Below are 72,089 nucleotides of genomic sequence, written 5' to 3' on the forward strand. Positions count from 1 at the left end.
TATACAGAATTCTCTAATATTTAAGGCAAACTATATATATACAATTATATATATATATATATATATATATATATATATATATATATATTCGAACTTCTAATTTTTAAACAGTTAATATTAGGCATATACATCTAACATGTATATCCATAATTATATGTTATGTTGTTTTAATCAATAAATGTTCCGATGACTTACTAGTTTTATATTCCTATATCAGTCTTTTATCCTATGAATCATATTTAATAAAATATTCTTGAAACATTAATGTTTTAAAGAAAAAGAAGGGTTTAATGTATTTTGATTGAAACTGACTGCTTTCTGAAAATCTGAGTATTAACTATTTTATGGAAACGTATTATTTTATACCACTCATTTGATCATTTATATAGAAAACACGCCAATCAGTTCCAGAAATTTCACAAAAGATAAAAACGTTTTTTTATTTATTTTATTTAAAAGTTGGAGTATTAAAAATATTTCACCGAATATGATTTCTTAAGACCAAAGGACTGTATAAAATTTGGACATCATAATTTTTTAGACGTACATTTATTGTTACTGTACAATTTTTAGAAATAAATTTAAATATATTATTTTTGACATTTAAATACTTTCGAAAATAAAACTAAATACTGAATTTTATGAGGAACTGAGGGAAGTTTTATTGAATAATTCTTTGAGATATTGCTGTTTTCGTAAAATTTTAGTACAGATCGATTCTGTTTTCTGTACACTTGTGTTTAAAAGGTATGCCTGGTTGCAGAGGAAAAAAAAGTCTCTATATTAATTGAAATTTAATCGCTTCTGCTTTAAATGCATACTAATATACTGAAAATATCGATTTTCAACCTTTTTGGTGAAAGCATTTTTGACTTTTTTTTTTCTGTATTTATAACAAAAGTCACATTTAGAAAGAAAAAAAATGTACAAAACAGTTAAGTGGAAAAGAAAAATTAAACCGTCCGTTAATCTAAATTTCAAGACTATAGAATTATAATTCGTATTAACAAAAGCAATTTACATGATGTACTAAGTGCTTATTATTATAGTGTTTCTTCATGTAAAATTGTCAATGCTCGAAAGGGGTTTTGCAAAGGCTTAAAAGGATAGGTGGCAGGATCCCCACAGCATATAATAGACATAATAAGACCTTTTCTTAAGAAATTGTCCGCTCAACATTACTATGTACGAACCCGCATGAAAAAACGCAAAATACAAGTGAATACTTTAATGGCATATTGTAGAATTCCGAAACAACATTTTGAAGAATTAAAGTCAATGCAGCCAGGATCATTTATAACTGTGTTTTTATTAAATTAGGATAATAAAATTATATTAACGGTTTTAAACAGTTTATAGTTGAGAATTGGGAGTAAAGTGGATTGACATCAATTGAAACTGAACAAATGAATGATTCAAAAAGACATTCTCTATCAAAAGCAAAAGCATATTTACTACCATTTTCTCCCCTTATTTACTTGCTCTTCAAAGTTTTTCTGGGTCATTTCATAGATCATTATCCCCTATAATTTTTGTGTAAAGAAAATTATAACTCATTAAAATTTATTATCTGAGGCATTACCATTTGGGGTAGAGTGTTAATCGCGTTGGTCAAAGTTCATTGAAATTTGCTACAAAATTCGAATGTTTTTCTATTTATAAAAAACATTTTTATCATTTTCGTTGTTGATAATGCATCTAAAAATAATTAAAGGTCGTTAAGTAATCCAAATTTTAAAACAATTTTGCATCGAACGCAATCGGTTATCTTAAAGTTTTACAGGAGCTGACAGAAAGTTTAGAGAGATAAATAGCAAAATGAATAGAATGCATAAGACTTCCGTAATATCGTAAATTATATAACTATTGAAACTTGAAGCTCAAAAATATTTTACGGAAGAAGTTACATAGAATATTTAATTTGAAAGTTTTAGTGATCATTAATTGTGGCGAACCAGCAAGTTGGCAAAGGTTGCTAGTTTAAAACAAAATGTTTCTCAAACAATATGACCACCTTTTTTCAAATATATGTTAGACTGAATTTCATTTACTTTCTTTTTATCTCAAAGAAAATAATTGTTCAAATTATGAACGGGTCATCATTGATTGTTGTTCGATCCATCAGTCTAAATGTCTGGAGTATGAAATGCCCTACTTTCTCTGCATTTGTTTCGGCATTTTGTGTTATTTAATATTTTCACTAACAACGGGAGTGGTTTCCCTAAAACTTTATCACATACTCTCTAGTAAGGTTGTTATCCCAAAGAACGTCTTATATGGCATTGCGCACAAAACTTTCAAAATATTAACATTTGGCGCAAATTTAACATTTTTACTGAATTGATCGCGTGATCCAGGCGATTATTTCTGCTGCAAATAGTATCGAATAATCCAATTGCAGTTTTATCAATCCATTGAAACAAAAATTTTACTCAGAGCTACAATTGTAGTCGCAAAATCACGTTTACATGCTTCTGGCTTCTGAAAATACAGACCGACAGAAGGTCAGTCCTTTTGCTGGATTTGACTTGAAATTTAAAATTCGTGTCTAGACTATAGATGTAATTCTGTGCACCGAATTTTATCTATCTAACTCTTTTCGGTTTGTAGCTATCATGTTAAGTTATATTCTAATAGCTGGGCAGACAGACTCCATCCTAGGGGATTTAGATTAAAATTTGATATAAAGACCATATACCAAATTTTATCCGTGTAGCTTAAGCGCTTTTGATTTATCTTTGTCACAGATAGTAAGACATAATGTTAAATATGTGTTTTTCGAACTCAGTGAGGTCGAAAATGTGGATATTCTTCAAAATCTCTAGCTTGAATTTTTTGATGATTACAATATTTTATCTATACTTTATATACAAAAAAGTAAAAAAAGAAAAGACAGAGAGAGAGAGAGAGAGAGAGAGAAAATGCTTGTGCGTTGACGCTTAACACATTGGACCTTTCGTCTTAGAATTACTAAATTTAGAACAAATATATGTTGGAAGATGGGAAATCGCATCTCAAAGCGATTTTTTTTTAATTAACTAAGAATTTGGAAAGTTTCGATGTTTTTCAAACTATAACTCCAGAAAATATCATTGCATAAAACTAGCTTTTGCAACATTTTACAAACTAAAAATATTGTCATTTTAATGAAAGACATTTATATGTCTTGCAAATTTTTCCTGAATTTTAGCATTCCTTTAACCCCCCTATTTTTTTCAATATATTTTATTGTTGGAATAAAACGCAAGATGTTTCCATTCTTTCATCAAATATTCAATCATATTATTTTCTTCTACTTTTGAAAGCTAACGCCAGATTCTGTCAATTGCGAAATATATTCTATTATCTGCGTTGTATTAAATAAGGAATAAAAAAGTAAAATTGTAGTGCCCCAAAAGACACCGAAGAAAAAAAAAATGTGTGATTACCAGACAGACATTCGACATTTTCAATAACATTATGATGTCTTGGAATTCGTAAGATTGGAAAGGTTTATTAACACAATAAAAAGAATACATAAGGACTTTAAAAATAATATGATCCTATGTCTATTGCAATTTTGTGCTTACATATACTTTTTTTGAGGGAATCCTGAACATCAAAAGTATGTATAAGATATTTGAAAGAGATAAAATACAACGAAAATTCCAAAGGAGCCAATTGGCTGTCAAAAATGACTAGAAATATCAAATGAAATTCAAATGCTTTTCCTAAAGGTGAAAAATTTTTTATCAACGATATAAGAATATTTTAGCGAAGACATCCGCAGTTTTTAGAATGACCGGAAAGAAAATTTTATATATTATTCTGTTTTTTATCATTGAGCTGAAAGAGTCTCTCCCCCCCCCCCTCCAATAAAACACAGAGCCTGAAATGAAAATAATTGCATTTGCTCGACAGATCAATCAAAATGGTTTCAGTTAATTTGATTCTCAGTTATTTTTTTAATGATACTTTTGTAATCATTTAAAAAAAATACATTTCTTAACAGACTCTTTTGCCTAGTATGCTGGAAGAAATATTGATATTTCGCTTTAATTAATTTTTGAATTTGAATTATTGTAATTAAAGCATGCAGAATACGAAAAAAAACAACTTTAAATTAGTTTATTATAAGAATGCGAACCAACATTTTTGATGAAAACTGGACATTAAAAATATTTTTTATGTAGGGGAATTTCTTTTTTAATAGTTTCGATTTTAAAACTAAAAAAGAAAATAATTTAGCGCCATCTTGTGTTATGAAGCCAAAGCACCACTCGAAGACCCTTCGAAAGAAGGCATTGACATTGGTTGAATGGGGTGATCTGGTAACCAACCAGCATCGAGTATTAGCCAAAGGGAGACAGCTGTTCACGATTTGTTGATGTTGTTGAGATCGGGAGAAAATGTGGAGTACATACACAATGAAAATATGAATTTAACTGCTCGAGCCAAACTAGAGGTGTTTTTTGTTTTTCATATGAATTTTCTTTCCTTCACGGTATCTGTAAGATTTTTATTTAATATCAATTCCTAATTTGCTGCGTTTCTTAAATAACTGCGCATTTAATTTCCCTTCTTCTGGTGTAGTGTGACACAATGCCCTTTGTTTACGATGAGGATTTCTTTGTGTCAGAACCGTTCACTATTATTTCAAATGTTATGATAGCAATTTAGTTATATGTTAATAAAATTTAGTATTCTCTAAGGTCAATAAATGCTTTTACTAAGGTTTCTCTTGAATTTTTCTTCTTTAAATATTTGCTATCTTATTTTCGTTCTTTTGTTTATTAAAATGATCAAAAGTTTTGAAGTATAACATAATTCGAAAATAATTTTTTACTGATTTTTTTCGGATTAGAATTGATTACTTTGTCTAGCTATCTTATGTCAAATTTCTATTTCGTGCTTTTAATTATTATAAATTGTCTTAAATTTCTAAAGTAAGCAGCAGTGAATTTTTCTCTTGACTATTTCAACTTAACAAGTTTGTTCAATTTCTAACGAATTAAAAAAATATTATTAATTAAAAATAGTTTTGATTGTGATAATTAATTTAGTACTTCAGTGTGTAAAATGTTTTCTTGCCTGGAAGTTAAATTCACCACTCTTAAAATTTATTGATTAGTATCTGATCACTCAATATTATTTGATGCTGTACTATTTATATTTCATTATTATGGATTGAAATAAAATTTCCTTCATTATAAGTATTAAGATTTCTAAAGACTGACAGGATATTAAGAAAGATAATACTTTAATGGTTATGATTGTTTATGATTTCTCTGTATAAAACTGTGTTTGATTTATATTAATATTTTTATCATTTGAAAGAATTGAATTTCTTTAAATTTATGACATAATCAGGAATTGCTTCAAATTACAAAATGCAAATATTTAAATATTTACTGAGAATAAAAATGATAAGCATTTTGGCTTTGCTTTATAATAATAATGATTTTCATATTAAAATATATGTTTTATGCTTTTTAATTGCTAAGTTTATCAAATAAAAGATATTTGATAAAAGTATTTGAATAAATGTTGCTAAACTTTGAAAATTCTTTTATCATTTTTAGAAATGTGGTATTTATCTATATTGATATAATGCTATTGTTCTTATGTGAATTTTATATGATTGATAATCTAAGATAAGAATATTTTGTGTCTTTTATATATATTTCCTGAAATTATATTTCATACTTAAAAATAACAAAACCCTAAATGATTTTCTGTGTGTTTTTATAATTAATAAAGTGCAATTAAGAATTAGTGACAATTTGTAATGAAAGTTGGCAGTATCAAGATTAAGCTTACAGATTGAATTTAAACAATTTTAAAATGCCCTCTTTTTTATTCTAATTCACTTATAGAATGTAGCTGTATATATTTTGTTAAAAGCTCTAATTATTTTAGTTATGTTAGATGACTTATAATTATTTGATCTTATTTGAAATATGTCAATTCAGTTTACTATCAAAATATTTTTATGTATCAAAATATTCATTTTTTTAAAAGATCAGTTATAAATTTATAATTAGAAATACATTTCTATAGATTTATTCTAAAAAAAGTATTTGGAAAGTGTAAAAGCATTAATTTTAGAAATAATGCTAATTTATAAATATGTATTATTTCAATTTTTTATAATGAAGCCATGAATTAGATTAATGATTTTTTTTTCTTTTATAAGCATTAAATTTTTTTTATTTACTTTTTAACTTTAAAGAAACTAATTTTCATAATCTGTAGTAAATTGATTTTATCCATACAAATGAATGGAAATTTGAACTTACATGCTGAAAATTTTTGATTTAGAAAAATTAATTAGAATTTGGATACATAATGTTAGTGGTAAAATTTATTAAACAGAATTTTTATTGTTTGATATCCCTGTGACATGATATTAAGCATTAAAAATAATAGTTAATTTTATGGATAATTATGTATTAGTATATTGCATGAGTCTCACTGTTTGAAGTAAATGATACTGTCTTCTTTTTCCATCATTGTAACAGCATTATTAGTTTGCCATACTGTAATCATATTACACAAAGATAAAGATATTAAATTGTCTTTCTTTAAGGGGCAAAGGCACACTTTATAACGGATGCCATGTTTAGTATGGAATAAAAGAGAGTACTTTTCCTCCACTGTTTATATGTAACATTTCACTTTCGCGATATGTTACCTTTCTACATTTGCATTAAAGATTATATAGGCTACTATATTGTATAAGTATAGAACAGGAGGAGCATAATGAAGACTTTTAGTCGCTAAATTGATAATTATTAAAATTTTATGAAGCTTATTTTAACTATGATTTGTAATTTATCTGATATGAAGGTTTTTTGAGTATTGTGAAATATTAGATATTTTCTAAGTTTTATCTTTGAATAAAATATTTAGGTTGTATGCATGCTAAAAATGTATTGATGGTTAATTTTTTTTTTTTTTTGGTTAAAATGTTTATTTTATTGTTATTGTAGATTTTAGATTCATGTTTTGTTTAGAATTTCCTACAAATGTAGATGTATATTTTGTTCAGTTTTATTTCAAGTATTTCCTGATTTATTTTTGTTTACTAGTATATTTTTTTTCATTTGAAATTATTTCAATCTTTTTTGTACAAATTGTTTCTTAGAAGACCAGAATGTTTTTGAGATCTCAGATGTGTTTGTGAGATATGGAAACGGATATCTACAACAGGAAGATAAATCATGTTAAAAAAAATTAGAAAAATGGCAAAGGTATGTTAGTGGCTTGGTGTTATTAACTTTGTGTAGCATTTGTTTATTTTTTGTGTTTCTTTTCTTTAAGGTTCTAAAGGCATATTAAGAGGCTCTTTAGAGACAGGTTTTGTTTCATTCTTTTTCCTTGTTTTCCTCTGTGATTGCCTGACATCTGATTTCTGTTGACTAATTACTCCTTTTTTAAAAGAATATTTTGTGTTTTACAGACATTCTCTTAAACATTTTGCCTTTAGAACCTGTCGCTAACATTTCAAATTTATTTTGAGACATTACTTTGACATTTGTAATGAGTTATCAGTACTCGGAAATTCTTAGGCTTTGTTATTTTTGGTTTGCTTGGAGTATAATTTTGTTGACAAAATAAATATTTCATTCATTTGATGAATATCTTTTTTTAAAATCAAACTGATTTTTTTTGTAATTAATTTCTCTCCCAGCAGAAACTAATTTTTAGCTAGTTTGTTAAAAGATTTTGACCAATGGGAATTGAAAAGAATTGTAATGATAGGAAACATTTATAGAAATTTTTTTAAATTTTTTAAGTCTTATGATTGTCATTAGTAGAAGATTTTGAATTACTTCTCTAAGTAAATGAATTAGTGGTTTATTCACCTTTATAACATACATAATTATTGTAGTTAAAATAAATGTTAGTATTAATTTTTAATTATATATTTTCTATAAATTTGATTAATATAAGTAAGATTATGGTTAAAGTAAAACTCATTTTTAGGTTACATAATAATATCTATGTACTTGAATAAGTTCTTAGCAATATATTACAATACCTCAAATCCTTTTTTGAGGTGGATTCCTTTAAAGCTGACATTTAATTTTTAAAAATGCTTTACTATATTTGTTTCAAATTTATATTAGATGTCTGTGTTTTAATATGAATTGTAGTTACAGTTGTTTTAAAAGCTATACTTCTTATTCATGTATATTTAATACAAGATACATATATACATTTTTTGCCACATATGAGAAAATATAACTTTATTTTAGGTTAATTTTTCTAAACAAAAATTAATCTAATAAATTGTTGAAAATATTAATTTAAACATCATGGATTCCTTTATGAATGATAATTTTTTACTTCCAATTTTATATTTTAAATGATAACTTTCATTAATGTAATGAACATCAAATTTGAGTTATATCTTCTAATCAGTAGATCCAATCTATATATTCTGCTATTATAAAAACTTCCTATGCAAATTTTAAAACTGCTTCAAACAAAATTTATGTCAACACTTTCTCGATGTTTGTATATAATGAAAACAGTTTCATATTTGCTTTATTTTTATTGCCATTTCTGATAAATTCATTTCTATAATTTTCTTTTTTTTCTATTATGTTTTTATAAAAGGAAAATAATGTTACATTATTTTCAACTGAAATATTGATTATCATTTTTCTTTCTTGGAAAGAAAAGTGAAAAAGTATCTATCGTAATTATGATGCAATATGTTTGAGGATTAAAATAATTAATCATTATTCATTTTGAAAATTTCAAATGATATATTTTAGTATGTTTCTCCATTTTTATCCATGATTTTAATCCATGAATTTTGTAATCTGATCTGTTAAGTATTTTAATTTTTTTTTTTTCAAAATTTTATTCTTACCATTGCTTAAATTTTCTCTATGTTTTATCTAATAAACTAATCCGATTAAAATTAGAATAAAGTTGTCTTTTTTTTTTTTCTTCTGTATATCTTATTATATACCATTCTGTTAGTTATTAGAAATTCTGTCTAATATTAAAATATTTTGATTGAGATGAAAAAATTATAAATGTATTAGTTTATATATAATGAAGGTAAAATTTGTTTTTGCCCTTATTATTAACAAATATAGCTTTTATGTTTTGCTTCACCTCTTCACTGCTGCTTACTACATTTTTTTTTTTTTCTCACCTGGTGTATGTGTGTTATTTGTAACAATAAAGCATGTATTTTTTTCCTTTAGTCTTTTTTTTTTCTTGTCATGTTATGTATTTATGATGAGATTTCTTCCTTAATTTTGCAGTTTGCTGAATATATTTCCTTATCAATAGACAAACATTAACTATCCTTACCTATTCTTCTAGAATTCATATGTTTTAGAATATTTGAAAATAATTTTAAGAAATTTAGATGCATTATGTCTGAAATTTAATTTATCTCAAGTTACTTACAAGCTGAATATGCAGTTTGAGTAAGAGTTAATTTTTGAGTATGCTAATAAAAGAAAGAAAAAAAAAAAAAAAAAAGAATCGACAAAAAAAAAAAAAAGTATGGACACTTGAAATTTGCTTAGGATTTTTGTAGAAATATCGAATAGAAATTTTTTTAGTTAATTGAGAGAAGAATTCAATTTCTAAATTCTTTTTTTTAATCATCATAATTTAATTAAAATGGGCAAATTATTTTTTGTCTAGGAATTAAAGATATTAGTGATGCACCCAAAAACTACGATGAAAAAAAAGACATATTTCATGACATTTAATAACTAATAAATAAGCTGATTATTTGTTCTCTGTTCTAAAAATCAAAATGCCTCCATTAAAAAAAATTTTTTAAAAAAATTATAGATACTGAAATTTTAACATTTTTAATAATGAAATCACTTTTTTAATTCTTACTTCTTAGGGATTGTAATACCTTGGAATGGTTATAATTACATTTCATATGAATGGTTGTAATAGCTTTTCATATGTGTCACTGTACAACTATAAATGCAGAATTTAAAGGCTCAAAATTATTACTAAGAAATCTGTAAGATATTATCAGTTATTATTGAAGTTATTGTGACAAGGTGTTTCAGTTTATCATTAGTATACTTATCAACTTAAGTGAAAAAGTCTTAGTATACAGAATGTAGTATGCCGACTTATAAGGTGACATTATACATTTATAAAATAGTGTGTGATATGCTGATATTTGTGATGAATGATATACATGTATGTAATAATAGTGATTTTATTAACAATTTTATTAAATAATTTTATCACAAACTATTCAGAAAAATTTCTTTATTTTTTTTGTTGTATAATGCAATAACCGAAACTTAATATGTTTTAATTAAAGAAAGTATCTGGCAAATCTATTTCTGTTTCAAAAGTTAAAATTAGGTAATATTGAAGAATTTTACTGAGGTTATTTAAATTTTTTTTTTTGATATCTTTGTGTTATTTTCACATTTTTAGCCCATCCCTTTGACTTTTCAATATAGTTTGAGTATAAATTGAATGTAGTGCTCTCAGAATTTCAAAACGTTATTGTGTGTTAAATTTCGGTGTTGATGTGGTGTCAAAATCTTCTAACTGTTGTTTAAAAAAAGGGCAGATTTTTCTGTTGACTCATAAATGCACAAATGGAATTTTTTTTATTACATTTTATGTGTTTTTAAATGATGTATTGAAAATATGCTTTTCTAATTTCCTTTCATTTAATTTTAAATAAGAATTGAATTTTCTATGGGAATATTGACGAAAGAGTAAATTATATGCACTATAACACAGTAATGGATATTTTGGGCTTGAAAAACTATTGCGATGTCAAAGCAGCTTAGATAGTTGAAATATGTAGCATGTAAATGTATTTTTTTCCTTTTATTTCTTCTTTTTTTGCTTTCTGTGCTGTTAGCATTAAATAAATTCTGGAAGAAATTAAATGTGACATTTTTTTTCTATATTTCCTTTTTTAAATGAATAATTTTATTCCTTCATTTTCTATTTATTAAGTTATTTATAAATAACTACTATTGCACCATTAAAGAGTGAGAAAGAGAGAAAAAAAGCACTTAATAATTGCCAAATACAATTGAAAAATATAATTATCAAAACTGAAAATTATTTATCTACTTTGCTGTTGAACATTAAGCTAACTATTAAAGATATTAATCTTCATAATATAAATACTTGCTGTACTGGTATTAAATGAAATTCATAACATTGGTAGAATTTTGGCATTACTGCTGTTATTTATTAATGCAAACATTCGAATTGTATTTTTTTGTATTGAAGCATCATGTGTCCAAGTTGAAATTTTTTGTTCTCATTTGAGATATCTTTTAAAATTTTTTTATTGATGGCTGTGATAAGAAATATACTTAATATGTTATTTGAAGTGGGTTATTTTACAATCATTATTTTCTTTAGAAACAATAATAATAATAATAATAAAAATTCCAGTTAATTGTTACTATTTTAAATTCAATATTAAATTTCTATATTATCTTAAAATGCAACTATTTCTTAAGCTGTTGCCAGATTTATGAAATTTTGCTCAATCTGAATGTTCAGAATAAATTTTCTAGTTGAGATTGAGATTATTACTAAAACACAAATCTCTTTTAGTTCAATAATAAAAACCAGCATTAGTAATTTTCCAGAAACTTTCTTGCATACTCTGTAATAGTTGTTTTCTCACTCATAAAAATTGGGAACATTGTGTAAAGCCTTGAACACCATAAGTATTCAGATTTTTATTTTCAGAGTCTTGTATGAGTATTTTGTGTTTTCTAATACAGGAAAGAGAACCGAGTATTTTTTTCATTTTTCAATGGTGTAAACTCTAAATTTGACACAAAACTACATTTTTAATTACAAGTTTACATACTAAATTTCATTTACCTAAATTCTTGTTTTTTTATTTATTATATTTTATACATTAAAACTATGAACCAAATTTTACCTATCTAGCTCTTTACATTGTATAGTGTCCATGATCACTTGTTTTGGCAAGCATATGTACCTCCTACTTACATGAATAGATTTCTCTCAAAATTTGATAAAAATCCAATAATTTGGTGTAAAGACTTCATATCTAATTTCACCTCAATGTGTTTTTGTGTTATTGCTTTCACATAGTTTCAAAAATATGTTTTTCAAACTATAGGAAGATCTGAAGCATTAAGATTTATCAGAATCTTGATTTCAAATTTTGTGTTGACTGTAATACCTTCTTTTTATATATTTATGTGAATGCTAAAAAAAAAAAAAGTGCTTTATTCTAATTTTCTTTTTTTGAGTGTATGTTAGTTTTAATTTTAGTGAATTTGTTAAATTTAGTTTTCCTTTGTAAAAAAAATGTAGTTAATTGAATGATTAATACAATGAAATTTAAAAATTATTTTGATGTGCTTTTCTGATTAAAAATGCAGAATCTGGTATAGTCTTAAATCATTATTTCTTTGAATTTTACATTATTTTATCTGCTAGTTATTATATGAAATATGAAAAATTACTTTCGTAGAATCAAATTGCAGCTAATATCCAAGTTCAAATGTCATCCCGACACTTAAGGGTATTTCATTTCTTTTCAATCAATATTTTCTTATCATATGGAGCTTTCAACTTTTTCTGTTGTAGTAACTGTAAATTATTCTTTATAATTTTTTTTATTACATTTTGAAAAAAAAAACAAAAACAAAAAAAAAAACAATTTTTTTTGGAAGTTATTGTTGAAAAATGTCAAAATTCTATTTAATTTATAAATAATTATAATTCTAATTAAAAAAATTCAAAAATCTCTCTGAGGTGCACATTCTCACTTTCAAAGATATATGTGTGCCAAATTTATTAGCTATTGGTTAAATGGTCTCACCTTTAGATCATGATTATAGATGCAGATAGACTTGCACACATTCATCTTTTTTATAAGTAGAGATTTGTGTTGCAGTAAATGAAATTCCAGTTAAGATTTATTTTTTATGACATAATTCAAATGATTTCAATTTCTTTAATGTAATTCTGAAATATATTTGTATTTTGGAATATTTTGAGTTTTTTTTTTTTTTTTTCATTCTCAGTTTTACATATAATAATGTTGCGATGGAAGCTTCTAATTTGATAATTTCCAATGAAAAAATCTAAACATATTTTTAAAACTATTTTTCTATTCTAACTTTATTTAATTATTAGTTATTTAAAAGATTTTTACTGAAAAATATTATTAATTTATTATTTAGAGAATTTAGAGGGGTTTGGAAACAGTGAGGCAGTAAAAGTAATTTAAAATTCTTTATTTGATTATTTTTTAAACAAAATGTGAAAATTTGCTTAACCTTTTAAAGGGCTATTTTTTTCTAGTCATATTAAAATATTTTTAGGCTTGAAATTAGAATAAAAAAAGGGATTCATTTAGCTTATAATATAAATTTAATTTGATTAATTAATTAATTTTGTTAATTAATAATTAAGTAACAAATCAAGGCACATCATTTGTGTGAGATAAAGAACTGAAGCATCTAAGTTTCTGTCTTTCTAAAAAAAATTGTCAGAACTTAAGCCAACCTACATAATTTCATACAAAGATTGATAAATTTGGTGGAAAGCATACTGACGCAAACCCACGGCCCTAGAAAGGGTTAAAAGATATTTATTTGATTTATTTTTGTTATTGAAATAACTTTTACGTTTGAAAAGAACAATCTGTTGTTAATAGTTTGAGCAATTGGAAACTTATGTGAAAGTCTCTATTGCTATACTAAAGAAATTTTATATTTGTTTATATAAAAATAAAAATTCTACACAAATAACACACAATTTTTTTTCTTTTTAATTATGGAAATGCAATAGAGAACAATTTTCTGTTACATTAAAAAAAAACAAAAAACAGAAACTTCTTGTCAGATATGAAGATAACTTTCTGCATGTATTTTGCTTTTTTTTTGTATTTATTTTCTATATATTGTCTAAAAGGCAGTATTTTCATATTTAGACTCAAATTATTAAAAAAAAAAAACTGTTTAGTTATTTATAAGATTTATTTTAAAGAACCTTTGTTGTTAATTGCCCTTTTTTTTTTTTGTCTAAAAGGCAGTATTTTCATATTTAGGGTCAAATTATTAAAAAAAAAAAAAAAAAAAAAAAAAAAACTGTTTAGTTATTTATAAGATTTATTTTAAAGAACCTTTGTTGTTAATTGCCCCCCCCCTTTTTTTTTTCTCATTTGCAAGTTTTTATTTAAGTTTTTCAGAGACAATTTATATCCTTTTGAAAACTTTTTAAATAATAATTTGGATGGTAATCTTAGAAGAGGAATTTTTCAATATGTATTTGTTCATCTGTAGTTTAAAAAAATTTACATTAATATTTTGAAGCATAGATATTAGAATAATGTTAGATGCAACATAGTTAAGTAAATCATGTAGTAAAGATAGGTAGTAAGAAACTTTCTCTAGTGATTTTGCAGAAGTTTTCATTTTGTAAAATATTTCTAAGCTTTTGAATCAAATATCATTATGCTGTAAAAGAAAAAAAAAAAAAAAAAAAAAAGGAAAAATAGTAATAATAAAAAAGTTTTTCATTGAGGATGCTTTTATTAATGCCATATTGTAAGATGGCAAAATGCTAATGCTTATTAAATAATTTTAATAATTTGCTGTAATAATTTTAAATAATTTTATAGTCTTTGATTTGCTTTAAAAAAAAAAAAAAGGAAACTCTCATCAGAAGGTCATATGAGCATTCATTCAACCACATTAAAATTTACTTCTAAATTACTTTGCTTAGTAATACAGCTAGGCTGATGTACAAAATCTAAATTGACACCTCTTAGAAGGCTTTAGCAATGAATAAAAGAGTACTAAATAATATTCTTAGTATAAAATATAAGAAAATGTGGTTAGTGTCAATTAAATTTTGTAAAATTATTTTAATCTAAATGTAGTTATTTCTACTTTGAATCAACTTCTTTATCTTAATTTTTTTTTTATTTTTTTTAAATTTTGATGACATACATTAATATGGATTGAAAATTTTGCTTACATTATTAGAAATATTTAATTGTGAAATTTTCATCCATCCAACGCAAAGGAACAATAGAAATGTTTTTTTTTTTTAATGAAATTTTCTAAATCTTTTTATTGTTCAGTTAGTGCTGGGTAACAATCTATAGACCGATTTTGAAAAAATTTGTTTTATTTGATTTTAGCCTAATTCAATGCATAGCATTGTGATTACAAATTTATATGCTACTTTCAAAAGTTACAGTTACAAAAGAAAAAAAGTTATAATTTTGGTTTTCTAAGCATTAAAAAATTAACACTGTGAAGCTAGATGTATCAAATATTCTTAACCTGCTAAATGTGACCCTTACAGGAAAACGTAAGCCATATAAATATTCAATATCCAAACTTATACTTTTTTTGTAATATATCTGTATATAATGATATGATACGAAGCATTTATGAATAATGACCTGTATGATTTAAAGCACAGTTTTCTTTAAACTTCTCATTTCATCTGCTGAGTAAATTGCAGCTGGCATCTGGTCTATTGAGTTGATTTATATGGACAGCAGAATTTTAAATTCATTGTATATTTTCTTCAGACATAGTTGATCAGAACTTCTATCTTTGAAAACACAACTGAAAAAAAAAAATGTAACACTCCATATTGAGAGTAAATATTACATGTGAAAAAACTTCATTTTTTAGCAAATTCAGCAAACATGGAATATTTTTTATTGTGTAGCTACTTGTAATTTGCCTACTTGCACTTACAGTTTCAACCAGCAGTTAGTCAAAGCACATTCTTAGTTGAATATATTGCCAGTGAAATGAAATTCATGAGCATCTCCCTAACAATAGTAATAGATTGAAGCTCCAAGTTTGGTTGCAGTTCAAATATACAGTTAGGTTCGACTCGGATACTACACTAATTACCTTATTAACCTGCCAGTGAACCAGGGATATTGGTTGTGATTATTTTAATTAAATCTCTTGCTTATAACTTGATATTCATGATTCCATCAATTTCTTATTTAAAAAACATGATTTTCTCGTAAATATACGGTTTTTTTCAGAATATCCAATTTGTTGCCTTTATGGCGATGCATTGAGTATCTAACCAATTTTAATTAGTTGTGTAACTTTCAAAAGACACCAGTTTAATTACTTCATCTCAGAATTTTAATTTGTCATTTTTGTTTGGAGACTTCTTGGAAGTTTTAACTTCTTCATCTGCTTGAAGGACTTTGGTGTTTGTCATTACATTTTCTTAATGCTTACACTGAGTTATAATTATTAATATATTCAGGTATGTACTTCTAATACTCATTCTTAATTTTCAGTGCAGCTTATCATATTCATGAACCTTGCATTAAAATACTCAAAACAAAATGCGATTCCCTCAAGGAAGTATCAGATTGTGATAGTCATTAAAGCTGTGACATTATAATAATTTTATGAGCGTATTGTTCATTGTGTGTGAAGTTCCCTAATGAAATTGAAAGTTTTCATGATATCATGATGTCTTTAAAAATGTAATTTTTTTGGTAATCTTTCCTCAATGTTAACAGGCCTGGCATTAAACAGAATCTTTTTATTCCCCATTCAATAATGGTCGAAAATAATAGATTAAATATTTAGTGAAAAATTGAGTATGGTTTAAATTTTATTATAAAATATCGGAAAGTATTGCAAAAAATTATGCACAAGAATTTTTAAAAAGGTTGCAAAATCTAGAGAAAAAGTTCTTGACTATTAAATTGATATAATTAAGATGACATCTTTAAAATGAGGTAGAAAGCAGTGTTGTGCAATTATATTTTTGGAATTTATTATGGGAAAAATACCAAAACTCCTCTTTACTTTTTGTTGATGAAATTTTTTTAAAAAGTGCCCTGAAATACATGTAATTTCTCTCCAAAATTATTTGTGCCAAATTTGGTAATTCAGTGTTTGATCGTCTGTGCTGTAGAATATCAACATACTCACTAACTTACGTACACATTCTCCTTTATAATTTCTATAGATAAAAGGAAAATCTGTATTGTGAGATTTCTCAAAGATAAGTGAAAAAATTTTTTTTAAATCTCAAAATGTAAAATTTATTAGAATTACCCATAAATTAACATTCCAAGCAACATACCATATAGTTTTTCTTCAATCAGTGGGTGATTAAATTTGTTTTATGTGATGGCAGAATGTTTGCCTTTTTGGACATGAGACAGTGCACATTATGAGCCCTCTCTTAAATTTCTTATTAATCTTGGTTTCATATTTCAATATATTTTAAATCTTATCAACAAGCTAAAAAATTATTTAAAATTATTTTTATTTTAGGAATTATATAAAGATAGATGTTATAAAATTTGTTTCATTGATTCATGACTATGCTGTATCCAAATGTTATGTAATTATATTTACGCAGTGAATTTGTGTTTACAAATTAATAAGTAAATTAATGTAATGAAACAAATAGGAATTTGATCAGTTATGCACATCGAAGTGTTAATATTTTATTACTCAATGAATTTAGAATTTTAACTAATTTATTTGGCAACAAAGGTAAAGCATCTTTTAATAAATCTGTATGCAACCCCTTTTCCCCTTTGAGCGGAATGGCAGTAATTGGAAATCCACATCTGGTTTTATAATATATATTCGATTTGAAAAAATGCTTTATTTTTCTATAATTTGTAAATATTTGAAATTGTTCAGTTTTGTTTGCTTGGGGAAAGAAAGAAAAAAATTATTCAAATTAGCCAAATTGCTGTTTATATATAAAAAAAAGACAAAATAATTTAATAAGTGTTTGCATCGACAAGAAAATTGATTCTGATGTACTTATTGGGAGAGGTAATATCTCATATCTTTGATACTCTGTTTTTTAAATATATATATATATACATTTTACCACAATGTACAAATTGTATGCCAATATCTGTATAGAATTTAATTTTAATGATCATAAATCTGGGGAATTGGATTTTAAATTGGTATGCTTAAAATGTAAGTTGTTAGACGATTGACAATTTATCGGTAGATAATAATAAAAAAAAAATTGCTTTGACCTTATGAATTTGTTTGGTTATGGAGTGTTTGTTTTGAGATTTATGCTTGCTGTTAGACCACTTACACCTTTTAACTGTATTAGATGTGTATAATAATGAGTGAAAATGTAATGTGACTTGCACATTAGTATGAATGATTGTTTGGGAGACGGAATGACAAGGTTCAGAAATATTTACAACAGAAAACCAAAATTCTTTAAAAGAATGGAGACATTATTTAGCAATTTGTAGCCTTTTAGCGGATAAATTATCTAAAATTATAAAATCATATATCCTCTAGTTCTTAGCTAAAGGTGATTTTTTTTTCAGAAGTTGTGCGTAATGTTTTGGAAATTAATCACTGGTCTGCAATCAAATTATTTCCTTTATTTTTATTGGAAAGAGAGAGAGAGAAGCATTTTGGCACTTATCTCTTAATATTACAGTTTTTTCAAAAAATATTTGATTAGTCCTATGGATGCTGCATATGTAGTAATTTTCTCTTGGTTCCAGATTTTTTTATCAGTTAATTAGACTTTTAAAAAAATGTTTTCTTTTTTGACAACAAAATTGACAAATTTTTACTTTCTTTCATACATTGTATAGAGAAAATATAGTAATCATTGAAAAATTTAACTCAAGATTTTGACAAATCTCCACGTTTTAGACCTCCCTGAATTTGGAAAATGCCTGTGTGTCTATCTGTGACAAAGATAATTCAAAAACATTTCGAGAGGGATATTGAAATTTGGTACACAATCTTAATACCAAATTTGTAGATTTCTATCAGATTTTGAATAAAATTTGTTCAGAGGAAATCTATATATACAGCTGCTCAAATATAAGTTAACATATTTAGAAAACGAGGAGAGCTAGATAGATTAAATTCGGTTCACAGATTTAACATTTATAATGCAGACACTTGTCAAATTTTGAGCCAAATCCATATTCAGGTTGACTGTCTGTTGTTTGCGATAATTCAGAAATGCAATGACATATGTATCTAATTTGGTATGGATTTTGTGGCTTCAAGTGCAGTTTTATGTTAAATTTTTGTTTCAGTTGGATAAAAAAAAACATGTCTAAAGCACAAATTTGATTTTTGGATAATATCAATTACAAGCCAAGGATTAATCTCAAAATAATTCGCCAAGATGATATATTTAATAAAAGTGCTGAATTTGTGTTAAAAGTTAATATTTTATAACTTTTGTATGCTAATGGCATGCAAGGCGTTCTCTAGCATGACAAGTTTATTAAAGATTATGCGAGAAAGTTTTGAAAAATCCCACTCCCAGTGTTTTTTAATCCAGTACTAAAATTTCTTTTATGCATCTACTTTTAATTACCAGAATTTTGTTCTGGTTGTGAGCAAAATTGGTTGAAAGGGTTGTTTAGAAACTATCCTTGTACTATTTCAAAAGATGAAATTTATGTAACTAAACATATAGTTCTTTTTATATATTTGAATGTAGATAAATTATTTTTTATTGATGACTATTTATATCTGTAAATCATACAGCATCCAATGTCAGTTTTACAGCTTGTAAAAACAATAAACAAACATCACTTTTTTTCCCCTTTCTTATATGTAAAATACACCAAAAGACAGTAAGCAATGTTATCATAAAAAAAAATTTCATCTTATAGTATGCTTGGTTACATATTTTGGATTAGTTTCTGACTTGAAAGAAGCTTTATTTCTGATGCAGTTGAATGAATATATTTCCATCATAGCAGAAACATCATGCAAGATTTAAAAAACAAATGACGCAGCCAATTAAAAATAAAAGTTCTGTATTTATATAAAGAATTTCGTTACATTTTGTGTAGTTGAAAATTGGCATTAATAAGCAGTATTAAAAAACTTCCCAATTTAGGATTTCAAAAAGAAGAAAAAAAATCCTTATCTGCTTCATATTTAGTATATTATTATGGACAGATACGTCCATATTATTTATAGTTGATTATGAAATAAATGAAAAATTCTCATAATTTAAACTTTTAATTAAATTTATTCATGAATTTTTGTAGAAATAATTATGTATAGGCTTTTATTGATAGTTTTTAATGCATAAGATGCATTTCTCATATGACTATAAAATAATGCTTATAGAAAAAAAATTTGAGGGAAGAAACTAAATATTATAGGAAGATTCAGTCTAACCATAGTCATCAGGAAAAGAAAAAGAAAAGAAAATAATTCAAATTTGATTATATAGATTTTAAGTTCCATTTTGATCTAGTGCAATGACATCTAAAATTTATTCTTGATCATACTAAATACTTCTCAACTTAATTTTCATTTAAGATTCATAATATCTAAAAATCAAACATTGTTCCTCTGCCTCTTTAAAATTTGCTGCTATTTTCTGCATTTTAACAGTGGTAAAAACATGTATACTATTAAGCACAAAAATTTATTATTTTATAATTAAAGTATTCAAAATTATCTTCCAATTTTCATGAATGATTGAAAGCCAAAGTAACTTTGAAATTGCAGAGTTCAAGTTATCAGAAAATTATAGACTAACTAAAAATTTATATAAGAGAGAGAGAGAATCTAGAAATGAATCAAAGAGAAAAGAAAATGTTATCAAACCTTTCTGTTGTAATTTTGTATCTGGTAGATTGTTGATTATTTTTTTAAAGAATTATAAATAGTATATAATATTGTATAAACATAAAATTGAACAAAAAATTTTAATTATTTTTTCTTTCTCCACAATTGGTTTCAAATGAAGTTGTCAATATACCTAATTTTATTGTCATGATGAAGTTGTTTTTCCATCTTGGTTTGAAATTTTATCAGCATACTAGGGAATACAACTCCTTTTTAAACAGTAAGAACTTAATGGTTTGAACCAGAGCTGTAGGTACTGTTAGAGGAGTCTATCGAAACGCTTAATGATATATATATCAACATTGAAGACTTTATGGTTAAAAAAATAAATAGAGAACTTAACTATGAAGGAAATATATATATATATATATATATATATATATATATATATAAATGAAAAACAATATTTATGTTTTTACTTTTTAAGCTGAGAAATTTCATTATATTCTTCAAAAGAATATTATTCTACATAATATTCTTTTGAAGAATATTCTCTTTATGAAGAAAGAGCAATCATGTTTTTAATTATTTTTTTCCCAGTAACTTTTGTATGTTTATCAAAAAATTTCCAGTTGGTCAAAATATGTAAAGCTACTTTTATTAATAAGAAAATAATCAACTATGAATAGAAGAAGGGGGTGAGGGAGATGGCTAATATTGGGAGCAACAAGAGCAGTGCAGGATGATTTTAACATCTGTTGGTCGTCAAGTCTGTAATGGCACTGGTTTTATTGCCTTATCAGCCATCTTTTAACTTATAAAATTTATATAATTCAGAGAAAAAAATCAATGTATATAACTTCAGTATTATCTTTAACTTATAATTTTAAAATTTTCTAAAATTTTGAAGTTTTAATATTATTTCATTATAATTTGATACATTGGGAAAAATGAGATACTAAACACATATATGAAATATAAAATAAGTCTTGTATGATTGATACATAACATAAAAACATGACAGATTTTAATTTATTCTGTTAATAAGTAAAAGATTTTACACAGGACTTTCATGATTTTGTATGTAAAACCTTTTAATGTATAATAACAAGTAATTTAGTTGCATCAAATATATGGATTTTTTATAGGAAATGTCAGTATTGTTTATTTGGATATTGGGGATCTGCAAGCAATGAATAACTTGCAATTCTTTATATATAAGGGCTTCTATATTTCTTAAATATGCTTATAATTAATCAAGAATTGCTTTATGTTGTGATCAAGAGAAATCAGCCAAAATTTCTGACTTGGGAGTTAAGACTTTATTGCTTCAGCAATTTATTTTTTTATGGAAAATTGATTTCATAAGTTTCATTCTTCTTCCCTCCCTTCCCTTCTTCAATGATTGCTTGAGGGATTTTGTAATATTTTTTGAGAAACATTTTGCATCTACTCTGTTCTTTTTTCTGATCCTTGCACTTAATTCAATTCTTTACTATTACCTTCTTTACTTAAACATTTTATAATGAACATGATCACTTTTGAGACTGCTTAACTTTTCTAAATGTTCAGCTTTTTAAATCTTCATAGCTTATAAAACTTTTTCTTCTTTATAAGTTATAGTATATTCTGCAATAATTGTAATGTCTGTGTGTTTTGAATGAGTGATATATTTATTGCATGTTTTTCATTTTAGATCTGTAAAGTTCTCGCCGAAGAGGAGGCGCTGATAAATAAGAAGCTACCAAAAGAACTTCTGTTAAGGTACCAAGTTATTTAAAAAACAATTTGAAATTTCATATGACTGCCAACTTTCTTGTTACCATGTTTCCCTTCATCATTATTAGCTTTGCTCTTTCATTTATGTTATTTAATGCAATTTAAGTTAGACACTCTTAAATACTTTTTATTACTTGCAAGATTCATTTGATCAAATAAATTTAGTGGAATTTTTCTATTTTTTCCATATTAATAAATTTATTCTATGATTAATAATTTTGAAAGAAACTGAACTAATAATAAATCTTTTATATAGCATATATTTATTTGCAGTTTCTGCTTTGGAACAAGTTATCTTAAGATAATTGTTCATCTGATATCATTTGATGAAGAAGCATTTTTAAATTTATTTATAAAAGCCATATGCAGTTGCCTCAGATTGCTTTTTTAAATGGATTTCTGATGATTTTTTTAGTGTGTGTTTTTATTTTTCAGAATATTTTCTTATCTTGATGTTGTATCATTATGCCGTTGTGCTCAAGTTTCGAAGGTAATCAGTTGATATGTATGGTTTAATTTTTTTCTCAGCTTTTAATTTTTTTATAAAAATTATTTATTACATTAAAAGGTCTGTAATTAAAATGAAATGAAATTTATCGATTTAGAATAACTATTTAGTTTATTATTAGAATGGATATCTTATGAAATCATCTGAATTTCCTTATCAGCGAAATATGGTGTAGAGTATGTTACTTAGTATCATAAATAAAATTGCATTTTAAAATTGTGATTGTATTATGTTTTGTCTTTTGTGTTATCTGGTAGCTATGAAAATGTTAATATATAGTGATATTATTAATTACAATTCAGAAGTAATTTCCAAAAAATTTAGTAACATTTCAGAAGTAATTTCCAAAGCAAAATTTCATTTTGTTCTAGATAGGAAATATTAAAGACAATAATAATTAATTTATAATGAAGTGATGAAAAGAATACTTATAAGAAGTAAATATAAAAATCAACATTCTTCCTTTTTTTTTTTTTTTTGGCTTTTTAAATTGAAATATTTGTTTAAATGATATAATACTAAGTACTTGACTGTTCCTTTTGAGCAGTACATTTTTAAATAAGTTATTTAATGAATGTGTATTTAAAATGTATTTTACAAATTTAATTTTTGAATTTATGTATGTTTTAATGTCTTTTTAACATACCATGTTTATTATTGCAGTAATCTTTTGTTTTAATAGCTGCTTTAATATCTTTGTAAAACAACTGATTATAAAAGAAAAAAAGGAAAAAAAAAAAAAAATTTAATGATATTTTTCATCGAATCAGATAGTCGATTTATTAATATCATTTAAATTCTCTGGACCATAAAATGCCCTTGAGCTCTTCCCTCCATTGTTCTGAAATCTGAGGATAATTATTTTGGTGCAAAAGTGTATCATAATATGAGACTCAAAGTATAATAAATAAACTTCATAATACCTTTGATTATTGTTTATCTTGGTTTTTTTTTTTTATTTTTTACAATGTATTAACTCCTGCTAAGTGTATAAATTTGTTGTCTCTAATCTTTCTCTCTCTCTTTTTTACATAATAAATCTTGAAATAATACATGTTAATAAAAAATATGTTAAAGTTTTAATAAAGGCAAAATATAGTATCTTTTTGTGTTTGTTTATATATATACTATATATATTATGGTTAACATTTTATTTTTGAATATAATTTCTCATAATGCTATGTATTTCAGTATTTTATATTTGTTTAGAATCTTTTCCTTTCTCTCTTTCTTTTAGCAATGGAATATACTTGCTTTGGATGGAAGCAATTGGCAGAGAATTGACTTATTTAATTTCCAAACTGATATTGAGGTAATATTCTAGAGTAATTCCTTCACTTTTTTTAAAATCCTTTTTGTTTAAGATTGAAATAAATAAGCAGCTAGTAGCATTGAGTAGGAAGGGGGGGGGGGAATTGAAAGAAGGAGGTGTGAACTTTATTTCTTGTTTAGAATTGTCTTCATGAAAAGATGAATATTTAGTGACTCTCTTAATATGTATGTAAAAGATTCAAATTTAAAAGACTTTTAAAAAATAGTAACTTTTTTACTAATGTATTTTCTTGCATTTAAATGACATTTTAGTTAGTTATTATGTGACTATTTTTGAAACATTTTAGCAATATTTTTTGTTCAGGCTTTAATTTCTGTAACTTTTAATGAACTGGAAGAGTTGGAAGGTGGTCAATACTCTTTTTTTTAATTTTCCAGTTGCTAGAAATCCACTATATTTTTTAGAGGGAAATTTATAGTTTAGGCAGATATTTTTCTTTCTGTTTTATGTAAAATAAGGGACATGTAAGATTTAAATATTAAAGAGAGCAGGAATAAATTTAAAGCAAATATCAATAAGTAAAAGTAAACATTCAGAAATATCAGAATTTTTTAAAACTACATTGATTAAAATATTTTATCAAAATGAAACATTTGAAATTAGAATTTATTGTGAAATTTTAATTATATTATTTCAAAATGTATTCTAAAAATACCTTTAGATATGTGTCATTTAATATTAGTTCATTTTTGATTATCAATGCAAATTATTGTATAAATATATATTGTTGCAGTTTTTTAATGTATTTTATATTTTTATTTTTAAAAAAAAAGTTGTGTTTACACGATGAATTACCATTAAGTCTGTGACTTTATAATAATGGTTTTAAAATAATTTCTTATTATTAAAGATTCTTGCTATTGACATTGTATAGGGAATCAAAACAAGATCAAGATTGATAAGTAAAAACTATTTTAATCTATGTAACATGCTTTATAAAAATGTTTTTATTTTTTGTCAATGTATTTTCTAAATAATTAATTTTCAAAACTGTTTGATAATATTGTATTTTCAAAGATTCAACTTTTAAAACAATTATAGAAAATGTTTCTCAAAAGTTAAAATTTAATTGGTTTGATAGCTCTGTATATTTTTATTTTTACTTTTATGCAATGAATTATTTTTAATTGCATCAAACAGTTTTCAGAGAAAACATTTACATTTCTAATTAGTTGAAAACTGGATTTTTTAGGGGTTTGTTCAAATATTCTTTTATAAAAGAAAGTGATAGATCCCTTTAAACTTTATAAAGATTCAAAAATTAAATACTGTAAGAGTATATAAAATTGAATTGTTTTAATAGGAAAATCTGTGGAGTTTGTATGGTTAACAAAATACATTTTAAAAACTATTCTCTGTATCTGCATATTAAGATTTTATTAGAAATTGTGCATAATTGGATGGATATCTATGAAATTTTCTATAATTTATGGAAAGCTTTTTCTTCTCCCTTTATTCCTAATGCAACCGCTTGAAGAAGTTTCATCAAAAGTTTTCAAGATCAAATTCATTTCATTTTCTTATGCTACCTGTATTACTGAATTTACTCAAAATGTTCTTGCATATTACTGTTAAATGCATATCTATGAAAGAATTATCATCCCCAATATTGCTTTTATTATTCAGAGCATTTTTTGTATTTAATTTCTTTATTCTGAAATGACTTTTTTTATCTATATTATTTTATTTTGAATTTTTTTGTTTTAATAATTGTTAACTGTAATATATATTCTTTTTAAATTTGAATATTAAACCTATAATTTATTCTAGGGTGATGTGGTTGAAAATATTTCCAAAAGATGTGGTGGTTTTTTGAAAAAACTAAGTTTACGTGGATGTCAGAGTGTTGAAGATGCAGCTCTCAAGTAAGTTAGAGATTCTATACAATTCATTCTGCTACATTTTTTTTTAATTAAATTTCACTTATTTTGCTATATAATTTTATAATATATATTACTATTAAAAATCATTTTATAATTTTGATCCTATATTTAAAAAAAAAATCTATAAGCATGACTTTAAAGAATATATTGCATAGCATTCATAATTTTTTTATCAAAAGATTTTATTATATCTCATTATTTGCATATGACTTTTGTCAATTTCATTAATTATAAAGAAGGTATTCATGTACTAGACCTAATTTTTGTCCAATTTTAATTTTTTTTTTTTTTGCCTAAGTTTACAATTTTTAATGGTTTTCATTTTTTAACATTGATACTACATATGTAATTTATTATAAAACTAATTCATTGAGATAAAATGTATGCCTGATTTTTCTCCTTTCCTTTGCTACATGTATTCTCTTTTTCTTTTCTCCTTTTAATCTTTTCATTGATATCTTTTGAAAAATAATTCATCAATCTGTGACATCTCTATGAGTTAGTTGTGTAAGGAGGAAAGAGTTATTAAAGGATAGGTACAAGGAGTTAACCATGGATGTATTGTCCATAGGACCTTTCATTGAGCATATTGACACAAAATATTTATAGTTTTTTTAGTAATAAATTTCACTTAGGATGCAATGAGATAGTAAGCAATTTTTCTATGGCTAATTGATATAGTTGAGAATATGCCCTATTGTAATATGATTTCATCAACCTCAGAAATATTTTTTCCATTTTACATGAAGCATATTAACCATCACTGAAGGTGATTATTTTTTTTAAATATTAAAATGGCACTAAGAATTGAAAAAAAAATACAATAAAGAAAAAAAAAATTTAAAAATTCAATGCCAAAAAAAAAAAAAAATGTTTTTTATGGAGTTAGAATTTTTATTTATTTTCATGAATATTTCAGAACTATTTATTGTAGTTGTTAAAATTTTTATTTTGTGTATGATTAATAAATTTCTTAATGATCTGCAAGCCAAAGTTACAATATTATTACTTTCTGCTTGTCTGATGTGCAGTAAACATTTTTTTTATTTGCAATAAACAAACAAGAGTGAGAAGAGTACATCAAAATTTTCTTTTTCAATGGTGTTGCTCTTGTAGGAATCTTTTCCTTCTCTTAAAAAGAAAGGCATTTTTCTAAGTTTACACTTTCATTTAGGAACAGTTGAATCTCCTACAAATTTTAAAATAGCATCAATAATGTGTGCCCATTAAGTAGATATTTCTATCAACATTTTAAAAATTAAAACCAATGATTTATAAAAGTAATCAGCTACTAGAGTAGACTGAGGACAAAAGGTCAATGGTGTGTGGAATGCAAAATGTGTAAGCAAATCCTTTTTATTACCTACAGGTTTTCCATTTCTGTGAATCCTGTTACTCTCTATGTAATTTGGATGATGAGATTGGGAGATTTTCAGTATAACTGCCTTTGAATCTTTAACAAACTTTGAAGAATGATGATAAGGCTTTATACATCATTCATTGTGCCATCAAATTGCTGAACTGAAATGGTTTTTGAAATGTGGAATGTTATTTTTCTTATTCTTTTAAAGAGATTTCTAATTTGTTTGGAAAATGTTACAGGACAGAAAGAGATTGCACAGCATTGCTTCATGCATTAAAGGATTTTTATTTAAATGTCTGACTGATCTTAATGTGTATAATATTTGATGAAGTATCCAACAAATCTTAATCAAAAAATAATTTGATTTACACATTTCATTTTGGAATGGAAAAGCAAAGCAAGGGTATGTGACTTCAATGTTGATGGGCCTTTTCACTGTCAAAGCTATTTTATAAATCTTTTATCATGCTGCAGACAAATTATATATTAGTTCTATCTTAATGGGTGTCCATTGGTAAATAAGATGTTTTTAGATTTTGATTTGCTCAGATAGTACAAATTGTGCTCTACATTATTGTAACAATAGATTTACAAAATAGAATGACATTCAGAATAACAATACAAGTACCCTATCGTGTACTGATAGGATACAGAATGATGAAATACAATAAGAATTTTCAACATTGTTAATAAATGTGTTTAGTTGTATGGTGCGTGTTGCTTAAAATTTTTTAGACATTGCAGAATTATCCCCAGTGAAAAAGGAGAATGTAAATTTTCAACCTGGTATTTAGAGAATGCAATTTCTGCTAATAAATTGTTTTAATGTGGAACAACTTGATGCTTTATTTCAAAAATAATAAAAAAAGTAAGTTTCTAACATCAAAATCTAAACATATACATAAATTTCTTCTATGTTGTATTTGTGGCTGGGATCCATTATCACTTTCCAAACTGTGATTTTTCTTGTCTTTGATTAAAATTACCTAACCACTTTTAAAATTCCTTTGAGAGACTAACCTCTTCTGCCCTTTTTGCACCAGATATGAAAAAGATATTCATTGGTTGTTTCAAAATTTTCAATGTCATGAAAAATATTCTTAAGGCCTTAAAACTGTTAATAGCATTTCTAAATTGATTTTTTTTCAAAGATTTCAGTCAAAAAATTAATACAATATTTTTTGGAAACAGAATGCTAGAAAGGCTTATTACATGGAAAAAAATTGGATAAACAATAAAGCGATTTGAAACATGAATCACAGAACTCTAAATGCTTTCATTCATAAGAGTTGTAGATAAATCTCTTCTCAACTCTGTATTTGCCATTATACATAATTGGGTGCTGAGATTTGAGGAGAATGTATAAACAAGTCCAGTTTTATCCTAATGAAATACAAAAGATTTTTAGAACATGATTAGATTTTAACAGAATTTAACAATGTTTGAAAGATATTGCTTGCAATTCAGTAGTATTTGAGAAATTTTAAATATCCCAAAATCAAATTGATAAGTGTTTACTTAAATATTTAGAAGATCAAACTTATCAGAAATTGTGACAAGTTATTAAAATTCGGATGATATTACAGAGGAAAGTTTCCTTAAATAAAAATGATATTGAAAACATTAAATATAAATTGAAAAAAAAATGCAATAGAATAGAGAATTTTTGACAAACGAACTAGATTATATTAAAAAAAATGCTCATTCTAAAAATATTAAAAACACTAATGAGCAATGATTACAATCTTAAAATTATAAAAGGAATAAGGAAAAGAGATGAACTAAATTACTTAAGATAAAAACACTTTTGAAAGTTTCTGCATTGAATTCAATGAGCAAACTAGCTGAAAAGGAGAGAAAAATAGAGGTTTTCAAAGCATAGCAGAAAAGGGTTTTAGGATCTAAGTGTTTAACATAGGAACTTAAAATATGAGTTTAAAACAATTTAATACCCTGTTCCAGTTCGTTTATTTTAAATGTAAATAAAGCTTTTTTAATTTGCCTCCTGCATTTTGCTCTTTAATCTATAAAACACTGTTCAAAAGTAAGGTCAAGAAGTTATGTGGAATTAACATTTTTTTTAAATAAATTTTGTTTCAACTAAAATATGAATGTTTTTGAAGTAGTAATTTTTTTGAAATTAGCATTTTTTCTTGAAATAAATTTAAAATTCCTTTACATAACAAAATAATGGCCTCTGTAGTTGATATATAAAACCACTTGTTCTATTACATTATCAGTTAGATGTAATTTTACTGAAGTTCTTTTTTGAAATTGATATTGGCAATTTATTTTAAAACTTTGTTCTATTATTTTAATCTTCTTTGAATTTATTTTAGAACCTTCGCCCAGAATTGCAACCATATTGAGGAGCTAAATCTAAATGATTGCAAAAAACTTACAGATATGTAAGTATATTTTTGAAATATGTTTAAGTTTATTAGACTTTTCCTCATATTTATTGTTTCATGAATCTATTGTATGTTATTTATTTATTGGAGAAATTTTCATTTAAACATAACAAATAATCTCATACGATATGTAACTGTTTAAGCATAGCTTAACAAATAATACGTTATTTTTACTCTTGATTAATATTTTCTTCATTTTGTGAATGCAGATGAATGAAAAACATAATTTTAATTAAAAAGAAATATATATATATATAATATACAGTGGTGGCCAAAAGTGTGGACATTTTTTGAAAGTTTCATGTTTTTCAACTTTGCGTGCTTGTATGTTAATTTTCATTTAAATACAAATGTCTATATATCAAATTGAAGGTAATTTAATGTAGAATTTAATAACAAAAACAGTATTACAATATCTGTATTTTAAAAAAAAGTTATGCTCATTTTAGTAAGATCTGTCTTAGATTTGCATTTTTTAAAGTGATACTTACACAATCAATACTTTGTAGGATAACCCTTATTTTTTAAGACAGCTTCACAGTGTCTTTTCATTGAGTGAACGAGTGTTTGGAGTTCATCTTTCGTAATCACATGGTGCCCAGAATCAATTATAGATTCAATAAGTTGTCTTTAATTGGATGGACGTTTTTTTCATACAAGAATTTTCAAACGTCGCCACAAATTTTCAATTGGATTGAGATCAGGGATGTTTCCTGGCCATGGTAATACATCTATGCCTTTATTTTGAAACCATGCTTTGCATACTTTTGCTGTGTGGCATGGAGCTGAATCCTGCTGAAAAATAAATGGTGCTTTGTTGGGGAAGAAATTCCTGATGGAAGGTATCAGTTTTGGTTCCAGGACAGTTTCGATTTATTTTTTGGCATTCAGGATGCCATCAATCTCTTGAATTTGGCCCACACCATCTGCAGACATACATGCTCAAATCATGGCATTTGTTGTTGTTTTTATAGTTGCTTCAATGCAATTAGTATGAAGCGCTTCACCTACTCTACGTCTCGCGTATTTTCTACCATCACTACCAAAGAGTGATATTTTAGTCTCATCGCTCCAGATTACTTACTTCCATTGATTTTCTGACCATTTAATGTGTTCTTTTGCCCACTTAACACGTTTTTCGCGTTGCTTTTGATTTAAATATGGTTTTTCTCTTGGAATTCTAGCTTGCAATCCAAATCCTGATAACCTTCTTCTTATTGTTCTTGAACTTACTGCAATACCCACTGCATTCATTTAACATCTAATGGCATGTGATGAAATTTTTCTATGTTGAAGGCATAGCTGTTTAATTTTTCTATCGGCAGTAGCACTTGTTCATTTTTTTCGGCCTGATTTGGCCTTATTTTCCATTGATTTCCCTTTTCATAACGTTAACAGAACTTTCGTACACCAGAACAAGTCACTGAACCACCAACTTGTCTTGGAATTTCAGCATAAGAGAGGCCATTTTCTCTCAATATGACAATTCGGCTTCTTTTTGTAGATTTCCAATCAGTTCTTCTTGTTGGTGATATTGTTTAAAATTAGTTTAATTAAAAAAAATATCCAAAAACAGCAATACTCTATTTAATTGTACTAGTATGCATCATTTCGCAAAATATTTCCACAACAATAACTCTTTTACCATCCAAATAACCTAAACTATAGTTACAGATATTTGATGGGTCCCCAGAACAGTGTTTGTGACTGGCTAGTACGCTTTTATTACAAAACACGTCATAATTCAAAACCATTTGTGTTTGTTTCTGCTACTAAAATGAGCGTAACTTTTTTTGTAATACAGATATTGTAATACTGTTTTTGTTATTAAATTTTAAATTAAATTACCTTCAATTTGATATACAAACGCTTGTATTTAAGTGAAAATTAATATATTCTACAATCACGCAAAGTTGAAAAACATGAAACTTTCAAAAAATGTCCACACTTTTGGCCACCACTGTATATATATATATATATATATATATATATATATATATATATATATATATATATATATGATATTTAAAGTACATTAATTATAGAATTAAAATATAAATGACATGAAATTTAATTCAGACTAGAGGAGACAGCTTTGGAATCGAAGAATTTATCTAATTTCTAAGTATATCTTTCTTTACATTATAACCACTTAATTAAGCAGAACACTAAAAAAAAAGCAGTAGCAGAAATATATTGTATGAAATACATTAAAATTGTGTGCATAAAAATATTGTAAGCTAAGACCGTATTGTCCTTTGATAATTTCATTTCTGAAAAAGTTCTAAAATATATAATTTTAGTTTTGAGATCCTTCTGGAAATACTTAAAATTTAACAATAACATGGATCTTTTCAAAAAGTTATTTTGAATTATATTTTTTTTAACTCTCTTGTTTTATATGAAACTGTATAATTTTTAATAGCTATCAAATATAATACATGAATTATAAATAGAAATCTGTGCAAGACAAAAATGTTAATTGTTCTTATTGATGTTAAAACAGTTTTGCAAACATTTTATTCAACATCTTTTATTTATTATTCTAATGTCTAGTTACTATTTAAATTATTGTTGCATTTTTTTTTATTTTTATTTTCTATTACAGAACATGTCAGCATCTTAGCAAATATTGTCCCAAACTTGTTCATTTAGATATCGGCTCATGTTCACAGATCACAGACTTGTCACTGAAAGCAATTGGGTAAATTAATTATCTTTATATTACTCAGTAATGTGAAACAACATATTTAAATATTGTATTTAAAAAATATATATATGGTTCAAAGGGTAATTTTTTGCTTAATCTTTCATATTTATCTGAAATAATTCTTCTTAGACTGTGTTTATTAGAACTATTTTATAAAAAATAAAATAAAATGTTTATTAAATGTAAGTTTATTCACAATTTTAAAATTTTGTATTAGAATTTTTTTTTTTTTCATTTCATGCTAGAAATATAATAAAAACACTCTTCTTTCTGACTTAGCAGTATGTATTTTATACTTATAAAATATGTGCAAAAGAATAAATACACATAACTTTCCATTACAAGAAAATAAGCTGGCAGAGTTACCATATCAAGAAAATAAGTTAAAGGAGAGTGAAAGTTTTAAATATTTTATTCAAAATTAAGTTTCTACTAAAAGTATTGCCTATCTTATTATTGGCTTCTACTGTAGCAATTTACTTCAAAAATGCATACTGCTTCTTTGTGGGCTCATACATATTGACATTGGAATACAACAACTTATTAGCATCATTATTACCAACTTCCAAATCTAAATATGATGCAAGATTGACAACTTTAAATGTCACTTAACAGCTTTCCTGTTTGTTTCTTGACTTGTAATGGATAAATTTCCCCCTTTTTTTTTTCTGTAATTCGCCTGCCCCCTCTAATTTTGCCTGGGTATCTTATTCTAAAATGAGAAATATTCATAATAGAAGGGTATATATATATATATATATACCGTGTTAAGTTAGATCAAACTGCACACCGTGTGCAGTTTGATCTAACTTAAAAGATAGGATAGCACTTTTTTTGAACTTTTAATTAGAATTTTAATAATTAATTAAAAACTAACTTTCCCGCCAAAAAAATCTTTTCCTTTTCCCCACCGCCAAATGAGTACGGCTTCAGTTTTTTTTCCCAACAGTCATGAGGCTAGGGGCTTAAGATTTTTCGGCTGATTATTTGAAACGATCCTATTTATTTTCTTAATGTTTGATGCATTTAAAATTAAACATTGTTAATTAATCGATCCTTCAGATTCATTCTTAAGTACTTTTGAATTAAAATAAAACAGAATAAAGGAAATTAAAAATTTCTAATCTGCATAACATTACCCCAACTGGCGTAGAAAAACTCACGCATTTGCGTTACGTTTTGAATCCGAATGTTCGAATTATTTATGATCCTATCAGAAAACGTTTCTCAGGAATAAGATATCATTTTCCACAATTATTTTTTAATGCATACAATAAATTTGATACGTTGCAACGGATAAAGTACTATGATCTTATGTTTGAATTTTGTATTACTGTGCACGGTGGCAATTCTCAGAAATGAGATATTTTATTTGAAAATGATTAATTGAAAACGTTTTAACGGATCACTGATTAATATAACATACTAAAATTCTGCTTTTTTAATTATAAAGAAGTTCGGAAAAATACTTGGAGGTGCACACGGATAATTATTATTTTTCGTTTTGAATGAATTCCGATTCTTTATCTGACTGTTTACTAAGAAAAATGTTGTACGGCAATAACATTTGTTACCTTCATTGAATTTTCAATTAAATGATTTTATTTCTTTTGTTAAGGATATCATAAAAAAGGTAAGTGAACGAGCCAATAATAAGTTCCTCTAATCGGATAATAAAAAAATATTAACTCATTTGTATGCTAAATGAAATTTAATCTTTTTTTATATAAATTATTGAAGATATGATAATAAATAATGGTTACAATAATCGTTTCAGTTTTTCATTTCTTTACTAATAAACTGCATGTACGTATCAAGTTATGTCAGCTATCATCAACTCAGCTATCATTCACTTCAGCTACAATGCTTATCATTATTTAATAAATGTTTCTGAAACTGATTTCATTTTGTAAATGAATTTTGAATTATTGCAACAGACAAATGTATCAATGACGGAATAAATCTCATGGCAACTTCATGTATGGAATATAGAACTTTTTTTTTTTTTTAAATCTTTCCTTTAAGCTGAGGAAGCCAGAATCTGTATCACTGAAGTTAGAGGATTTATTATACATCATAAAGGGTTTATACTAAGAAGGAAGGTATTAAGAAGGAACAAATTATTTGTTCATTATTTGACAGTCACAATTATCTGTTAGTTCCAAGCGATTCTAACAGATGGCGGTATCTGTTGACTGGATTGAGTTAGTATTTTAACAGATGGTGCTGTGTTAAAAGTACCAACGTTTCACATAAGCAACAATTTAATGGCATAACCACCACGTGCTGCTGAGGTTAAAGTATAAGTTAAATTTATTTCGTAGTAAATGCAATACAATGAAATTCAATTGTTCTTACTTTTTCAATTTTTGGTATTCACATAGCCGGGAACGGTAAAACAGAACTGCAACCAAATACACAATGCATTAAACTGCCAGACAATTTCTGCACTGTTCTTCAGGGAAAAAATGAATTGATTCCGAGTATTTTTCTGGATAAACCCAGAGTAATTACTTGAATCATAACTGGCTTAGTGATCGGGCTATTTTGGCTGCCAAAAATGTTGATGTTGACGAAATCAACTTCCAAATACAACAGTTGTTACCAGGTGATCTGATGTCTTTAAAATCAATCGATACTATTGTTGATGAAAATGATAGTGTAAATTTTCCAATTGAATTTTTAAATTCACTAGATATACCTGGAATGCCACAACATAACCTTCGATTAAAGATTGGTTCACCTATTATTCTCCTGCGTCCACCTCGATTATCCACCTCGATTATGCCACCTCGATTCAATCCACCTCGATTATGCAACGGTACGCGTTTGGTCATCAAAAAGATCACTGGAAATATACTTGAAGCTACAATTTTAACTGGAAAGTTTAAAGGAGAAGTGGTCCTGTTGCCACGTGTTCCGATGATACCATCAGAATCTACGATACCCTTCAAAAGGTTACAGTTCCCAATTCGTTTAGCTTTTGCCATGTCTATAAATAAGTCTCAAGGCCAAACAATGTCCATTTGTGGTTTAGATTTGGAAAATCCATGTTTTTCTCATGGGCAACTATATGTTGCATGTTCATGTGTAGGAAAACCATCAAATCTATTTGTGTTAGCTAAAGACAGGTTAACCAAAAATATTGTGCACCGATTAGTGCTAAATTAAATTAAAATTAAAAGTATTTATAATTCAAAATAATAAACATTATTGTCAAAGATTTAAAACTATCTGCCCTACCTACCTCATTTATAAGTTTAAGTGTTACATGTTTTTTACTAACAACTTTGTCATGTACTCATTTGTTACAAACTTGAATACAAAAAATAAAGAAATTTAAATTTATTTTTTTTTGTATTGATTTTTGCTCAATATCAACGGTAGTAGGAAATCAATCATGGAGGTCCCCATTTTTTTTAACAAATGGCATCTTTGTAAAAAAGCATGGTCGTCCCCATGGCTGGTGTTCTCCTACCGTTTCCCTTGAATAGTTTACTACTATGTAATATAACAAAAACCTTAGCCACAGAAACTCGTGGCCGGGTCTGCTAGTATATATATATATATATATAATATAATATTTGAATTTGTATAAGTTGGTATCATAAATGTTATTGCAAATGCATTACAACATGAGATACTTAAGACTTGGTAAGAAAAAGTATTATAATTAAATTTTATTTCTTTAATATATATTTGCATTTAATAGGGAAGGATGTCCCAATATGGAGCACATCAACATCTCTTGGTGTGAACAGGTATCCATGAGTGGAGTGGAAGCTCTTGCTAAAGGATGCAGAAAGCTTAAAGCGTTCATATGTAAAGGTTGCACTTTAGTAAGTGAAAGTAGTTAATTTAATATTTTTAATAATAATATAATAATTCAAATTGTGAATACTACTGATATATGCTAAGTGAATTACAATGATTAAAAGTCGATGCGTTTTTAATCATCAGTTGTAGGCTTTTGAGAAACTTTGGCGTATAGAGATTTAAAATGTTGCAGTTCTGTTATATTACACTTTAAAGCAATATTGATTTACATAAATGATAAACTGTACTAAAATGCATATATATACTATGGTAATAATGAAAATTATTTGTAGCATATTTTCAGATTATCCCCCAGATAATTCCAAGATATTTCTCTAATCAATTTCAAGGGACTAATTCATGAATTGAAACTGATTTTCTTATATATAATGTTATTTTTAATGTTAATGATTTATAATGTTTTTGGATCATATTTTGAATTTTTATAAATTACAAAAAAACTGTGTTTTAATGAAAATAAAATAATAAATTTTAATAAAAAAATATTTATTATATTGCATTTAGTTAACATTTACTTAACATTTTTTTATTATTAATTTAAGCATTATTAATTTTTATTATTAATTTAAGTATTTAAAACTTCATAACACTGTCCTATTCCCCACTGATTGGATTTATAAATATAACATTGGAATTAGTTTTTGTACATATTCTATCATGTAATAATATTTTTTAGATTGGAGATGAAGCAGTCCATGAGCTAACAAAGTATTGTCCTGATCTAAGAGTTATCAATTTATTAGGTTGTAGTGTGAGTATTTTTGACAATTTTTCCTTTTATATGAATATATGTGATATTAACTTTTATGTTAAAATCAATAATTGAAACATTATTTGGACCAATACATACATATTTGCTCTTGATTATACCCTTCTATGGTGATTTATGATCTTTCTTTTAGAAAAATAATTATTCGGGAATTCTAAATTGGAGTTGTAAATTAAAAGGATTCTCTTGTCATTTGAAAAATTCACAAATCTGCCAATATATTTCTAAGTATATACTGTAATAAATTTTGCTCCTTCATATCTTTTGGGTGTTTAATTTTGGTTAGAGCAGGGTGTCATAATTGCTTATATGATTAAATTTTCATAATACTGGTTAGATTAACAATAAAAATTTGATTTTATTTTCTATAGATTTTTTCTTGTAAAGTTACTACTTCATGAATATGATAGAATGAAATTTGTATAAATTTAACTAAATCATCTGATCATTTAGTAAGCTGAAATTATTATTCATTGTATGGTTGTTTTATTTAAAAATATTTTTTAAGATCTGAAAATCTATTTGTCAAGTAAAAATGGTGATGATTTTGATATTATAGTAATGCCCAGTATTTATGTTCCCATTTTCAATGTTTTATCATTATTTAAAGCACTTTTTATTAGTCTTTTCAGGTTATGTCCAAACGTTAATAAATCTAATTTTCCCGCTATGATTTACTTTGATTCTGCTATTATTTTTCCTTTTTTACATTACTATTCTTATTGTTCCTTGAAGAATATAAAGAAGTGGTAGTCTTTTTGTATAACTAATTGAAGAAGATATATATTTATTAAAGTCCTTACTTGAATCCAAATCCTTACTATTGTTCTTTTTGATAATCGGAGTGACAATACTAAGGAGACTTCTTAAGCAAATTGTTTTCAAATTTTTTCCATTCTTGATCTCTTTCTACGTATAAAAAAGATTTCAGAACCCATTTTCAGTTAGAAAAATTTCCATACAACCATAGAATTAAAAAAAATAAAAAATAAAGAGAATATATAGCAGTCTTACTAAAAAAAGGAAATAAAATTAATTATTTAATATTATTGAATTCTCTTTTGCCAGATTTTATTTTATTTTTTCTCTTTCTGCCATTTTGCTGAAATATGTGAGAATTGGGAATATATGTGATCTCGCATTTTATTTGGTCTTCTTGGATTTTTACTCATAATTTAAAAAGTCCCATTTAAAATAATTCAAGACAAAATAGCCTATTTTAATTACTTTTAATGACGTTAGGTTAAGAAAATAAAAAGCATGATTTCAGAAATGCTGATTTTAAGTTAGAAGTAAAGACTTTCAAATGGAAATAATATTTGTCTGCTTATATTATATTTGACCATTCTGAAATTAAGTTACATTATTTTAGAGTATATCAGATGAAAGTATCCAGTACATCAGCCAACGATGTCCTAAACTGCACTATTTGTGTATTTCCAATTGTAGTCATCTGACAGACCAATCGCTCATTGCTCTTGGACAAGGGTGTCATTATCTAAGGTAAATAATTTTAGTTATGAATTATATTTTTGATTTTACATGAGATTACATTTGCCCAATCTTGAACAATGAAAATTATTATTGTTTGAAATAAAAAAATAGTACTTTTTGACATACAGTGTGTGGCCAATTTATTATGATTACCACCTCAATACAATGTTGGATCAGTTTTTGCCTTTAATACTGTATGGATTCTTGGCATGGACTCCATGAGTTGTAGGTGGTATGAGGAATTTAAGAATTTATCCAATGGACTGTACTTTCCAGTTTAAGATTTTATGGTACTAGATCCAGCTGCCTGTTGCCCCTTTGATCTCGTCCCATAGATTCTCTATTGGATTGAGATCTGGTGATTGTGAGGCCAACTAAACCAAATAAAGCCTCTGTAATACTGTTTGAACCAACTGTGGACAATATCTGTTTTAGGACAAGGAACATTCTCCTCCTGAAGTATCCATCCCCAGTTATACCATTAACAGAACAGAAAAATACTTGCTTTGATTTGATCTTATAACATTTAAATACTTTTGAGCATTCAGATATTGTACCACAGTAATCAAAGAATTCATATAAGGCTAAGAAAACATTCCCCTAATCACAATATTGCTTTCAAAAATTTGAAATGGAGTTGGAGCATTGGTTTCATGCTGTTTTCTCCATATTCTCAACCTGCCATCTGCATAGTGTAATTAAAAACACGATTTATTGGACCATATGTCCTTACTCCTCTACTTTCCAATCTTTGTGCTCCATTGCAAATTGGAGATGTGTGCTCTCATTCAAGGCAGATAGAGGCTTTCAAACAGCTCATTGACCACCATAAAAAATATATTTAAGCCTATCTTATTATTTTATTTAAAAAATGAGCTTTGCTGGTATTTTTGATTAGCTCTTAGTAAAAGCATTTTTTTTTTGTTAGTCTTCAATTTTGCAGCAAGAATACATACATCTATCCTCTCACTTATAATCTTAGTAAGAAAAAAATACCCCCTATCAAATTTGAGAATAATATTATATAATGATGCCTATTATTGAGTTGTAAAAAATCAGATGAATGTATATTATCATGAGGCATGAATGACTTGTCTCATTATTAAAGTTGTTCGTGTTATAGCAAATACTCCGTTACATGGTTGTTAGAGGTTTATATACAAATTTATAAATGTAAATATAAACCTCTTAACTATTGTTGATCTGCTAGGTATGAGTTTATTAAAGAATATTTTGTAGTTAAAAATGAAAAATCATTATAGTTCCTTAAACCTTCTTGGTAAGTAATTATAATTTGCGTTTTAATCAGCATTCTGGCCAGATAGATCTTTAGTTTATTAAGGTTTCCAATTTATTAAAAAGTTTTTCAATAACTTAGGATTTCTGACTTTTAATTAGGAGAAATCCATAAAAAATCGGAAAAAAAAAGGAAAGAAAAAAAAATGTTTAAGTTTAAAGATGGATTAGTTTTCATTTAAACAAGATTTTTATGTTTGATAATGTTAATAAATGTTTAACCAAATACTTGATTTTGTTATTTTTATAATCTTTCATTATTATTCTTATAAATTCTTGTATTATTATTCTTATAAATTCTTGTATTATTATTCTTATAAAGATAAATATTTTTGATAGACCAGTTGTATGTTTTAAATTGCTTCTCTTCATTTTTGTTATTATTATATATTTTGAATTATTTTCTAATTAAATTCGGTACATAAATAGAAATTAATTGAAATATGCAACTGTCAGTTTTCAATCAAATGAAATCCATGTATTTCAGAATATACGGGAATGAGTTTTTTCATTGAATTTTTTTCATCAAAAATTTACTCAAAATTCAAAGCCAATTTGTAAGTTGGAAAAAAATCTCTGCTTTCAAGTATCTCACTATGACAGAGAAAATATGCCAAGCAAATTAACTAATGATGATAGTTATAACTCTGGTAACTCTAAATAAAGCTAGTACATTTTCCCTCATTAATTTACTCTCTTATATATGATCTGTTGCATATATGCTAGTCTGATTTTCTATTTTTTAAATTTTTTTTTGTTTAAAGAAATAAATGGGAAGAGAAATTCGTATGTGTGAAGTGATTGCATTTGTGGAAAATTTTATTTGCATGGAATTTTAGCATTTCACTGTAAATCTTTTGTCTGACTCTACAAATCAACAACAATAAACAATTATCAACAATAAGACGACCCATTGTCAGAAAAGGGGGCAAAAATTGATTTCATTTTGAATTTTTTCTTAAGCAATATAATCTAAAAATAGATAATATGTAATAAAATTTGTAATATAAGTTTTATTCCAAAGAACAGTTTATATGGCATTAGCATACAATAGTTACAAAATGTTAACCTTTGGCATGAATGTAACATTTTTACTGATTTCTATCTTGTAATTTCTGGTGAGTTTCTTGGACGATTCATCCCTGGCATTTGGTTAATAATATACAATGATCGATTTTGTGATTTAGACTTGTGAATTTTTTCCAAGTGATTGAAACGAAAAATTGACGCAGAACTCAATTGTAGTCACAAATTCCCATATCAAATTTAATATTGTTAAACTGTTGTGTTTTTGAATTATCATGTTTACCAACATATAGTCAGTCCCTTGTTGGATTTGGCTCAAAATTTGAAAGGTGTCTAGACTATAGACATTAACTCTGTGTATCCAATTTTATCTATCTAGCTCAATTGGTTTGTAGTTACTATGTTAAATTATATTTGCACAGCCAGCCAGGTAGACTTTCTCTGAGCGAATTTGGTTCAAAATTTGATTGATATCTACAAATTTGGTATAAAGACCATATACAAATTTCATCTATTTAGATCAAAGCATTTTTGAGTTATCTTTGTCACAGACAGACGAACATTTTCCAAAAATGTGTCATTTGGACTCGGGGAAGTCTAAAACATGGAGATTCGTCAAATTCTCTTGCTCAAAGTTTTTGATGACTACTATACTTCCCTTATACCACATATAAATGAAAATTTATGTAAGTTTACCAATGTATTCCTTTTTCTCAGATAATGAAAAACATGCTTATATTTTTTTGCAGTTATTGGATCCACAAATAAGTTGAGCCCTATAGTTTAGTTTTAGAATAAATTTAAAAAATTCTTGGCTGATACACAGAAATATACAGTAGTTACAGAAATATACAATAAAATATTGTGATGGTGATCATAATTGTACTCTAAAAACTCTAATACAAATATATAATTTTTAATGAAATGATAATATTGTTACAAATCAATATTTATGATTCTTAATAGTATCTTCGTTTTAGAACTCTCGAAGTTGCAGGATGTTCTCTCTTCACTGATAGTGGTTTCCAAGCACTGGCTAAGGTGAAAAATATATTTTTATCATAAAATAGTGCAGTTTTAGTATATATGTACTATTATTTACTGATTTTTAAAATTATATTTTTAAACTCGTATTTTAATTTATATTTGCAGAATTGCCATTTTCTTGAAAGAATGGATTTAGAAGAATGCATTCTAGTATGTATTTACAGTAATTAGTTCTGTTGTTCATTTTTATAAAATATTAATATTTTTTTTGTGTTGTCTAATTTTATTTTGTGTATATAATAATAGTATTTTTTTAAAAATTTGCAGATAACTGATAACACCTTGTGTTACCTTGCAGCTGGCTGCCCTCGATTACAAAAATTAGTAAGTAGTTGTTGCAAAGAATCATTTTGTGCTACATTAATATATTATGCTTTGTAAAGTGTTCAATTTTCTTACTGTAACTTTATACGAATTTCTCATCATTATTATAATTATATTAGTACTTGTGCGTGTTGTACTGTGAATTATGTTAAGTAATTTACTTTTTATCTTGCAGTTTATAATAAGTATATAAAATATTTTGAAGTTTATACTGTTTAAATAATAGATTAGATATTTGTACTTACGTATTAGTTGAGGAACTATTTTATTTGAATTCCCAATTTATATAATCTGCACATCTATTTTTATTACTTCTTCATCAAAATAAATATAAATCTTCAATGTCTTCGATTGATGGTTTAACTTTAGTTCACCAATAAAAATTTTATGATTTGAGGTAGTTTATTTTACTATATAATTAATTGCTGATGCTGTTATATAATTCTTGTAGTTGAAAATAAGTTGGTTTTCTTAAGATACAAAAATTCTCAATATATATATAGTAACCAATCTAAAGTAAAAAATATTTTGAAAACGAAACCAAAATGATATATATATTTATATAAAGCACTCATTAAAAAATATAATTTTCGTGCTTGCATTTTTTTACATATTCTTATTATAATTTCCAGACATTCAGTCTAAAGCATTTTCATTTTTATAACAAGAGTGGAGGGAAAAAAAAAGAGAATTTTTATTTAATATTGTACAAAAAAGCCAGGTTAAAAAAAAAATTAATAATAATTATTAGTATAGTATTCATGTGAGCTTCCTTACATTTTCTGTATTTTTTTAGGAAATATTTTTAGAGTAGTTTTTTTTATGTGTTTTGAGTAAATGGGGAAAAAATTACCGACACAATAAAAAAGTATAAATTATGTCAACTGCTGCATTATTTATTAAAAACATGTTTTTAGTTCTTTCAAATTAATCCTGTTTTTAAATACTTATTGATTTTCTATCAAATTGTTTCCTAATTCAATAATTTGTGCTAATTTAAATCCTATAAATAAATAATACAGATTTCCTTCTTTGGAAAATAGATTAAAAAAAGACAAGCAAATTTGTGTAAAATTTAATGAATTTTTAAAAAATTTTTGTATGAATAAAATTATAAAACAGTGTAATGAATGATTGATTCTCCTTTTATTAATCATATGTCATAAAAGTCATCATTAAATTGAGAAATACCCTCTTTTCAATTCAAATTGATTAAATAATTTGACTGAAACAGCAAGTTTCTGTACAAAATAAATATAAATACTCCATAAATGCCTGTCTGTATGTTTTGTGCTAATAGATTTCTATAAGTTCTAACAGATTTTCTGCTTTTTTGTTGCAGTCTCTTTCTCATTGTGAACTAATTACTGATGATGGTATCCGACACCTGGGTACCAGTGCATGTTCCTCTGAGCACTTATCTGTTCTGGAATTGGACAATTGCCCTCTCATTACTGATCAGTCACTTGATCATTTGATCACATGCCATAGTTTGGAGAGAATTGAACTTTATGACTGTCAACTTATCACACGTACGGGGATTCGGAAGATAAGAGTAAGATTTTTTAAAATTTTTGCATTCAGTTTCATTTATTATAGAACATCTCATCGTCCTTTCTTACATATTCTTTGAATGCAGTATTATTGCATTGTTGCAAAATGAAAGTATTAGATAGTATAGCTTAAATTATTTTTGATGTCGTTAACACTAAACTTATCGTTACTTGTCGTTAACACTATTGGTCAAATGGCCCTTTTTAGATGGCAGTTTCAATATATTTGTTAAGTGTCAGTTGGTTTAGTGTTAATAATATTATTTTGTGAATCTGTTTTGATTAATTTTGAAATTTTGTAAATTTTTCAAATGGAATAATTTATTATTAAACTTTGTATAATGTTGAATTTAAATAAAAGGTAGATAATATATAAATAATATAAAGCAAAGAGTAACTGTGTTTGTCTGTTGCAAGATTCTTTATTATAATGGTGAACAGTATACTATTCTGGAGTTCACTTATAGATCAACCGTGTTATTTTTAGTTTTCAAAATCAATTTCATACATATTAAGATATTTAATTAAATCTAAACTAGCAAGCCAACAATTTTCATCAATATCTTCAGAATAAGATATAAAAGTAATTTAAATACTATTGTAAAAAAATATTTTTTTAATGATACCAATTTAATTACTGTACAGTTTTTAATTAAATTTTTCAAAATTCATTTTAAACAGCATTTGTATCAATGCTTTCTATTATTGTATATAGATTCCAACTGATTGCATTGTTTCATGAAGCCCTTCAGTCATGATTTATTCATAAGTTGTAGCTATTATTGAAACTACTAATTTCTTTGGAGATTAACTCCTGAAATTAAAATGATGAGTGACCTAGTTACTCTAAACCAAGTGGTATGAATCTCAACAACAGTATAGAGCATTCCATTGGCAGTCTAAAGGAAAAATTGGTAATTACATTAATTACTTCAAAAGGAAAACAATATAAGATGGATTTTTTTTTTTTGCTTTTCTGTCAAATCCTGATATTTTTTGAGGATTTTTTTTTCTATACATATTTAATTTAATACTTTCACTACTATAGTTTGTCTTTCTTTTTATTTCAGACACATCTTCCTGCTCTCAAAGTCCATGCCTACTTTGCGCCTATGACTCCTCCCCCTTCAGGTGGAGGGGGCCGACCTCGCTACTGTCGCTGCTGTGTCATTCTCTGAAGAGTCATTCCATAGAAGTTCTTGGTCTCCTCCCCTCTAGGAGGCCCAGACTGTTGTTCCACGCTTCGAAGAATGCAGTGCTTGCATTAGTTGTGTTTCAGGAAAAAGAGGAAAATGTTATTTAACTGATTGTATTGGATCAAGTTTAACAGATAGTGGATGATTGTATTATGGTATGTTGTAATTGATATTTTTGCAAAAATATTGCTTGAAGCATTTTCTGTTACTGTGTTCACGTCTTCTTTCTTAGTCTGAATAAATGCAAACAGCAACATTTTTTCTCAAATAATTTATGAAATAACTAATTATGTGTTACTGGATAAACTGAAACATATTATTGATATGTTATATTCTTTTAGATTATCACATCTGCAGTTTAAGAATATTTGATCTGCTGTTTTATATTATAGGCATAAAGAATATTGCTATTGAATATACTAGGTTCTATGTGCAATTTATGAAATATTTATTGCAGTAATCAGGTATAAATTATATGAGAAATTTGAATAATAAATTTATTTCAAATTTTTCAGTTATGAATTTACCGATTTTCTGTTTAAACAAACCTTTCTTGTACCATTATGATATAAGATGATATATGAGTTTTAAAATGTGTTTATCATGGGTATTTTTATATATTGTACATAAGCAGTTCTGTCTTCATGAAAATGGCTTCTTCAATGGCAGTTCAATAAATTCATTAGTTAATTACAAAATATCCATTTTCTTAAAAATGGATAGTGCAGTACGAAGATAGATTATATTCTATACTAATAAAATACTAAATAGTTTTGGGGAATTTAAGTTTTGACATTTATTAATATGGACATTATACATACTTTAATTATGTTTAAAGTATGAAATTATTTATCTCCCAAAAAAGTATCCAAAATTAAATAAGTATCCAAAAGTATCCAAAATGTTGTAATTTTCAAGTTCTGATCTTCCAATACAGTTCTTCCATTTTTATTTCATAAAAACATGATTCTTTATCGAAAATATCATTCATATTAGAAAAATTGATAATATGAAATTTGATTATATTAATTACTTTAAAAGTCCTATTAAAAATACATTATAATAAGTTCCTCAATTGTAGAGGAGGGAAAAAAAACCCCTCTAAATATAGAGAAATTCTTTAAGTAAGTGAATGATCTTTTTTAATACTATTCTGATTGATGTTATTATGAGGATTAAGTGAATGAAAATGAGGGTCATTTATTTGTAAACAATGAAATAAATACACTGAGCCTTATGAAACATTGAACTAAATTCAGATAAAAAATTTAAAAATTCCTATCTGTATATATTTACAACTTTTTTTTTTAAATTGTGAAATGAAATTTTCTTAATTCTTTTTGATCTCATATTATTAATGAATTAGCAAATTTTTCAATGTTCTACCTTCAAAAGTTATATAACACCATTTTTCAATATTGTTTATTGAAGTTTGCAAAATTATTTATATTAAATGTATCTCTGACTAATTATATAATAGCTTTTAATAAGAAATTTGTATATTTACCTTTATTGGCACTTATATTCTTAAAGCAGGCAGTTTTAGAAAAAGGAAAATTATTATTATTATTATTACAATCATACTCGCAAAATTTCTGTAATACCTTGTTAAATATTTCATTATTTTTCATTTTAAAGGAAGTGGTAGATAAAAATTCAAGTACTAGTGATGTATCATTGTCTAGTGTGAGTTTTTATTTTCTATGAATAATTTTATGACACTAAGTTCAGAAATTATTTATATCAGATAGTTAACATGAGAATGTAAATGGTTAAATATAGCTATATGACTTATCTGTATTTATTTTATCTTGAAAAAATATTTTTTGTATTCTAAAATGTTTATTATCAAAGAAATTAGATTAATTTTAAATAGCTCATTTTATTTAGAACAATTTAATGCCTGTATTATATGATTAGTTTTAGATAAGAAAGCTTTAATATTTAATTTGTGAATAAAAAGGAAATATACCAGATCATATATATGATTAATGCTAATGGCAAGTTATGCTGTATATATGAAATAACAAAAAGTAAATTACTGTTGGATTGTGTTGCAGATAGTTGACTTAACAATCATTCTGTTTTATTTATGTCATTGGAAAATTCTTTGGGGGACCATAACATCAGATTATTTGTAGAAATTAGTGATAATATGTTGACAGATATTGATATTGTTTTAAAGAAATAAAAACCAAACAAACAAATTTTAATAATAGGTATTTTATTGAAATAAAGTATTCTGTGAAATTTTTAAAATATAAATTTATATGTGTTTAAATTATCAGTATTAGCTGGGGACCACTGGTTACTATACGTTTAGTGTATATAAATGTAATATATATAGTAATTCCTTAAAATAAGCATTTGAGTTATAATTTTTTTTTCAACTCTCCAAAACTTTTATGAACAAATACTTTTAAAGCTTTTCTCAATAATTTTTTCTCCTGGAAGTTAAATTACCCATTAAGAGCATTATGCTTTTTTGAAAACTCTGATGAATCAGCATTTGCTCGAAGCCATGAAAATACATTAAAAATATGAAGACTTTGTATTTTATATAATATATTTTGAAGTGAAGAAAACTCCAAAGGAATATATTGAGTTCATTTTAATAGTTTTGAAAATAAATGTGAATATTTTGATAAAGGGCAAAAATTTACTAATTTTGTTTTCTTCTTTCTTTTTCTGTTCTGTTTTTTTTTTTTTTTTTTGTGTGTGTGTGTGTGTGCACAATATTACTTTTAAATTTAGTGCTTAAAAATTATAAGATATGGGAAAAAATTGCTTATATGCTTTACTATTTAGTACATTTAATTGTGTATTTTATTCAGATTTCAATTGCAATAAAATTATAAATAAAAGACTATAGTAGTTAAATTTCAGAAAAAATTATTTAAATAGATTACTTTTAAAATTTTATACAAAGAATCTCGGAAAAATTTGATAATATTTTGGAATGTTCCAAGATAAATATAATGTATTCTGTGAATCATTTTTCTATATTTTATAATGTTATTCAGATTTTGGACATTTGAACAAAATATTGGAATCATGGTGATATTTTTTTTTTTTTAATTTTAACTTTAATCTTCTTCAGTAAATTCTAACTGACAATTAGATATGTGATTCAATTAGTTTTAAAAAAAACCTTGAACCACATTTTATCTTTAAAGATAAACTATTATACATTTTGATTCCTTACGCAACCATTCAACCAAATGTATCAATTATTTGTTTTAACTTCTTTTTTGCTTTAAAAATTTGCAGAATTTTAAATATCATGCAATAATATAACATTGAATTTTTTTTATTTCAAAGGCAAAAAGAGCAGAAAGTTTGTAATTTTACTGTTTATACCTTTGAGAGGCTATTTAACATTTTAATGAAAAATCAGAATTTTGTTTAATATGAGAATTTTATTCTCAGATCGAGGAAATTTTTTCAAATTTTTGTTAAAATTTATCTTGTGAAATTTTATTTATGAAGATAAATACTTATTTAAAAATCTAGTATACATTTAAAATATATATATGTGTAATAAACTTCTTTATTTAAAAAAAAGTTTTTAATGTAACATTTTTTAAAGAGAACTATAAATGTAATCAAAGCAGGCATTTCATATCCTGATTTTGAAAGATATGGCAATTAATATTTAAATCTAGTAGGCTAAATGAAGGGCGTTCTTAATTTTAATAATTGTTGATTTGGTTAACTAATTTTAATTTGTGAACGTGATTTAATGAATACATTTTTAATTTATACATGCATGTTAAGTAACTTCTGAATTAAGAATGAAATAAAATCCTTAAATATCTCTTGGCTTAAGTGAAGAAAATTCTCTGAAAAATGTAAACTTTAAATCCTTTAGACATTTTCTTATTTCTTTTTGCATAACAATATTTTTTTGAAGGTTTCTGAGGGGATTATGTTAATTAAAAAAACAAAAACAATAAGTCTGTGAAGAACAAATCTGCCAGTAAATATTCCAGTTTTATTTAGTTAAGAATTGTGTGCCAAATATACTTCACTGTTTGCAAGAAATGAAATTTTTCTTCTAGTTATCAAAATCAGTTATGGTAAATAAAGGATATTTCAATAAAGATTTCAAACTTTTCTTTAATCTGAAAAAAAGGGAATTTTTTATAAGATATTTCTTAAATTAAATGGATGATTTTGAACAATTCTTAGCATTTGCTGTGATCTCATTTGTCTCGTCCATTTAAAATTGCATTCAATATAAAGCCAGGACTAGACAATGAATACAAACTGTTGAAGTTTTTATTGTACTTAACAATGTATTACTATTCAGATATTATGATATTTTAGTGCATTTTTTATCAGAAATAATTATATAATAAAATCCTCTTTTCTGAAATGAAATTTGAATAGATATTGTTGATTTAAAAAAATTTTGTTCTTAAATGTAAATTTTATTTTATTATGATTAATTTAGTGTCATGTAAGAAATCTGTTGATTTTTTTTTTAAAACTTCATTTGCTATGCCTTGATTTTTATTATGCCTTAGGAAAACCATCTTTAAATTTATTATACTCTGGGAAATGACAGCCATATTTTGAAAATTTACATTTTGCTTTCTTCATTTTGATGATGTGGCAGTAGTTAAAATGAAAATTTCAGAACTATCACTTTACTTTAATAAACTATTTATCACTCATCAAAGAGCAAGTTATGGCAGATGTGAACACTTTACACCTCACATTTCGTGAATTCTGAAATTTTCTTTTTTCAAATGATTTTGTTATAGACTGAATTTTTTTATGAGGCAGGGCTGTATTAATAATATTTGTTCAAATACACTTGGCAGTATTTCAAGTGATTGAGCTTATTTAGTTCAACCATATTGTGCTTGTAAAGTAAATCAAAGGAAATAAATATACTGTATACGTTGTATAATTAGCAGTGTTTAACATATATTGTAAATAGTTATTGTGTATTGATCTGCATTTTGTACATAAGCTGAATTCAAATTTTAGCCATCAAGGGCTTGGTTGCTGTAAAATTAAAAGCAACTATAGCATTTAAAATGTTTTCCTATCCAGTGAAATATAATTTTTATATAAATTTCCATTCTGATTTTATGAAATTTATTTTGGGGTATGTGATTGTAACTGTAATCTGATGGAAATTATTTAAATGCTTTTATTTATTTTGAATTTGTGTATGAGTTAAGAACCGGTGATTTAAAATAGAAGTTCTCAAAAATACCAAATGATAATTGTTAAATCTTATGTCATATAGCTAGAAATTATTGAAAAATTATTGAAATCAGAACTAGTCCTGTTATAATGAAATTGATTATAATATATGTAATTTATCTCTGTAGTCAAATACAACTCAAAGTGACAGTACACAAAAAGCTAAGTAGCTGCTAAATCACTAGTGAATGCTATAATATATTTTTATTCATCTTAGAGGCAGAGAAAAATGCTTCTTTGAAATAAAGCAAGTTTGTTTATTACATAATTTTATTACCTAGAATTTTTAAGGCTAAAGTTGAATTCTGTTTAAATATCGTAATTACCTCAAAATGCATTTGGATTGTCTTCAGAGCAATCATTTTTATAGTCATTTTGAATCGTCTTAAACTAAGGATTATACAAAAAGACTTAAATCTGCCGATTATAAAAATAATGCCAAGATCATATTGTTTTGGAATTCAGCAAAAAATATTAAATGGCATGATCATATTTTCTATACTTTTCAATTCCTTGATAAGCCTGTTTGAATCTAGCTTATTTGTACAATTGACTGGTGATTTTTAATGTGGAAAGTGCTGAAATTTCCACAGAATGCCCATGTAGGAATGGTGATTCTCCATGATGCATTACTATCCATGTATCAATTACTTTATATAAATTCATTTTTTATGTATTTTTTATTTTGCTTATTTATTATTATGTGAATATGAATCAGTGTACTATTGTGTGTTTGTCGTTGTGTTTGCTTCCTGTCAATGACATTTTATGCACTGGTTGTAAGATTTTAAAACTTCTCCAAATTTCCTAAATAAAGTTGATAAAAAACACATTTGGTTCTTTGTGTTTATTTGATTTACATTTAACAGAAGAGTAGTATTTTATTATTGATTTTCAGAATTTATATTCTTTCATTTATTAGGAGAAAGAATATATACATTTTTGCAGTATATTGATAGTACAGCTTAGCCATTTAAATAAAATATAATTAAATTAAAAGATATGGTAAAATCACTTGAATGGAAAAAGCATTTAAAATAATTCAAATGCATTCGATCTAATAAGACTAACATTGAATTGAAAAACCACAAGGCCTTTTCCCTCTAAGGATAAATGATTATATCATAATAATAATTAATAAATAAAACATCAAAGAATTTTATTTTTAAAATTAAATTCCAAACTAATTTATTTAATGCCAATATTGGCTTCTTACAAAGTATATTTTAACATCGTCATTAATGAATATATGAGTAGTTCAAAAATGTAAAGGCAGGTAGAGGGGATCTAATTAGCAGATTTTGCATAGGAACGTAGGTGCAGAAATGCATCGTTAAAGCTCTAGAACGTAAAGCAGTATTAATCAGAAGTAAGTGAAAAGGCAAAAATAGACAACAGAAAGCAATTTATTAATAGTTTCCATAACTTAAATCAAATTAAGTTAATTACAGTTTACAATAGTTGCTCCTCCACCAACAAAGATACAAGATTTGCAGCGGCGGGGCATAGATCGGCGTACATTAGTAAAAGCGTCATACACATTTCCAGCAGAAACAGACAATCGGGCAACCAGATTTTCAGATGGTACACGATGTTTTTCATTTGACACCAAAAGAAGAAATCCAAGCACGCCACTGTGGCCAAGGAACTGGTCCGCCCCATCCTATCCAATGTGGGCCATGGACCACATCCAGGTGACTCCTGACATTGCCGAAGTGAGCTGGGGTTTCCACTTCTGGAACCACATTCGTATGCGCATTTCTTGGTAGGCGTGTTTTCTTGCGCCATAAGGGTTATCATGGACCCAAAGAGGAGAATTATGGATTGTTAAACTTACTAGACTTATCAGAGAATAAAATATCTGCAGGAAAGGTGGGATTGGCTATTCCTGCTGTAGGTAACAACTGGCAAAATTGTCAAGCAGAAAATAATCGTCAGGGGTCAATGCTTGCATTTTCTGCAAATGATAAGAATGCATTTCATCTTCATGTAAAGTCCTCAAAACAAGTACATAGCTCATACTCAACAGTTTTAGAGCTTATTGAAGAATAATCCTGCTCTGCCAGTAGTATTCTTTCTTCCACTGGAGGAATTTTGCGATATATTTCACTGCCAGCATCAAGACTGGAAACATAAAATGATTCACTTATCATCAACTCCCGAGAAAAACACTCGAAGGTTCGGAGATCCGGTAAATTCTTATCCGAGATTCGCTTTCTGTACATCCCTTGAGGTACTACTAATCCATTTCCCTTTGCAGCTTCATACATGAAATGCATGCCGATAAACTCTGAATTGTTGTAAAGATGTATGTTGCTCGAAATCCATACGGAAAATGAAGATTCAAGCAAGTAAAACGTCTTTGTACGCTGAACTCAACAGCGGTCTCTACCGGCTCATCGCTGCATTTCCGCTCACACATTCTTCTATAAATATGCTTATTTAGGTCCATTCTACTTGCTTTTACATTTTTGTCAAATATTTCTGAACCAACCTATATAGTATGATGAATATAAGCGTCATTTTTCCTTATATATCAATTAACTCCGCAAGCCATGGGGTGTATGTAATATGATATGGAAAGAGCTTCGGAAGCTCCTACAAGAATTGGGTTCAGAAAACGGATGTCAATAAAGGGCATCACATCTGGTGGGAAGTCGGTGAAACCGCTGGGTATTGAGTATCGAAGTAGTGGAGACTGTTCATAATGTTTTAGAAACTAACTTCACGAAAAATATTAGAATATTCCAGAAGGTTCGAAAATGCTGTAAAAGAATTTCCTAAAATGTTATAAAATCTCCAAAAGGCTCGAGGAAGTTCTGAATTTCGAAGGAATTTTTAATTTTAGAATGTTTGAGACAGTTCAGGGCCATCGAAGGGACTTCTTGTTCCGAAATATTTTGGAAACGAAATGTTCATTATTCTGTTCCTGTTTTAACGGGGATATATGCCAGATCAGAAGGGTATATATTTATATATATATATATATATTATATAAGGGAAATATACTTTTAGAAATTAATTAGAGCTATTAAAGAAAAGAAAAAGTGATAAAAAGTGAAATTTCAGTGAAAGTTTTTAAACCTATTTAAGTACTATTGAATTGTTTTAGGTAGTAAACATTTTAATAAGTTGAATTTTAGCATTAAATAATATTAGCACTTAACAAGATACCGAAATGTAAAAGAAGGGTAGATCTTGCCAGAGGTGAATCACAAAGAAGGAAACAAAAAGAATAACGAAGAAATAAAAGAGACGAGGAACGAGAAGCATGTTTAGCGTTAGAAAAATAGATAATTAATAGCTTCGGGGAAAACTTAATTCAAGAACCAAATCGAATGAGACACTCCTCATGAACTAAGCAGAATTACATTGAATGAAGCTCGTGAAAGACAACGATCGCAAATGCTTGATCATAGCATTAGCGTATGAGAAGTGCGAAACAAGTAGTAGAGATTACAATTTGGTGGACGAGGTATTTCGTTATGATCTTACTAGGGGCTTACAAATCGTGTTGTCTTTAGCAAAATAGGCCAAGATATCAATTTTGCGAAATAATTTAAAGAAACAGACGGAAATCCAGTGGAAAAATTCGATTGTCATTAAAAGTGTCTCTACTAGCATTATTTCATGAGCTGAGAAACTCTAAAATCAGAACATTTTCAACAAAATATGAGAGTGTATAATGCTTGCTTTCGATTGACATTGGTGCAAATTTCGTGACCAATAAAGAAGACCAATTAAATTCTGCATTTTCGATTAATGGACAAGCCAATAATAAAGTGAGATCATTTTCTACTATTGTCAAAAGAATCTTATGATCTTTTGTAAGTGTATTTTATAGGTGAAAAGCAAACGGACGACGATCAACATTGCGCAAATAGAAGTGGCATCCTAAGTGGATGGAAAATCATTGAAGAACTGCAGAAGACTTTACAAAAGTACAGTCAATTGGTTAACATATTCTAAACAGTACTGGATAGAATAATATTCAATGAGTATAAAATTATGATTTCAACTGTTAAAAAAGCCGGTTGGAGATGCAATGCCCCTCAAGCCATGAAACTGCCGTTGTGATTATGGACAGTGAACACACATGTCTAATTATTTAACAAAGAAGAGGAGGATTAAAATGTGTAGCAGAAAGAAATCGCTCTTACGATCTGAGACGTATCTGCATAAAATAGCGCCCAAGGAATCTTTTAAAGCAGCATCCTATCCCAATATTTTAAAACTGTTATCCCCCCCCCTCAATATTATGCTGGGATAAAAATCAAAATTAAACCTAAATAATTATATATAAAATATTTTTTTTATCTAGCAGCTGGTCAATACATCGTAATTATTCAAACGTATTAATAAAACTATTCATAAAAATTAAATAATCTATATAATGGTTTTAAAGGGAATTATTAACAAAATTTGAGTTCAAATGTGTTAAAATATTTGAAATTATAATCCAAAACGTAATGATTGACAAATCCAAATGCATATTTTATGCGATAATTTCAGAGGAGGCTGCCCAAGAACGTCAAGGCCATCAGCTCTCACAGAGAGCCTGATTCCGACCCTTGTAAGGTAAATATTGTGTTAGCAACTAAGTAATTGCGGATTTCACTCATAGATGGCTTCAGTTGAATTTTTAGGTTTGCAGACGTAGTACAAATGTAAAACACATTTTGTTATTTGATAGTTGGCAATTCAGCTATCAATCAGCAAAAAAAAGTTTTTTGATCGGTTGCGTAGTTTTCGTTTGGCATTCGTTGAAAAATAGAAAATCAAAAGGAACATTTTCGTCATATTTTGCTTTTTTATTTCCACAAAGGGAAAAACGCATTGCAAGCTCATAAAAAGTTATGTGCTGTTTATGGTGACGAAGCCTTAAAAGAACGGCAGTGACAAAATTGGTTTGCCAGATTTCGTTCTGGTGATTTTTCACCCAAAGATGAAAAACGCTCTGGTCTTCCAGTTGAAGTTGATGACGACCTAATCAAAGCAATAATCGATTCGGATCATCACAGTACAACACGTGAGATTGCAGAGAAGCTTCAGGTATCACATACATGCATTGAAAATCACTTAAAACAACTTGGCTATGTTCAAAAACTCGATACATGGGTTCCTCATAAACTGAATACATAAATAAACTGAAAGAAACGCATTTAACGCAACGCATTAACAGCTGCGATTTGCCAAAGAAACGTAATGAAAATGATCCATTTTTAAAACGACTGATAACTGGCGATGAAAAATGGGTTGTTTACAACAATATCAAGCGGAAAAGATCGTGGAGCAGGCCAGGTGAACCAACTCAAACAACATCAAAAGAAGGTTTTGTTATCAGTTTGGTGGGATTACAAAGGAATTGTCTACTTTCTCTTATCATCCAAACGAACGATCAATTCTGATGTCTACATTGAACAACTAACGAAATTAAACAATGCAGTTGAAGAAAAGCGGCCCGAATTGACAAATCGAAAAGGTGTTGTATTCCATCATGACAATGCAAGGCCACATACATCTTTGGTCACTCGGCAAAAATTATTGGAGCTTGGTTGGGATGTTTTGCCACATCCACCATATAGTCCTGACCTTGCACCATCTAATTACTTTTTGTTTCGATCTTTACAAAACTCCTTGAATGGTAAAAATTTCAATAATGATGAAAATGTCAAATCGTACCTGATTCAGTTTTTTGCTAATAAAAACCAGAAGTTTTATGAACGTGGGATTATGATGCTGCCTAAAAGATGGCAAAAGGTCATTGATCAAAATGGGCAATACATTACAGAATAAAGTTATTTAGTTCCATGAAAAAATTGTCTTTGATTTTCTAAAAAAAATCCGCAATTACTTAGTTGCCATCCCAATAGAATGGGTATTGAGTTCAAAATTTTCGCATAACTAGCTTTTCAAATTTCTTATTTAAATCTTCTTTTTATAGCTCCTTATAAACAAAGTCAGAAAAATCTGATTAAAAATTTCCTGAGTGAATTTTTTTAATGATTTATCATTATGATGCTTTTTAGATTAAAGAATTTTTTGTACTTAATGTTCATAATGCAGCAATTGTATATCTGTTTTTAATACTAAAAGCAGAAATGCGAGTCTCTTGCCTGTCCGTGCGTTGGTGCATTAGAGATCAAATTGCCAGAAGAGATGTTATCGAGTTTGACACAATTCTACTTTGAAGGATGGAAGCAAAAGCCATTTTTCGGGCGCAAAACAATTTTTTGGCACTAGTTTCAATTATTAAAAAAAATGAAGCGGAATTTTGATGGTTTTAGAGATAATTCTGGAAATATCTTATACAAAGACAGTTATTACACCACTTTAAACTCAACTTTTATAAGAACTTGAAATTCTAACACTCAAGTTTCCAATGATATATATTCTCAATTGAGCAATTTTTCAACTATTTTAAAAATTATTTCTAATTATGATTTTGAAGTGTATAAATTTAATGCCAGAAATTAAATTTTTAATAAAGAGATATTTATCTTAAGTGGCTAGTTTTTTTCACTTTTTAGTTTCATATTAGAAATGGAATCGAATAGTAAAAATTAATCGTTTAAAATCTGAAATAGCTGCAAAGTTGATTATTCTGTAATTTTTTGCCTGCTAATATTTTGTTCTTGTATGTTAGATGGATCAATAAAAAAGCTGTAAGTAAAAAGTTTCTATGCCTTTAATACTACTAGCAAAAAACATTAATGTGGTGTCAAAAGTTTATACAATAATTTATTAAAGTTCTTTTTTACTTTTATTTCAAGAATTCTTAATTTACATATATCCATCCTTTGGTTATATCAAAGGACTGCCATGCATTAAGAAATTATTCAGCAAAATACTCTACAGGCAAAATAAAATAAACAAATAAGTTGTCATTCTGAATTAGGCGCAACTTTTGGCACAATTATCAAAAAGAGGCTTAATGTTCGAACGAAAGCAAAACGACTAGAAAAGTTTCAATTTCTCAACTATTTTTACCGTTTCAATTGAAATATTTGCACCTCCAGAGATTATTTTGGAAAGCTTTCAAGCGCAATATTTTTCTATCGCTTGACAACGCTGCATTGAATTACTTCCTTTATTTATCGGCAGAGAACAAATCTTTTAGAAAATCCCAGCACAACTGCGTCCGAGATGTTCCTTTTTATTCAACGGCACATCAATCGCCATCCATTAGTGTTCACTATTATTTGTTCTTTTTATCTCTTCTTATTACTTGAAATATCTTCGCAAACGATTTTTTATTTCAACCCCCATCCCATTTATTTGAAGAGGAGGTGGCAAAGGTGGAGTGCATTGCTTCCGGAATATAAACCTAAATTTAGAAACACCTTTCTATTGTTTTTGTTCTTTTTAATTTTCTCATTCTTTCGAAAGATTGGAGGTAATTCATGTGGGGAAAAAAAAAAGAAGAAAAAAAAATCAAAGATGGCTTATTGATTCGCACTTTCTATTTCTTTGTTCAAGTGATATAAACGACGTTTGATGTAAGCATTACAGCCAGTTTACGAGTATTTTGGTCTTTCTTATTAATTAAGCAGATTGATTATATTATCGTCCCGTTTTAAAGCAACACTACGGACGGACCTCGTAATTTTGAACCGCGGTTAGATGACGAGGTCGATACCTGAGCTGGCACCTTCTCTCCAAACTTTCGCACCACACCAGCGGAAAGACGTTTGGCCCCGACGGATTTAACATGCACCAGACCCGCTTACACGACGGTTCTTCGGTTGAACCAGGTCTCGAACCTGAAACCCTTCGGTTCCGAAGCCGAGACCTTACCAACAGGCCACCGCGGCCCTAAGCAGATTGGAGCACATAAAAAACAGGGATTCGAAATATTTTATTATAGCATATTTCGAAGATTTTATTTATAGTTATGGTTGAATTTTGAAGCCAGTTCGGTCACAGGGTAAAAATCCAAAATATGGGGGGGGGGTAGAGGAGCATTTCACACACCTTGGAGAATGTAGCAATAATTTAGTAATGACTTTTCACTGATCAATTTTTAATATTCATTAAACGCGAAATGATAACAGATTTTTTAAAACGATTTTTGTTTACTTAAAAAAAATCAGTTTTTTAAAAATTGGGGAACACTGAGTAGGGGAATTTTGTGCACGTGGCGTTGAACTGAAATGTTTCGATTTCGAAATGAAAGCAGTTTTCTATAAACTTGTAAATGAAAGTCTTGATCCTATGTAATCTAAAATTCTCATATTTTACAAATATAAAAAGCAAATTATAAAATAACGAATATTATTAAAATAATTTTCACCCTTGCAACAGCCTTTTTTGAAGGCTGAAGGCTTTTCTGAATTATCAGAGTAAATCGAATAGTTAAATTCACCACCATCTTTCTAATTTTCAAGGCTTAGATTCCTGCAGTATTGAAAGGACAAATTACTACTATTTACACTTTCCAAGGATACTAGTAACACAGATTTATCATCGATATTATAGATCCGTATGAAATTTAGAAGCAAATCTTTCAAAGGAATGACTGTCTATATGTTTATACTGTTTCATGTGTGTAAAAGCAATAATTCAAAAACATAATTAATTAGGTAAATGAAATTTGACTTAGTTTTAACTTAAAGTGTCGATTTTTAACACATTTTGAACCAATATATCAAAGCATTAATTGTCTGTAAATTTGTTCATTTGCATGCATATAAAGGCGATACCTGAAAAATGCAATGATTTAGATAAATGAAATTTGGTATGAGATTGTGTAATTATAACTGTAGTTCTATGTCAGATTTTGGTTTCATTTGGTCGGGAAAACGGCACCCAAATGCATATCTTATTTTGGACGCCGTTTGCATACTTTTATATATACGTTTGTATATTTTTGTACACAAGCGTTGTAAGATAGATCATATAGTCAGATTAAATGTTGTATCAAAAGATAGCTCTTTCGAAATATTACACGTCAATGATATACATAAAGACCGATTTTCTTTACTGGAATACGAAGCGCATAATATAAATGTATGAAAATAACCAGCGGATGTGGTTCCCGCATGTTCTCTAATAAAAGTGTTATACCAGTGACTTACTGTTATACGTAAATTAAGATTTTCACTGATCCTTGGCGATAAATCGCAGAAATCCAGTTAATAACATCCGAAAATCAATTTGTGTTTTAGACACGACTTTCCCAAAGAATTGAAATAAAAATTTGACACAGAACTACAATTGTAGTTACCAAAATTACTTACAAAATTCAATATACTTAAGTCTTGCGTTTACATGCTTCTGAAAATCTGAAAATACAGACCCTCAGCCCCTTATTGGATTTGACTCAAAATTTAATAGATGTCTATATTATAGATGTTAAATCTGTGTACCGATTTCTAATTATCTAACTTTCTTTGTTTTTTAATTATCGTGTTAACTTATATTCGAATAGCTAGCCAGAGAAACTTCTGAATGGATTTTATTTAAAATTTGACAGAAATTTACAAATTTGGTGTATAGACCGTATTTATTAAATATCATCTGCTTAGCTCAAAGTGTTTATGACAATCTTGAGACGGACAGGCAAATACAATGCCAAAAATGTATTTTTAGAAATCAGGCAGGTTTAAAAGTAAAGATTCGTCGAGGCCTCTAGTTCGATTTTTTTGAAAATTACATTACTTTCTCTATATTCTTTTTCTATAAATACAAATCTCTCGTGGCTTTCAAGGTCTTGCCCGAGGTGAACAATTTTATGTGAAGGATAACACCTTTATTACAGAGTTTCATAGAGATTTTATTTATGTCATTAAAAATGATATCTCAAGAATCACAGACTTTCTGCGATAGGCTATCAATATTTTGTGGGAGGACGAAAACTGTTCTTAAGAAATTTTTAGTGACCTGGTAGTTTAAAGGGAAAAAAAATTATGGCTTAAGTTTTATTGCTTTAATAATTTTATTTAAGGTTCTTTATGATTATTTTGTTTCCTCCTTTCGAGCTGGGTGAGAGTTTGCAGCCGGTGGAAGAAAAAGACGAGAATTGCAGTATTTTTTTCGGTTTTTCTAGATTACTCAAAAAATTCAATCCAAAAAAACACCTTTTTAATAAAATTATAGAAGAGAAATTTGTTTTAAAATGAAAACCAACATTGCCTATTTTGCAACAAAAGTATGAGTAACAACTCTTATTTATATTACAATGATTTTTCCAACTGTTAAAAAAAAAGCAGTTTTTTTGAAGCGCGACGCATACAGTCTAAGTTGTCTAAATAACGATAGTGAGCGAAAAAATGATTTTTTCATATGCATACGCGCGCGCACACACACACACCATCTACAAAATTTACAGTTATCTTTGTTTATAAATTTTGAGGGACAATTTTTAGATGAAAACGTATATTTATGTAGTGACAGAAAAATTTCATCAGTAATTAGTATTAATATATTATCAGTATCAGTATTCGTATATTATTTAGTACAGAAAAACTGGAACTAATTTTTACCCAGCAAAGCGTCGTTCAATGATCGCAATTTCAAAGAAATTTGTTAATCTCACATAAGGTTTTACACGTTGATTGCAAGCTTCGACTTATAAAGAAGGACAAAAAAACGTGTGAAATGGGATTTTTAAAATATCTCAGAGCAAGAAATTAAAATTATTTGTTCACAATTGCGTACTTTCTAAAAGAATGGCATACTTCAGTTACAAGCGAAGTTTCGAAACACTAATGATTGATGGTGTATGCATCGTAATCTTGGCCTAAAAGCGATACAAACATTTTTTTTCTGAATTCCAGGAATCCTTTTAGGCAGTCTGGTGAAAGAACTATTTTGCGATTACAAACTACAGGATGAGGCAAAATGCATAATATATGACATTTTGTCTCCCGCCCCCCTCTTCAAGTTTCCCACATGCTAGTTAGTATGCGTACAGTCAGTCCAGAACTTCACATTCCAAAGTCGACAGTATAGAGATGCGGTTATTTCAATGTAATAATTAGCACCCTTATAATATTCTGGAAGTTTATGGTATGTTATAACAGTTATGTGTTTAATTATAAGATAGAAGTTTAGAAATTTACAATTGCGCCGTACTTCAGATAAAATGAAATACTTCTTTACTGAGAAATGTGATTTGGACAGATGAAAAGCGTTTTAATCAAGAAAAAAAAAAGCATTCATCTTCAAAACGGTCACTTTTGGAATAGTAAAAATATTATCTCTTTGTACTGAAAGTCGATAAATGATAATTTCCTATACAAGTGTGATGTGACATTTTTAGGAATTGTTTGGTTAGTTACATTTTATGCAACAACGTATTGAATAGTTACCGATATATTTAATTTCCAGAAGCATTAAGTCTGAACTAAGCGGTGAATTACTTTTGGCAATACATTCTTTATAGATCGTTGCCAACCAATTCAAAAAATCTGCCTTTATGTCACATGTGATGAATTGGATGGCATATACACAAGTATTTTTAAAAGAATATGTTATTTTCTAATTCTACCATTAAAATAATTTTTTTGTAATATGTATATTATCCCTAAAAATAACAACGGAAGGCTCTCAAATATCTGTCAGTGGTGTGGAAAAATGATCTAAATCAATAAATTTGCTTTTTTAATATCTCTGAAAATTTTTCAGAGATATTGGGCCACAGGTATTCATTTTGTATATAGTATTTTATTTAAATTTGTGTTTAGAGCTTTTATTAGAATTTTTGTTTCAGACGCATTTTTTCCCCAACCGGTTGAAATCAAAATTTATCACAAAAATTACAATTGTAGTTCAAAACTCCCATACCACATTTAACCTATTCAAGCCATTGCGTTTACATGTTTATAAAAGTACCGAGCGACAAACGGTCAACCCTTTGACAAATTTGATTTAATACATAAATATTTCATAATAAATCTATGTATTAAGTTTTATGCATCTTGCTCTCTTCGTTTTGTAATTATGTCATTTTCTCTTGCATTCGAGCAGCTGGACAGACAGATTTCCTCTGCACGGATTTTGCTCAAAATTAGATAGAAATCTCTCACTTTGGTATATTAAGCGGTACATATACCAAATTCCATCCTTCTAGCTCCAAGTGGTTTTATTTATCTTTATCAGAGGTAGATAGATACATTGCCAAACATGTGCTTTTCGAATTCAGGATGGTCTAAAACGTGGAGAGATTCATTAAAAACCCGAGTTCATATTTTTTTTGACGATTACGATATTTTCTCTATACTTCGTATACCTGAAAATAATATGTCATTTCTTTTTTTTATTCAACCACAATATTTAATTATATATTTAAAATTATTTCCCATTAAGTCATATTAATAAAACAAAATTAGTGTTATAAATTTATTGCAACCACAATTAATTATATCCATTTTATTAATTTATATTAGCTATATTTTAAATTTAAAACCAGATTTTTCAGGACATAGACTCTGAATTTACTTTTTTCTGCTAAGGCATTCACTTCAAGCCACCTTGCATTGTAAGCAGCTTAAAATTGAGAATTTATTTTCGAAAAAGTACATTCCCCTCCGTAATGGCTATTCAGAAAGAAAGCGAATTTTTAGTCGTCTTTCGCATGAAGTAATCTAGGTGATGGAAACTTGCTCCTGAAACTGAAATATATTAGCATATTCAGGCAGTTTTACGGTAAATGTTTCCTGCCAGAATGACTTTTACCTGAGTCAGAAAGGACGCTTGTCTTAAATACTATTTTGCAGGAAGGCTCGAAAAAATTTCTCATTTAATCTTCTTGAGATCTAAAAAACGAATCTAGTTGAATGGTATGTTGCTTCCTTAATAATATACAAAATACGAGTAATGATATTAATATGAGTAAATATAGTTAGAAAGATGAAGTTTATTTATTTCTAATAGCATAAATCGAATAGTGTTTTAAAATCAGAATAAACTAAAAAAAAAAGCAATAATTCACAAACAAATAAAGATTAAAAGATGATTTGATTTCAAAAAGTGTGAAAATAAACCCGTTTTTATTTTCTCATATACGGATCATAAAAAAAAAGTATTGTAATCATAAAAAAATTCGAATTCATAATCATAACTAATTTCTATTTCTAGATCTCCCTGAATTCGTAAAACACATTTTTGGTATTATGTCTATCTGTGATAAATATAGCTGAAAAACGCCTTGAGCCATACTGATGAAATTTGGTACTCAGTTTTTATACTAAATTTGTAGCTTTCTATCATATTTTAAGCAAAATCTTTCAGATGAAGTCTGTTGACGATAGTCACAAAACGAAGAGAGCTAGATGGATGAAATTCGCTGCATATATGCAACCTCTATAATATAGACACCTATTATATTTAGAACCAAATCCAACAAATAAGTGAGAGTTTGTCGGTTTGTATTTTCAGGCGCAAGTAAATGCACTAAATCAAAAATTTCGTTTCCAAAGATTGTGAGTTTGTTACTAGTACAAAAAAATTTAATATTTTTCTTTGAATAAATTTTAAGCCAAGATTTATTCCCTTTCCCCGAGATCTTATTCCTATCACTTGTCATTTTATTGCATGTTTCCTAATCTGTATAGGGTAAAAATAATTTAACTTAACAATATGGACATAGGAGACACGCGGGTTGACAGGGGAAAATAAAATTGCTGAAGTTTTATTTCTTTAGTCACCTCAATAAGAGTCCAGTACGACTGACCCCAGTTCCTCTTCCAGTACTGAGCGAAGAACTTTGGCATCTAGGTAGAAAAAAGTGAAGTGAATTGGAACATTTTATCTTCTTTTATCTAAATTACTCAAAAATCATATTTTATCATAAAATGGTTTACAGAAGAGCCGTAAAACATTAAAATTTGGATAAATTTATTACCAAAATTTATATTTTGCTGCGCGAGATTTAGAAAAATAAAAGTACTAACTTTTTTTAATAAAAAAAATCATGGACATTTTTATAAAAGTCTTTTTCTCTGAAAATCGGCCCATGAAATTAAATAAGATCAAACAAAAAATTCTAAACATGTACTTCTATATATATGTTGGAGTACTAAAACCAATGGGTGAGGAGATTTGGAAAGGAAGTTCAGGTCAAATTTATTTGACCACTGTACCAAAACAGCTTTTATGAAACTTCAGAATGGGACTTCAATCTGACTGTCCTAAACAATTATTATGGAAATTTATTAAATTTACTTTTATTTAAATGAATTTGAAATGGAGCTCAAAGATACCGCGATAGATAGATACCGCAAAGATACCGATGATGGAAAATGAAAAAGGTCATTGGGAGTTCTGCGACATTGGCACAACACCCAATGACCCATTAACAGCCAATGTTAATGTAATGATTTTATCACTGTTAATGGCATGTATCCTGGTGAATGTTTTATTAAATTTGCTGCAAAATATCGGAGAACAACATTTTTCTCCCAGCCTACAAATAAATACTAGTTCAGACCAACGAACAAGATTTTCCTCCTTACGTTGAGAATAATGATGACTGCCAGTTCACACTTTCTCAACTGAAGGAAGTAATTGATGGTTTCTTCAGGAAGTCTGATTTAAAAAAAAAACTATTTAGGATAAATTTTTTGAAAGTTACGACGATAGACTTACAATTGCCAATAAAGTAAAGTAAGTTCTGTTTCTAATGAAATTATCGTATAAAATGAATAATCTGACTTCCAAAAAAGAACTTTTAAGAAACTTAAATCAACTGGAATTATTAGTTGTTCCATATTATGTGCGGCGGATAATAACCAGTACTAAATTGTTCTCTAATATATATAAAAATGACTTGCCAGATCATTGGTTTATCTTGAAAAACAGAAAGAGTTCAAAGCCATCTGCAGTTTGTCATACTGTTTTGCTTTCAGACCCTTACTCCCGGAATATCCATGCATTTGCATACACACTTTGGATCCAGGTGCATAATGGGCATTTTATATTCCTTGATAATTTGTCCTTCTTACGTGAAGTACATTTAATCTTCGAATGTACTGTATCATCCTCACCTGCTTTTCTGCATAGCGTTGTTGGTGAATTTGGTAATATAAGGGTGCGATCTGGCAAACCTTGATTCTCATCTGTCTTCAAGCGTATCAAAATAAATTAGGCTAAATATCGAGGAATACTTAAATTGCACATGGCAATTCATATATAATATGAGAAACATCCCGAATAAATAATAATTCTAAAGTTATTTTATACGTAATAAAAAAAACATTTAACTGCACGAAACTTTAATGCCTTTGAGCTTTTCCACCACCCTTTGCCAATAGCTTAAAACTTTGATTCATTTCAAATACCTAACACGACACGAGTTAATTTCATCTAAATTTCGCTTTATTTATATTGAGTATATATAAAATATAAAGAAAGCAGACAAAATGTGTTTGTTCTATTGTATTATCTTTATTAATTATATATAATATGCATTCTTTGAAAATCTCCATATTTGTTTTCTTTAATTAACAACATTCAAAATAAAAGTCAAAAGAGAGGTATAGAGGAAACTGAAAAATAAGTAAAAACAATCAAAATTCTCAGTTCATACACTTTATTCCTTACTTTATATTTTGTTGCTCATACGAGAAAAAAATAATTCATTTCTCCTCCATGATACAGTTTAAATTTTATCGTCTCTTTTTGAAAAATTCAACATCAACTCAGAATTTCAATTTTAATGATCAGACTATCCAAAATGTTCGAAGAATTCATACGTGGCATCTATATTTCTTCATATATCAACTTCTGAAATGAAAAAACTTTTTTTCCAATTCTCAAGAGACATCAAACTAGTGATTTTCTTTGCATTTCAGTGTTGAGAAAATCGATCTTTTTTACATTTGGATTTTCTTGAAATGAATAAACTTAAATATGCTTGCACAACCACTGATATTTTCTCGAGAGGGCATTTTCCATAAAAATGAAAAATTGAGGCTATAAAGTAAGCTGTTTTGAAGGCCGGAGCGATATAATTTCACAAAAATAACTAGCAGTCGCCAGTTATTTACGAAAGATTCTTTATTCTGATGTCTTCATTTAAAGGTATTCTGAAGAACTTGTTTCCAAGGTGGGCGGAATGCTGCAATTTACAAGAACATCGAAGAAAAGAATGTAATTGATGTTCCCCGTGAGAATGAAAAATATAAAAACGAATAAAAAGAAAACAAAAAAAAATTCATCAACAGAATGCTAGCCTACAGCACTTTGACGTTGAGAATTGGTTTTCTATTATCATCATTTCCCAAATAACACCAGATAATGCAATATAGAGTAATACTACTTAATACATAGCCGCTTTTGGCGACCAACTGGTATGTTGAGAATATTGGTTATTCTTTATTTTAATTATATCCCTCATCCATAATTTGATGATTATAACTTCTATTTAAGTATTTCCGAATGTAAAATTGTTGTAGGCAGGAAAGCCATGTTATTTTAATATCTTATACTAATCATTGTACATGTACAGTATTGTTATTATTGCATATATGAATCGCCAAAAGGGTGACCAAATTTCCTGTCATTATAATACCTTTAGAAATGTATTTGGTTCATCCATATTGCAAGTTTAGCTGAATTGTAACTTTCCTTTCCTAATCCTGATGTAAACTATAAATATTCAACATAATCCTTCTTCTTTAGCTTTCAACAATGGAAGAAAATCCTATTATTAAATATTTGATATAGCAATGAAGACGACTGTAATTTCTTTGCAACGATGAAATCAATTATTGGAAATTAAGAAAAATATTTTTCTAAAACTTTCGAAATTTAGAAAAAAAAAATGTGCTTGGTAGTTAAATTATTACAATTAAAAAATATAATCTTAAAATTTTGAAATATTGTAAAAATTATTTATGTATAATAATGTTTTTTTAGGGATTATCGCAAGGAAATAAAATCTAAATTTGAAATAAAAGTTTCTGAAAACAAAATCGCTTTGATGTGTGTATTTCGACTTTCAAAAGTGTTTATGCAAATTTGGTAATTTTAGGTCAAAGATCTGCCTTTTAGAATATCGACAAATACATTCTTTATATTATTAGTAGAGATTATTTCACTAGAACATCCCTATTTTGCTTTAAAGACTTGAAACAGTGTTTATCTCTGATTTTATTGTTTGTAAAAGCCGACATAAATCATCGTTATCTCCATTTGTGGGTCGACGTTAGGGAAAAAAAAAAACTTTTCGTTCGTCTAATAACTTATAGTTTACAGATTTTCACTTCTTAATAATTTATCTCTTTCATGCACATTTTGCAAAACAAATATTCAGTTCAAATAAATTAATTTCTAAGTAAGATCAGATATTAAAAAATAAAATTCTGCAAAATTCCCTTTAAAATTAGTCTTTTTTTTATCTTTACAATCATTCATTTGCTATTCTTTTTCTCTTTTTATTTAATCGTTAATGAAGATTAGAAAGCGAAAGAATTTTTTTTAATTGTCTAGAATTATCTTTTGTGATTTTGATGAATTGCTGCATTTTAAAATATGACAATGCCCCCTCTTCCCTATTTTATTTGAATTATACTTATCTATAGGTATATCCTTCTCTGAACTAGATTGTACAAAAGTTGGATCTCCCACTGGGGGCACCTTGTAATTGAGGTTAAGAAACTTCCAATATGGAGGTTGGTTCTCATCACTACCTACAGAAAAAGGTGGAGTTCAGCTGCCTCCCATCGATGACGGGACGTACAGCCCAAGGGAAGGTCTGTACCGTGGCCGGTGATGGCCCTTAAGACTCATCCACAGTTCCCACCAATGTTGCTATAGCGGTGGTCTCGTGATTGAGAATTTTCCGTGTGCCTTCGGGTCAGAGTAACCGATTATATGTTATGTAAAAGTTCGATGAAACTGAACTATGAAGTTTGATAAGTGCGCTTTGCAACAAAATACCAAATTTTGGTTTTACCAAAGTTTTCTATCTAATTTTGGAGGAATTCTTTAAAAGGAAGTATTTTTGTCTGTTCGACGGAGTGAATGCAAAAGTTCTGTGGAATGCAAAAAAGATGCGGGAATAACTTTTGATATATACATTTTATCTCCAGAATCATACGTATGTATTTGAAACAAACCAGTTACCCTTCAAATGCATGAAAGCCTGTCTATTTGTGGGTTTGTAATCGCTATTACTCGAAAAGTAATAAACGGAATAAATTGAATTTGATATACGATCTTAACATCATAATGCTAATTTATATCAATTCGGGAAACGAAAAGATTGAAATGCAATAATATTACAAAAGAACTATCGAAAGTAATACCGTTATTGTTACATAACAGTATTTCTTAAGTATTGCGTTCAGTAGTTCTTTCGCGTTCTTAATATTTTTAGTCCAGCAAATAGAGCAGCCAATGCAGAAAGTAGTGATTATACATTCGATTGTTATCAATACGGCGTCAATGAAGAAACATATTCAGTGTTATTTCATAAGTCAACCATTATTATTCGAAACCAATCTTTGGATTGCCTAAAGCACCGAGTTTTGACAATCTAAATTGAAGACACTGATACGTTTAAAATTAGGAGCACAGATGTTATCTTGAGTGACTGTTTGCAGCGAAAATTGGAATGTTACCTTGATACTCTGTGAACTGCCAAGGATGCTCATTTCGAAATTTACTGAGGTAATTAGTGCAATTGAAAACTTTATAAACGTCTTTGAATATAGTGAAATTATATATACCACATCTCAGATTGTTATAGTTTTTTTTAAATAATATTTTGTAATCAGGAAAATATTTTGCCACTATCTTCTATATGATGTTTAACAAAATCATATATTGAGTACGATAAATAACTAACAATTAAGATGCAAGCATGCAATTAATTACACCCGTTTAATGCGCAATATAAACGTATGCTGTTTATATTTTAAGGATAAGTACATAAATGCAAACATTTGAAAAATAATTTATTTTATTTTTAGGAAAATTGTAAAGTAAGTGTTGGATATCATTAGAACCATTTATTTCCTTAAAACAGAAGAACGTCACCAAAATGACTTAAACCGAAGAACGTCTCAAACCAAGTATAAAAATGCTTTCGCAAACGTTTTGATTCTTTCGAAATAGTCATTAAAGCATATTTAACACTTAAGAAAAATACATGCGAACTTTAGTCTATGTGCTTAGAAAGCTAATCTTTAACAATAGCATTTTTTACTAGTGATAAAAATTCTTAAATAGTTTGTAAACTGCAGTTAAGCGAGTAATAATGATAAAAATATTGCTTATAAGATGAAATGCGTATATGTTGGAAATACAAGTCTTAAATACATACAGAATTTTACTTTTATAGTAATCAAAGTGACATTGCTCTTTAATTAACGAGGAAAACTCTTCCTAAACAATGACTTAAAGGATTACAACTTCTGTCAAGGAAACCGTTAAATTAAAAATATTTCAAAGAAGGAAAATTTTAATTAATTAGCACTAATTGGGAAATTTTTAAGTATTAGCCATATAATATATGCATATATAATTAATTAATTAGATAGAAATTTCTGCTAATTTCTGAATACTTTCTAGCTTCTGCTTAGCCATTCGTTTTAAAAATATCATTTATTTAAGTGGGAAATGAACTTTAACAAAAATACGAAGTGTTCATTTTATTGTTTTATCACCAAAATATAAGTTTATTTCTATTTACTGTATTAACAAATCCTTTTATCAGTATAGCAGGAAGGACAAAAAGTTAGATGCATTATAATTTATTGCAAAAGTCAGTATGAAATGTTATCTCTTTTGTAATACAATGTTTTAATTAACATAAACAATGCTGCCACGTAATATCGCTTTATAAACATAAGAGGGAATTTTCTTTTGTTGAAAACGGAATTAGAAAACCAATAGAGATAACAATAGCAATTATTTCTGATTATACAGATGTGTTTCGACAAAAGTTTTTGAGTTTATAAGTCATTGAATTAATCATTTACTTAAGACATTGCTCGTTTTTGAAAATACTTTTATCAAAATATTTTGATGAGGTTTTCAGATATGTGAACAAAGAATTATAATTCCAGGAAAGAGTTTAATTTCTCTCGAAACATTAATTAATTTTTTAAACGACAAAACTTTGACTAGGAAACAGAAAGCGTCATGCAGAAGTAATTTCTAGTTAATCTCATCTAGAATTGTTACTGTACGATGAAAGGATGAAAATCAACTGGTTATTATTGCTAGAAAACACAAATAAGTGTTTTCATTTCATTAAACTGAAGTTCATTCGCCAATATTATACTTTATCTATGATAATTATAATTGATTACTGAAACTGAAATATATTCCCATTACATAATTAATTATAGCTTTTACAGCACGGAACGTTTTTATTTGGATAAACAATTTGCATTTTCTTTAATTATCTCGATTCTAATTAAATTTCTTTAAACAAACTTTGTAAGTATTCCTGCCATTATTCCCCAATAGTAATTACCGAAAGAATGAAAACGAAGGATTTTAAGGGATTAGAGGGAATTGATTTCATGCAAATAATTTGGAGGCTTACAAATCGTTACATTTTCTATTGATAAAACTCCCTTCTTTGGTAATAATATATAAACATAAAAACTATTATACATATAATAAGCAGATATATCTTTGTGGAGATATATCTTGTTTTCTATATTTTATGTATAATATTTCACTTTTGGAGATGAGCTAGTTCTTTATATTCATTGTCTGTGCTTAACTGTCATTGGCTTTTTTAACTAGACGTTCACTGAATCTGTCAACATTATTGCATCAAATTGTGATACATAATAAAACATTACATTTGCTCTGTTTATAACTTTCTTTATACTTCGTATACGAGAAAGAAATGTAGCAGTCAAAAAGTTCTAACTCGAGGTTTTGGCACTTCTTCACGTTTTTAAACTTGCTCGAGTTTAAGTAAGTGACAATCGTCTCTTCAGTATTTTCTGACAGGAAAACTAAAGGTGCTATCCTAGTTTAGTTATATTAACGTCCCGTTGTGAAGCGACACTAAGGCTATTTTGGTGTCGTAATTTTGACCTCGTAATTTTGAACCGCGGTCAGATGACAAGGACGACACCTGAGCTGGCACCCCCCTCTCCACACCACACCAGGGTGCTATCCTAGAGAAAGCCATGTATGACATTGGCGTACAATAGTTAGGAAATATTAATCATTGGCACGAATTTAGCATCTTTTACTAAATCTATCGTGCGAACCTTGTAGAAATTTGTGGCGATTTATCTTTAATAGTGATAGAAAATAGAATTCGTCACTGAATCTATTAGGACTTCAGATGTGTTTTTTAGACAACCTATTGATTGAAATCAAAACTTAATAGAGAATTACAATTGCAATCATAAAATCGCAAACCAAATTTTATTCATTCAAGCCGTTGCGTTTCTGTTATCACACCCAAGCAGCAAAGAGAAGTCGCTAAACGATTGGCCAAGCATCGCATCCGTCTGATATACGCCGCCCATATTTTGCCAATGTCACCTTTGCATTGGCGCGACATCGGATTCTGACCATATTTTTTTCTGTCGCCTCTGAAGATCGCTTTTTCATCGGGGCGAACTCCTACGGCGACTTAGTGAAAAAGACCGGCTCAAAGCAATCGGCCCATAGTCGCCTCGATGTCGGGAAAGTTGCTTTTCCTAGGCGGCGCTATGCGAACATATTTTAGAAATTTCCCATGAATCACCTGGCGTGTATTGGATTTTGAAATTCAACCAGCAACGCATACTGTCATTTCAAGAAACTTGGTAAGTGTAAAGTTTTTATTATTATATATTTGTAAATAATATATT

General features: G+C 27.3%; 1 protein-coding gene across 2 annotated transcripts; it reads left to right on the forward strand.

Moving 5' to 3' along the window:
• The first annotated feature begins 4,302 nt into the window (after window positions 1–4,302).
• Window positions 4,303–51,143, forward strand: LOC129980917 (F-box/LRR-repeat protein 20-like). 2 transcript variants are annotated; one of them, XM_056091404.1, is made up of 16 exons: window positions 4,311–4,444; window positions 7,127–7,232; window positions 22,261–22,328; window positions 22,779–22,833; window positions 24,089–24,163; window positions 25,955–26,049; window positions 29,770–29,838; window positions 32,450–32,545; window positions 36,264–36,390; window positions 37,065–37,139; window positions 38,530–38,660; window positions 41,954–42,014; window positions 42,126–42,170; window positions 42,288–42,344; window positions 43,687–43,899; window positions 44,968–51,143. In XM_056091404.1, the coding sequence occupies exons 2-16, from the start codon at window positions 7,203–7,205 to the stop codon at window positions 45,073–45,075; spliced, it is 1,305 nt and encodes a 434-aa protein (XP_055947379.1). In that variant the 5' UTR covers window positions 4,311–4,444; window positions 7,127–7,202; the 3' UTR covers window positions 45,076–51,143. The 2 variants fall into 2 exon arrangements, with proteins under 2 accessions (XP_055947378.1, XP_055947379.1); XM_056091403.1 differs by lacking the exon at window positions 7,127–7,232 and having other exon boundaries at window positions 4,303–4,444.
• The last annotated feature ends 20,946 nt before the right edge of the window (window positions 51,144–72,089 follow it).

The sequence above is a fragment of the Argiope bruennichi genome, chromosome 8 (assembly GCF_947563725.1).
Source record: "Argiope bruennichi chromosome 8, qqArgBrue1.1, whole genome shotgun sequence".
Lineage (NCBI taxonomy): Eukaryota > Metazoa > Arthropoda > Arachnida > Araneae > Araneidae > Argiope > Argiope bruennichi.

What these genes read in the sequence shown, in the direction of transcription:
- LOC129980917 (XM_056091403.1), top strand. Translation starts at nt 4,367, where the DNA reads ATGTTGTTGAGATCGGGAGAAAATGTGGAGTACATACACAATGAAAAT. An exon ending in TTGTCACTGAAAGCAATTGG is followed by an intron (nt 32,546 to 36,263) that starts GTAAATTAATTA and finishes TGCATTTAATAG; the next exon opens with GGAAGGATGTCCCAATATGG. An exon ending in GCCCTCGATTACAAAAATTA is followed by an intron (nt 42,345 to 43,686) that starts GTAAGTAGTTGT and finishes TTTTTGTTGCAG; the next exon opens with TCTCTTTCTCATTGTGAACT.